The sequence below is a fragment of the Electrona antarctica genome (assembly GCF_951216825.1).
Source record: "Electrona antarctica genome assembly, chromosome: 20".
Taxonomy (NCBI): domain Eukaryota; kingdom Metazoa; phylum Chordata; class Actinopteri; order Myctophiformes; family Myctophidae; genus Electrona; species Electrona antarctica.
In genome coordinates, this window is record NC_136801.1 from 16747939 (window position 1) to 16807107 (window position 59169).

The 59169-nt window shown below is 44.6% G+C and overlaps 1 protein-coding gene across 6 annotated transcripts; it reads left to right on the plus strand.

Annotated features, from left to right (window-relative positions):
• The first annotated feature begins 3207 nt into the window (after window positions 1-3207).
• On the plus strand, window positions 3208-54194 carry odad2 (outer dynein arm docking complex subunit 2). Of its 6 annotated transcripts, none has more exons than XM_079489226.1 (21): window positions 3208-3329; window positions 4657-4870; window positions 5307-5464; window positions 6073-6274; window positions 6448-6557; window positions 7300-7436; window positions 8723-8833; window positions 14514-14737; window positions 15612-15755; window positions 16965-17121; window positions 25133-25279; window positions 25694-25903; window positions 27438-27677; window positions 28479-28589; window positions 28760-28914; window positions 35866-36046; window positions 37207-37268; window positions 40738-40852; window positions 44659-44847; window positions 45064-45285; window positions 52460-54194. In XM_079489226.1, exons 2-21 carry the CDS (start codon window positions 4662-4664, stop codon window positions 52574-52576), a joined length of 3201 nt encoding a protein of 1066 aa, XP_079345352.1. In that variant the 5' UTR covers window positions 3208-3329; window positions 4657-4661; the 3' UTR covers window positions 52577-54194. The 6 variants fall into 6 exon arrangements, with proteins under 6 accessions (XP_079345352.1, XP_079345350.1, XP_079345351.1 ...); XM_079489224.1 differs by having other exon boundaries at window positions 3255-3329; window positions 4654-4870; XM_079489225.1 differs by having other exon boundaries at window positions 3275-3329; window positions 4644-4870.
• Window positions 54195-59169: the final 4975 nt, after the last annotated feature.

Below are 59169 nucleotides of genomic sequence, written 5' to 3' on the forward strand. Positions count from 1 at the left end.
CATTTTAACGAACAGCAATTTGGCTCCACTAATGAGACCCAGGGTTATATATTAAGACCCTCATTTATCCTGGGCTTTCTTTCTTCCTTCCCTGTTTCACTTGGTCACCCACTTCTCGTTTTTTTTCTTCTTACTGAACAGGCAGACCCCACAAACCCACCCACACGCAAACGCTGCATGCGACAGCATACGTGGATCTTCGGTGCTTCCTAATTTTAGACGGGCCATCATCATCGTTCCAAATGAAATACCTGGAGGGAGAGTGAAACTCATAAATTCAGCGCTGTAACAACAACATCTTCCAGAATGATCTCTCTTTCGTTCTAAAGATGAGCTGCTGCTGCTGCTGCTGCTGCCTCCCCCTCCTCCCGAGGCTCCCATGCTGATTGATTTACATGCAGGCCAGCTCTCCTCCGAATCCTGACAGTTCAAGAAGACAAAACCGTTCCACCTGCTGTGCTTATTTGCTTTGGGAGTACACTGTGTGTGTTGTCATACCAGTCAGTCATGGGACAGGCAACAGGCAGGCAATAAGAATCGGAGCAGGGGTTTGATTTGCACAAATTGCCCTGCCATTCTTTTTAGTCAGGATGAAGAAGACGGGGGTTTATTCAAATCGAATGAAAACATGTCTGCACTCCAGTTATAAATTATGTGTCTGGGAGCACGCTTGAGCTCATAGGACTCGTCCACCGCCATTGCTGAGGGGCTAGAATTGGTTCGAGTTATCTTTCTTTTGGAGACTCGCCCCATTTACTCTCTGAGATGACTTCTGACAGGCTTGACTGGGACTGGTCTGAGTGTGCAGTGTCTAAAAACTGCTTCAGCCGTCTGGTTCTTCTCCAGTGGCATCTTCCTGAATTGGATAATAATGGCTGCTGTCATAAGCAGTTTATTTGATTGCTTTGCTTAACTCCTGTCCATATTCCTATTGCCTGATTTGTAAAAAATAACTTACATAATTTGAAACACCACTGCCAACTTAATCGACCTCGACAATACTAGCGCCTTCGCCCTAACCAGAAAGTCACAAATGTGCTGCCATGGCAGTTGTTTTTTTTTCTCCAAAAAAACCAAATTGACTGATTTAGCTGATGCTCATACCCAGAGTGACCATAACCACAGAAGACACACAGACATTTCCTTTAAGCCTCATTTGTCATATGACAAACCAGCGAAAATAGCAGATCTACAACCTTACAATGCATCACAATTCTTTTAACAAACTTTTTGAAAATATTTGACAAAAATGTTGAAAATGTTCCCAAAATAGGGAAGCCAGAACTAGTGTCATTAATATACATTTTAATAATAAAAAACACATTTAATTGTGATATTATCTGACAGAAATATATACCAAAAGGAAAATAAGGGATATCAAAAGCAGAGACATGGATTTCCCCCACATCCATCACAAACCCTCTGATACTACCATATTCTAGGAAAACTGTACATACTGTAGGCCTACAGACTAGCCTAAGTTTTCCCATCACTCATGGTGGCTATAGGGCTAATTGTGGGATATATGCCTTAGGGTAGGCTACTAATATAATATTTTAACCTCATCTTAAAGGTAGTTAGAATCTCAAAATAAGATTGCCAGTATATGACTTTCAATGATGACATTTACATGTGAAAGGATTTGTTTCTTGCTTTAATTTCCCTCCATCAAGGACATTTCTCAAAATACGTTCCTAAATTAGATGTTCGATTGGCGTCAACAGTCTCAAGACTGATTAACTTTGAACTATTTGCTGTGTCTAAACTGAGAAAATCCTAACCCAAATAGATGTTTTTCTATGTTTTCACTACCCAATGTTTGTCCCCAAATCACTGCCAAACCAGTAGTCAGAGGAAATAGGCTCTCAAATATGTGGTTGTGGACACTCAAAAAGGAAAGCATACAGCGTTATTACAACATTTGATTTGACATTTTGAGATACTCAGACTATGCAAGTTGTTGTCTCCTGCACACACTGGCACACAGCCATATTCAGTTAATCTTTCACTGTTAATTAATAATAGAAATAGGCAATACAAACTGCAGCCTACATTAAATTAGAAAAGCAATACAAAATACAAATGCATTCCTGCACAGCTAATTTAGGCAATTGATGTGGCAGCGGTGGCCGAACGGTTTGCGGAGCGGTCTTGATACCGGAAGGTCGCCAGTTCGTGCCACCGGCACGTTAAAATTACCACTGCAAGTGCCCTTGAGCAAGGCATTGAACCACTACCATGAAATGTTCTATGAGCAGGGCCTGGCTGTAAACAAGTATCTGATGCTTAGTCCAGTTACCCTCGGTAAATATATTAAACTTTGCTTTGCTAACCTAGCTTAAAGGACAACTTTGGTTTTTTTCAACCAAGGTTCATGTTTTAGGTTGTTATTAGAGAAAGTAAAAGGTGAGTGTTAATTGTTTTTCATTTGCTGCATTCGAACATAGGGCTAAATAGTAAATATGTATTTTTACAAAATATGATGGCGATTTCTTTATTAATATTTACTATAGTTCTACAAGACCCCAAGACATTACATTTGGCCACACACGATGACAGGATCTATTGAATGTGAAGTTAGAGTACTAAATTATGGCATCCCCGTTATATACTGTGTGTTGTAGGCTCAATATGTCAGTTTGTCACCTTCTCCTTAATTCACATTCACATTCATGTAATTTCTTTAACCTGACTCCGCCAGATGGGGCAGCAGAGAGTACACTGGGTTCCCCCCCTCCTGGGGTTCCCTCCCCTCCTGGGGGGAACCCAGTGTACTCTCTGCTGCCCCATCTGGCGGAGACAGGTTATAATTTCTTGGGGTCTAGAAAGAAATCGCTATAAAATGTAGTAAAAAAAATACATATTTAAATTAGCCCCATGTTTGAATGCCCCCGCCCCCTGTCAAAAATAGCTAAAATCACTAAAACGAAAGAAAGCAGCAAATTAAAATAAAAAATAAATAAATAACACTCATCTTTTACTTTCTCTTGGTTGAAAAAAAAAAAGTTGTCCTTTAAAAAGTTTGCTTATTTTTTTCTTTATCACCTTATATTGTATCTGTATCAGACTGATACAATATATAAGGTGATAAAAAAAAACATCAGTCGATTTTGCTTCCTTTATCCCCCATAATATATGCGTTTGCGTTTTGGTCTATTTTGATCCTTCTGTGACTCTGTAATGTTTGGCTGCGAGTGAGGCGTGTCATGGCAACAGGTTTGCTGTTGCAGGGGGGGGGGAGTTTCCATAGTAACCAACCATACGGCTCAACTAACTGGCTGTAGGCTACTGCAAACATTTCACACGAGAAATAAGTAACTTAACTTTGGGTAAGTGTGCAATATATATTTTATATGTTGTCTTTACACATGTGGTGGTTCTAGTGACGTTCAAGATTGATTTATAGAGGGTATGCGCATGCTTAAAGTGAATGGCACATCGAGTGGCAAATCGAGTGGCAAAGCAACATGCAAAGTGAGTTTAACATTGTTTAACGTTGTTTAATGCAATCAGATAGGACTTTTCTGTTTTGATGCATGCGTTGTCAAGGCCTGAAAGTAGTTTTTTGCCACTCAGTAGGCATTCCTGCATAACTTCCAGGTTTGATGATGATGTCACGCGCATACCCTCTATTTCGGCAGGGAAGCCATGTCATTGTTGTGAAAGTAAACGGACTTGTCCCCAAACATGCATTTCTTTTTAAACAACTAAAAGAGTGCATATTATATAATCACTAAATGACTAGAACAAACGTATAACTATCTGCTTCCGTACAGCTTTAATGGTAACGTGGTTTTATTTTAATGATGGCTTAATTGTTATTTTTTCAACAGACCGCTGATTGTCTAATCAAAGCATCATCTGCACCTGGCTTATATCATGCGTTGCTTGATTTTTGCCGTAGGCCTCTTATCCAAAATGACAGCCATGTAAACAGAAGTCAGAATGCATAATTATTGCAGCTATAGACAAGTTCAAGAATGTTTATTTTATAAAGCAATGCAGTAAACGGAATGTCGATTATTTGATCAACACTTTACTTCCCATTGTTTTAGCCAGAACCAATTTGCACAGAGCTGGCATAAATTGCTGTTTCCTTTTAAAATCTATCGAAATGTGCTGTTGTTACTTTTTGTCCCATTCTCCTTTAACACTGGCGTCCCTTAAGGGGCATGCCATCATCATTAGCCTATAGAAAAACATTTTCAAAAATGTCCAAAGCTTTTAAAAAAGTACCCAACTTAACTACAAGCTCACAATGCACTGTATCTCAAAGTGCTATAGGGCTATAGTGATGATGAATACAAAGTAAGTTATAGCAGGTTGCATTTAATACAAAATCGCCTACAGAATATATATGAACCTTTATTGTGAAAAGGATATCCCCTTGAGATGTATCATCTCGTTTTCAAGGGGGTCCAGCAACATACAGAACAATACAACAAGTACATTCATACATACATAATCGAGGACAAGCCGCTCCCACCCCACCTAATCACCCGCAACATAGTATCAATAAATCAATATAGTCATGTAATGATACAAGTATGTAAAGATGTAAAGATGATGAACATACACCGGAAGCCAAACAACAGGCCGAGCACCATAACAGACATGCGAATGTCTCCCTGTTGAAATGTCAGTATGTTGCAGCAGATGTCATGGGAGCATCACTGACCAGAGCAGTCCAGTGGACCGCTGGCAAGCTGGAAGTCACACCTATCAATGAGTCCTTGCTGAAAGAGATCCTGAGCTTCGTGGAGCACTTCAGCTCTAAACACCCACAGGAGGCAAAGCATGTGTTCAAAGAGCCACTGCAGTGGAGCACCACCATGGAGGCTTCTGATTTCAAAACAGACTATGACATCAGGTTAGTCTAATCATGAGCCAGGCAGCCTCCAGTATTATGTGTCTCTCTCAGCAGGATATGCTGTCACCATGGTGTCCAGATCTGTTTTACCTCCACATAAGTGTCCTGGCTCTATATTAATTTGTTTTTCAACTTCAGCAGAGACTCGAGGCATTCTTCTAGCCCACTCCGTGGCAAGGTTCTCTTCCGCTAATTTCTGCTTGTGGTTAGCTTTTCACCTCATAGCCGCAAGCGCAAGACCACAAAATGCCAAACACAGACTCCATTTCTCCAATGTGCAAGCCAGGCTGATGAACAGATTGGGCCACAATGACAGAAATGATTCAACAAAAAGTTAATTAGAGCAATTTAATAGTTCATTATTTTGGTCAGCCTAGGTTTGATGACGTTGGTATCAATGAAGTTCTAAAAAATAATTGTTTTCTTTCCTCCTTAGTGACACGATCGTACAGTCCCAAGAAAAGGACGGCAACGGACTTCCCTTGCTGCAGCTCTCGCCTCCAACTATTTCTGTGCAGAGCTTTGGCCAGCTCTCTAAACTGGTTCAGCTGTCACACGATAAGAAGCTGAAGGAGGTTCGAGCTTGTCTGGAAGGTACTGTACAGTACAAGCATGGCCACCACAGGATGAGATTTGAATACCATTTGCATCCTAAGTAGTCCAGCCGCCAGCATAGTTCCATAACCCATAACTCCTTGTTATCTTCTACTTCTATCCAATTACACTGCCATCAGATAATGTTTGTAATACTTTACAGAGACATTTGTTGTGGGGGGGCCAAGTGCCAAAACCAGATAATGGTGATGGTGATACCGTGATACAGTAGATGTTTATAGTCTGCCAAAGGGATAGAAGGAGAAGACGGTAAAACATTCCCTTATTTTATTTCCATTGCCAAGGGAGAGGTCTTGTATAAGATTGTTAACTTAGTTTAAAAAAATGACCAAAGCAAAAGCATATTGGCCCTCTGTGTAACAGAGGCTCTTGGGCAGTCTGGGACGGTGGGACCTAAATCGGTTACATTTAGTCACGGAACTGAGAGCCTTTTTGTGTGACCCGGCCTCATTAAATCACACCAGAGCTCTTTCACGTGAGAGGGCCCTCCAATAACATTATGGGCCCTGTAAAGTATACACACCATTGTAACCTGAAAACACAGAGGCTACATATAGAGTCTCACCAATTTCATTGTCCCTTCTCAGAAAATAGAGACCCTGTGATCAAGATTCTGGATGCCAGCTTCGCCAGCATCCTGGAGGCGGAGGACACCTCCACGCTGGGTCTGGTGGACAACGTGAAGGCCGTGAACGAGACAGGCGACTCTGAGCTCAACGTTAAACTGTTCCTCTTGCTGCAGCACCTGGACAACCAGCTCCTCAGCAAGTCCCTCAAGCAGATCCCACCGTGAGTGTAGTACTGTACCTTCCTCCAAATATTAACCACCATCCACCACGGCACCCTGCTTTCAATTAGAACAGGCCGGCGGTTTTAGAGACAGAACCACAAATGAATGAGATAAATTGCCTTGTTTGTTTTGTTTTCTTTTGTTTTGCCGTTTCATTACATTCATACGACAGAGATGTAACGCTGAGCCCGACGGCGGTGAACAATGAAGTGGAGCTGCTGAAATGTTTCTGCGGCGAAGGGGAAAAGAGGAGGCTGTTGAAGTCTGTTCGATACACATCAGGTTTGAATTTACGCCGCCACGTTCCACCATGCGTTGCGAGGGGAAGCCATTGCTATTAGGGGCTAATACTGGATGTTCCAAAATATAAGACGTCTGTGTTTCAACCTACTGCACCCCCCCCGCCCCCACATTTCCCCAAACCCACGCATCCCTCTGCAAAAAAACATGGAAGTCATTATATCTGTCAGACTTCAGTTTACTTGAGACTTTCGTCAATTTATTTACTGTACATGCCTCGGTGCTGCATATTTTGCAGCACCAATAAACATCCGTGAGAGGGCCATCCCTCCCCCACGCACGCAAGTGATAAATGCGGCCTTTGAAAAATATGTCCCCCATATTGCTACGGGTAAATTGAAACCTTCTATGCAAATACGCTTCAACTCTGCAATACCAGGCGGCCTTAAATTATGGCGGTGTCATGATGTGGCCCTGGTTTCTCGGCAGATGATTTATAAAAGGGAGTCAAATCAAGACTAACCTGGGTCCATCTCTCAGTCCTGCGCCGTGCGGAGTGATCTGTCATGCGACTTGGCAGCCCCGGCATTTGCGATGATTTCTCCTTTTGTGATGCTGTACTCTTTGAATCCATGGAAATTTACTCCCCCCTTTCTCCTTCTTTCTTCGGGGGGGAAAAAATGGTGATGTGACCTGACCTGATTTCAAGCACTGCTACATATTGATTACAGAGCCTGTTGTAGTATTTCTTCCCTGGCTGTCCGGGTGTGTTATCTTTCCATAGACTACCAGTTTTCCAATGGCTGTCGCAGCCCTCCCTGGAGGCAGGTGCACGATGAGATATGTTACCTTGTGATTGAGCCTTGTGACACTGAGACCCTCTCCATCACCTGCAGCACAGCTGGGGTCTTCTTGAATGGGGTAAGACTGACAAGATAGGGCCACAGAGCACTACTGTATATACCGTTAACATGAATGAGTATAGTTTAGAATCTTCCCTCCATATGACAGTGTTTTAGATGCAGTACTTTAAATGTTGGCAAACTGTTTTATTGACCAGTTCATCTCTTTTAGAAGTTCCAACCCTTGTAAAAGAAAAAAGAAATAGAAATAAATACCACATTGCGGTTGTATATGCCTCCGCCAACCAGTTGCGGTGTACATCCATTTCTGGCCAGACTCGTATAGTGTTGTAGTACTATGTAGTGACCTTTGATGGAATTTATTTTGTGAGGTCATAATGACCTTGATTTTTGACCAGCTACAGCACTTTTGATCGGTTAATCCATGAGTTCAAGTGGATCATTTTTTCTGATGGTCATGAAAGAGAGTTTCCTGAGATATTGTGTCGTTTGGGACAGATGTATGGATGACGATGTACTGACAGACTAACCTGAATACATAATACCTCCGGCCACGGTTATCTGCTGGCACAGCCGAAAAAATGCTGCCATGTTTCTTTCTTATGCACAATTATACAGTACTAGTGCTGCTTTCTATGCTTTTTGACCATATGAATCAATTTTTTTATACTGCATCTGTAAATTGTGCGGTGTCACTGTGCATACCTAATAAACAGTAAAATGACACTTATTTCATTCATACCACTGACAATTAGAATGTCTAAATCGTAAATTGTTGTGAGCTTGTAGATCTGCTATTTCTGGAAAAAGTTTGATAGTGTAAAATAGAGCATAAGCGATTAAGTAAGTGTCAATGAAAAGCAGATTTATCAATCTGTGTTATATGGACTGATTCCCACTGATTCCCAGGAGGCCTTTGTTCAATGTTCACATCAACTCACAGACCTGAATCTGTGTGCAATTAATCATAAGAGAACGTTTTGCATGCCACGTGTGTCTTTCACTCTTCAGTTCCCTCTGGTGACAAGCCCCTACATCTCCTGTCTTATTTATTCACCTGGAAATAGTTCAGCTAAGGTAAAAGAAAACACTACACTATAAATATCTGGGTGTTGCCCAATGGGTGACATTGAGGCAAACACAAAACCCCAAAGATTAGGAAGGTTTTAGCCATAATGACGCTGTTTTAAGTGCGTTTAGACTTCCCGACCTTTTTAGGCCGCCCAGCGATAGTCTGCACTTTCAAACCTCAGTTATTCAAACAGACATGTGGGCAACATTATAATTGTGGTTTTCAGTATTAATGAGGCTTTTTTTTCCCTTTCCCCAACATTGTTTTCACAGGGCATTAAACAAGAGGAGAACGCCTACGAGCGAACGAGCGATGTCTACAAAGACATGGTGACGCTCCTGAAGAGCAAGTCCCCCTATTTTGCAGAGAACATAAATGAGCAGGTAATACTAATAATACTCTTTATTTATATTGCACTTTGCACTAACAAATATTAATATTACATTTTAAAAATCACACCCGTGTGAACTGAGTGGTGCAACCCCCCCCCCCTCCTCCTCCTCTCTCTCTCTCTCTCTCTCATTAGCAGGCAACAGTGCAGCACTATCTCTCTCTCTCTGTTTCTGGCACAACAGCGCCACTTTTGCCCCTACTGGTACTCATAGTCACACACATAGGTTAACACATGTCACATAGGTTAACACGGACATTGCTGTTCCTTGGAGTGGTTGCACCACTCAAAAAGGTCTAAGGTATTGCAGAATTCATTGCAGCGACAGATGTACACTTTTAACAGTTTCAACATGTTATCCCTATTTTGGGCATGTTATTAGGAATGTTCAAAATGTTTAAAAATGGCAGATCTACAAGATCACAACGCGTTGTGACGCGGCAAATTGTGAGCTTGTATTTTGGCTGTCGTCGCTATTCGCTGCATGGCGAAGTTTATAGAGCTTAAGTGGTTAAGCACACTTTTTGCCCCACAAAAGCATGCAAGCCGGGTGCGTTCAAGTGCCTCTTTGTCTGTTAACTGGGCCCTCCTCCTCCTCCTGATTTGACTGATTCTGTATATGAGTCATGTGTGCTGGGATTGTGAAGGCAGTGTCTGCGCCGCTCCTCTCGCTAGTGAGCTAGTGTCTGCTTGTCACTGTGCTGAAAACTCTGTGACGCGTCCCGCTGCTGCGCCCTGGTTTAACAATGTCAAACAGCCCCATAGAGACGCACGCGCACACACACACATGGTCATGTGCAGACATTGAAAATGCACATGATTCATTCAGTAGTGCCGTTTCCTGCTTAAGTGATTTGATGAAATAACAAATCACCTCGATAATGGCTACCAGCTGTGCACCAAAATCTGTTCATCATTTTGAAAATATGAGAATGCTTTTTTTTTCTCTCACTCGTGCTGATGTTTGTTGGAAAATGTGGCATCATCAGAAGTCTGAAGCCCCTCATTGTTGGGTGGCTGCTCACTATGCAACTCACCCACCATCTCTGTAGACAGAAGAGGCTGATGCTGTTACAGGACGACCAATGAGGTCATTTCGTCAATTTGACGACATCTGTATTGGCAATTATGCAGCTGATGTGTTTTGGGTTAGGGTTAGGGTTAAACAAAGTATATAAGTATACAAGTATATATTGTGTTACATTTGTTTTAATATTTGTATTTATTTTTTCACAAGTTCAATGTGAAACTTTTTCATATTGATTTCAAATGTCTTTTCTTTTCTATCCTTTAAAAAAATATTTTTTATAAAATATCGTCAAAAACACCGGTAATAATCAATGGTCTAGGACTTTCTTGGGAATCGGTATTGGACCCAGAAACCTGACATCGGTCGTCCTCTAGTTGCTGTGATCTTATATTGTGCCATTTGCCATACTTTTGGGGCCACTCATCATTTGAATTACCAATCAAAATGTAAATGTATGATGAAGCACTGTTTACTTTGCAAACCTTGCGCTTAAAATGAGACACTCCAAAAATAAGAGTATCTGTTGGAGTGATGGGATTACCAGCTGTAAAATAGGGTGGACAAGGAGATGTATCTTTTCTTCCGATGACTTTTAGCAACTATTCTGCATGAGAAGGGCCAAATAAGTTCACTGAACTATTCGGCATGTGAGGCACCTCTGGGACCAAAAAGCTTGCGACAAAAGAAATCTTTTAACAAAAAAACTAAAAATGCTTACTGGACCCTAATTGCCCTAAGAGATTTTCCGTACGCTTGTACGTAAATGCCAGCACATTTACTGCTGTAAGTGGCCTTTAGCAGCAATTTCTGTTCAGCCGTTTTTGAAATAACATTATACTGGGCTCATATACAGAACACAGCAGCGTACAGTAGACCTTCGGCGATATCTGTCAAATTGTGGTTGGTCAGTGTGACTTTTTTCCAGAAGGTGATAGTGACAGCGAGCCAAGCCTTTGAGTGGCGGGGTAAATGAAGGCATTATTAAGCCGATGAGTGTTTCCAGCCTGAGGCGTGTATAAAAAAAAAAGAGGAAAAAAAAAGAAGCACATCCAGGCTTTTATGTTTTATGATTCCTGTGTGAAGAGTGATGCCATGAGCAGAACTATGTAAAGATGATGAACAGAGGCCGTAAAAACCGCTGTGAATGAGTTTGCTGAGACACAAATCATGTCAAGGTCTTCTTCTCGCTGTCTCTTCTGCTCCTTTGAAGTTGGCCTGGTTATATCCAACATAACATAGCTGGGATGTACGTCCAACGTGTTATACGCACTTATCCATTTAGAAAACAAAACGTTTTCTTAAACCTTTTGCATGTTGATCCCCTTTCATGACCGGATAATCAATTCATTGGAAGGTTTGGTCCAACTTGACCAAGACTGTTCTAGTAGATTTGTCATTTTTATGCTTTTTTCCCCCATGTTGAATTAATACTTTTTTTGACAAATGATGAGCACATTATCTTAATATAAGATATAACATATCTTGTAAACTCTAGATATAAGTCATATAACCCTTTCATTTTAAATGAAATAATCTATGGGTGACCCGGGCCATGGCTGGTAATCCAGTCTGGCAGTGTGCCGCGGGTTCGACTCCCGATCCCGACAGCCTGTACTGCATGTCACCCCCCCATCTTTCTCCCCATTTCCTGTCAGCCTACTGTCTATCTCTCTATAAAAAATATAAAATAAAGGCGAAAGCCACAAAAAACATTTAAAAATAATCTATGGGCGGGTAGCTGTTTAGGGGCCTGATTAAGAGAATTTTGCTGTGTTTTCAATGTGTTTTGTTTGTGGCTGATAGTAGCACAGCCTGGGGTGCAAAGGGCATTTGATATCCCACATTATAGAGACAGTAATTAGTGCAAACAGAATATTGTAATTGTAACACTTTATAATTATTATTATTATTATTCCTCTAGAGTAACCTTTTTTGATTCGCTACTCCTCCCACAGTTTTGACGGTAAGCACTTGAGCCACCATCTCGGTCGGCCTCATGGTGGCGCTATAACAGCCCACTTTACGTTTTGGCTTATAACTCTTGAACCGTAGGTCATAAAATTAAAAAAAATCCCTGGATTCCTTGGGTGATGGGTCACGCCCATTTCCGTCAGATAGATTATCCGTCAGATAGCCATTTTGAATTTTCTTCAAAACACACTTCCGATTGCGTTTAAAAAAAATCACACCCGTGTGAACTGAGTGGTGTAAGGTTTTATATAGCCTGATCAGCTCTGATCTGACGTAATGAAATCACACCCGGATGTGATTTCACAACTGGCTTTTTTTGTGCAGAAAAAATGAGCATGGTTGCTACGGTCATCCAGTTCACCCGGGTGTGATTTAATTACGTCAGAAATTATTTTGAACATAGCAACCATGCTCATTTTTTCTGCACACAAAAGCCAGTTGTAGGAGTGGTTTACACCACTCAAAAAATCAGAATTTCAGAATTTTTTTTGTCCGTATCGTTCGGCATAAATCGTCGTCCGAAGTTAGTGGGAGGGGCCTATTTTACAAAAAAGCCACAAATCATGAACCAAACGTCCAATCCATCCCAAATTTGAATCACATGTCCTGGGGGATGGCATCAACACAGAGCCAAAAGCAATTCCATTTTCATCCATAGGGGACACGGCAAATGCGAAAAATTTAACCGTTTGTTGCAAAAACATGATTTTTGAGGGATAAATCCCCTCCGAATTACTTCCATATAATCACAGGGGTGACTTGACATTACTAGCAAATTTAGTGGGAGGGGCTTATGTAAGCATGTAAATTTGCGAGAACAATCACACGAAAAGTCAAGTCTGTCGGACACGATCCAGAACAGCTCCAGCCCAGTTCTCTGATTGCAACGCACAGAGAGCCCGAGCACGGCAGGTAATGGCCAAAGATAACAACACTTAATCTTCAAAACATATCTACTCGTTTTCCAGCATGAGGAAGCATATCTTTTTGAGAATTTTATAGGATCAGACAGTCTCCATCAAACCTAGGCGGAGGCAGCCAGAGGGAGAGAACGGCTGCAACACAGGGAGGAAGCAGGCTCAACTTCTCTGTTGGCTAGTTGTCGATTCCTTTTGACATTGTGGCGTGATTGGAAATTGGACATTGCTGTGTATTTGCATGTGCGACGCAAACTCGCTGAGAAGCAAGCTCCCCCTACCTCTCTCTTTGGTCTCGAGACGTTTTGTTATTCGGGTTTTGAAATGAATAGGGCCAGCTTCTCTGTCATACTCACTCAGCAGACGGCTGTTTGCATCTCGTCACTGACAGCTATTTTAGCGCGGCAAATTTGCTGCACTGCTGATTTTCCATCAGTGTGGTTTTGAAGCAATTAGATTCAAGTCTTCCCCAAACACATGTAAATATTTGGAGGTTCAGGTTTTAGTGCCTGAGCTGAAGGCTTGGACGGAACAAAGCCAGTGAAAGATATAAGTCTCGCTAATGACTGAGAATTGCCTACTATAAAAATATTTGTTGCTGAGAAATGTTAGGAGAGCAGCCGGCGTCAGTTCTGTTTAACATGGCCTTTGTCTGCTGGCCTTTAGTTTGTTCTGATGAAGAAAAAGGCACCTGTAATAGGGCCCGGCGTTGTGGCATGCCACAGAATCTGGACTGTTTCCTCCTGCTTCAGCTCATGGACTTTGTCCATTCCAAGTATAATGGAATTGAATAAGGTCGGATCATGCCTCAATAAAACCCAAGTGTGGCGTTGTGTTGGAGTGGATTGGTCCGTGTGGCCTTCCAACAGCAGGTCACTTTGTGTTTTATGACAAGCAAATTCATTGGAAAAGAGACTGGGCATGCTTGGTTCTGGTCTATACTGTATGTGAAAACAACCCATAGAAATCCATGTTAACTCTTTTCCCCTGCCATGAAAAATAAATAAATAATAGAACCCGAGCTCGGGGTAACCTATGACGGTCCAGGCTATTTTCTACGGAACAGGTGTCTGTGATTAAATACGTTCCTGCCTGCAAACCATTCATATGTGTCTTGTTGGCATTCTTATGTAGGTTGTAAAGTTGGGCAAAAAGACCTTCAAAACTTAAAAAAGAAGAAAAAAAAATCATCGCCGAATAACAGTGACACAAAGGCTCTACTTTGTCCGTGCCAAGCTGCAAGGTTTAACCTCGAGGAATGTAGAGAAACAATAAACTTTTGATATTGTTCAGCCAATTAACAGAGAGCGGGACCCTCTTCTGTGTAAAACACAGGGAATGTGTTATTTTATTCCCATGGCTCAATAAAGGCTGAATTGTTATCCAGGCCTGGGGATTGTTGAGAGTTTTTATGTGACCGGTCACTGATACTGTTTCAGAACCCTGATTAGTTTTTTATATGGCTCTTCTCAGCTCACGATGGCCAGCAGCCTCTTACTGTACGCATCAGCGTGTGATGTGTCTTAACTCTTACACAGTGAATAAAGAGGCATCATGTCAAGATGTTGATGGAAAATATGTCCCATAACTTGGGGGACAATATAATAGCACTGAGGATTTTGTTAAAAGAAGAGTGCTGCAGAGGAAGGACTTTTTTTTTAACAACCCAAATTTATTGTATATCTCACTACTAGCGTCTATTTCAGAGCTCTCCCAAACCCTTGTCTGTTTTTTTCCCCCTGTCTCACCAACAGGATTTCGCAGTTCAAGAAGAACTTCCATCAACAGCGAAAATCCAACATGTGGAATCGGTTGATGCGGAGGAACAAGGCCAAGCCCGAAGGTCTTACGAGCATCAGGAAAAGAATGTGCATGAGAAGGCGAGACAACAGCACACGCCGAACAAGCCAGGCGGCGGCAGAAAGAAATTAGAACCATCTCCGAAGTGGAAGAATCTCGGCCTCGTGTCTCCCTATGAGTATGTGATAATTCCACTACCCTGTTGAAGTGTTCTGAAATATTGTTTGGGCCACTGCGTACCAAGCATGGGATGGCTTTCTCTGGCGTCATTAAGCCAAGTTCATACTTTTGCACAATTGGCAATCTACAAGTTCACAACGCATTGTAGATCTCCAATTTTCGCCGTTCGACTCCTTTGTACAACGGAGCATAAATTAAGCGCCGGGGTTTGAAATGCCAAACGCATGCTCTCACTGCATCTTCTCCAATGCCAGCAGTCACACATCAAGCCATGGTTTCATGTTTTATACGTTCTGGGGGCAGTTTGCAAATATTCCTCTTTACTTACAGATGCTCTTAACCCATTCAGGCCTGACGTCAAAAAAAAAAAAAAAAAAAGTTTTCTAAATCATGACAATTTTTTTCAAAAATAGCAGACCTACAAGTTCATAGCGCGCCACTCGGTGGCGCGCTATGAGCTTGTAGATCTGCTATTTTTCAATAGCTAAAGTATAACAGAATGCTTGAAACACCAAAAGGGGTTTCGGCCCAGAATGGGTTAAGTTGATGTCTGTGTTCGCAGCGTGGAAAACCCTCTCCCAATTACAGACGGAAAAGCCGGGAGAGGTCTCGCAAGAAATCCCCAAATGATATATCACATATGGTCTTTGATTGATAAATAGATCTAGCAGGGCCTGAGCTTTCGCAGCTGTACCTTGTGATAACTACCCCCACCCCCACCATTTGAGGGGCAATTGGCTCATGATAAAAGTACCTAAATAGCACAGTGATCCCTCGTCTAGAATTGTTAAATAATGATCACGTTAGAGACATAACCGTTTCGCAAAATAGAAAAGGGCATAACGGCTCCTCATTTCATGTGATGATTACAGGGAAGTGGGGGGAAAGAGAGGTGGAAAGGCGTCTGGGAGGGAGAAGCCCGCTGAGATACGGGACAAGACGCTGAGATCAGAGAGCAAGAAGAAGTCTGCTTTCTCAGCGTCCTCCTCACCCGGGCACCAGTCGACGCACAAAACGTAAGTCTCCCCCACAATGACTTCTCCTTGGCCCAATGCCATAATGGTTACCCCCCCCCCTTTCCCCTCTGCAGATGGAGTACGTTACATGAGATTAAATCACATGCAGAGATTGGCCAAAATGCTTATTTTGGTGGTAGGGGGTGGGTTTAACGGCAGCGATATCTTCAGTGGAAACTGCAAATAATTCGAGCCAGCGTATAGGCCAACCTACACGTCTCTTGTCTCCTGGCAGCTGAGGTTCTCCCCACAGCTGTCCTTATAATTGTGCCTGCCAATGTATACAGGGCCCCTGCTGTAATAAATTTACTGGGACGATTCTAGCCACTGTTCAATGATAGCGGTTTTCGATAGCTGCTCGCCAGTTAAAACTGGGTAATGTGGGTATACTTCTGAAAAGGGGCTCAGCAACTGTTATCTCAGGCACATTGATGATCTCACACACACACACACACACACACACACACACACACACACACACACACACACTCAATTGCTACGCTAAAAGCATTGTTGTCGCTGTTGTTTCGGTGCTTATCATGGCACTGCTTGGAAAATGCTTGGTTCACTTCGGCGCACTTCCTCTCATAATGGGCTCCCCTGGAAATGCTATCTGTGCGTCTACATGGGAACTGTCTCCCCGCGGCCCCATTTGAACGCGTACCAAATTTCATTGCTCCGCGGTGCGCAATTTTCATGATACAGTTATCCAAGTGGCCCGGGCGACTTTGAAAAACGCCATCTGCCATTTGTGTTTGCGTGTGTGTGCGCATGGTCGTGTGTATGATGATGACTCCAGTCATCCCAGGCACTTTCTTCCAGCCATTGCGTGCCGCTGCTCCTTAGATTTTGTGAAAGTTCAAACTTGATGCTCGGATTTCAGCAAGACTCTTTCAATGGAGCCCGTCGTGTAGGACGGCTGATCGTTTTCCTATTTCAAAACACAGGAAAGAACTTAGAAGCCGAGACGCACATGCGCATACAAAATAAATATGTAAAACGTTGTTGTTGTGTTATTGATATTCTTGATGTCATAACATGGCACTCTCCATCCCTTTTTTAGGAATAATTTGTATTGTCTAGTTGTTATATTATCCCTCGCTTTTGTAGGTTGCGATCCTGTGTGCGTGTGTGCGTGTGCGTGTGCGCGTGTGTGCATGCGTGCGTGCGCAGTGGATCTATCTACCTATCGTGACCCCTTGTGTGCAGGAGGACCTCGACAGCAGGAGGTGCGCTGGCGGAGGAGTTAAGCGAGAGTTCTTCCGAGAGCGAGGAGGATGAGGAACAGCCGGAGCGCCGGGCAGAGAGCAACATGGACCTGCCCTCGGAATACTGGCAGATCCAAAAGCTGGTGAAGTACCTTAAGGTACAGTAACGCAACCCCGGCACTGCCACCCCGCCACACAAGAAATAAGTGCATGTCGTGTCGTGCACCGCCGATCTACAAGCTTACGACGCGTCTCGCTGCAAAAATTTTTGAGCTTCTAGATCGGCTTCTATTTTTGGTGCGCAACACCAGCATGCAACCGAATATAAATCATCACCCTTAAGTATCCAACCTTTTAAAAATAGTGCTCTGTAGAGAAACATGTACTGTACCACCGCAGGCAAAGGTCGCAACTGACAGGAAATGGTTAAATCCTGTGATCCGTACTGGAATTTTGATGCCGACCCCCGAGTCAATACTCAAACATCAAAGGCGTTCTCCCTTGAAGGACTTCACTTGTAGTCGAAAATAAAAATGTCGTCGGGCTTGAAACTGCCATGAATATACAGCAAGGAGAGGTTATGACCGCTGTCCAACGGCACACAGTCCGTTGCAGAATAATTACAATGCAGCATAATTCCACCTGCCCGCATCGCCTGTGTAGCGTTGCATCAGGTTGTCATTCGATAAGGAGGGCGGACGTCAGATTAAATAACCTACACGGCGATCCAGCTCCAAGCCGTGCTTTGTAGTAGGGGGGGGGACGGGGTGCGTATTGAAGTGGTTGGCTCGGCCTGTGGATTCCTGGGTTTCTGACACAGGGCTGTTTGGTTACGCGTGTGAGCCAAGGCACAAGGAGGGGGAAAGAGAGCTGTCTTGACAGCGGCAGCTGTACGCTCTGTTTGCCCACACCGCAGAAGCATAAAAATGAAGCGCGCCTGCGAAAGGTCTGACAGTGCATATGGTGAATATTAATGTGTCAAAACACATGGCGGGGAGGGGGGAGAGAAGAGGACAGAAACGCCAGTGACCCAGGCTGACTGTGAACGCAGCGGGCCACTTGACTTCAGATGTCCGTTTCTCTGGACGATGCTACACAGTACAATCCACAGTGTACGAATAGTCAGTTTTTACACTTTACAGAGATAAAAGAAAATAATTCGCATTTTCATGATACTAATTTCATCCAATCAGGAGAGAGAACTCATACAGGATATAAAAAGGGCAATTGGAAATTATGAAACAAAAGAAAAATAAGCAGGCAAAATTTTAAATGGAATCAAATCGACGCTGATAAATGTGTTCTTTATCCAGATTGATTAAAATTGGTGTCACATCTAAAAATGTATTTTCTATTTATTAAAGAGCTGGAGAGACCCCTGTTACTGAACAAACACTAATGACTACTATCGGAATATACAGTAGAGCTTCAACTTTTAAACTAAAAAAGCTTGTGAATCTAGGTAGAACCTGAGGTAGAGTTTCAGTCTGCACATTCCATGACAACATAGAAGGCAAACTGTAGGTGTTGGACAAATATATATGTGTAAAAAGTTGATGTTATTTCAGTGTGGAAAAATAGTGTACATTACAGTGTTTTGTATGAATTTATGAATAGCATTATTAGATATAGGGGGGGATTTGTGAGCTGTGTTTTGTGGCTCGGCGCCTAATAAGATCATTCGCAGGGCGACAGGCGTAAATCTCGTAAAGAAAACACGCCTGCAAAAGTTCGGCTCGCCATCGATATTTTTAGCTAAACCAAATAGAATATATAATGGAAGAAAATGTCCTCTGCTGGCATGCGCTCTAAAAGCAAGCTGCCTGCTCCTATCCAAAAAACATGAACGCCAAGATGTGAGCGATATGAAAGTGGCAATTTCAGATAAAGAAATCTCATTGCGCTTGTATATATTAGAATTTTCTGAATTTTCTTTGTGTGTATGTGCGTGTTCCCACATCCACGCGACGCGAGGATCTGACATACAGTATCCCAACCTTCTATCTGTCTGGAAACCACACCGCGCAGTTATTTATGGGGTTTGTCCACCAGTCATGTTATAATATCATTACCATCACAGGCTCAAGCTCATCATGGGCCAAGTTAAATATCTGTTTTATTTTAGGAGAGAGCTCCTTTGTGTTCCTCCCCACAGCGCTCTATAGCTGCAGACAACACACAGACCAGATCAAGGATTGCTCTGCTTGGCATCGCAATTATTATATTCATTTCAGGATACTGCCTGGTGGGCGCTAATGTGTTTATACAGTCTATATACCTAGAGTATGCATTCAACATGTGCTGTTAAACAGTATGTCATATCAACCCCACCAACACACACACACAGGGCAGCGGTGGCCGAACGGTTTGCAGAGCGGTCTTGTTATCGGAAGGTCGCCAGTTCGAATCCCCGGACCGGCACGTTAAAATTACCACCGCTGAAGTGCCCTTGAGCAAGGCATTGAACCCCTACCATGAAATGTTCTATGAGCAGGGTCTGGCTGTAAACAAGCATCTCGAGCTTAGTCCATTCACCCTGGGTAAACAAAGAACTTTGCTTTGCTTTGCTTTGAACGCATAGTGAGCTTGTAGATCTGCTCTTTTTGGCGTGTGACATTGTCTTACGATAAAGTATTAATAAGGCTTAAGACTGTATAGGCAATTCAGTTAGTGATGAAAACATTTACCATTTTCCATAGCACATAATTTTGTGATTAGCCTACCAGGCTACTTTTGTATGGTTGTTTTTACCTGCCAGAACCAAATAGCCACAAGAATTACATGGTGCGTTTGGCAATGAGGCAATTTTCTTTACTTTCACTGTGTCACCGAAGCTGCTGTCAATTAGCCTGCTTGTGCCCTGCTGGTTTTGATCCGTGGCAGGTGAGGTGAGGCACTTCTACAGAGGAGACTTTCTTCACCTTGAATAATTTTAACATCCTTTCAGCTCTAAAATTCTTTTTTAGTAAATATGTTATAGCTTGATTTGTTTGCATAAATTACTAGATTAATGTTTGCCATTTCACTGATCTCAGGATCATGTACATTAAGAAATATTGTATGACTTGGATGCATGATGAAGTTCCAGATATTCCATCATCATCCAACAAAATGAACCATAGTTCACCATAGTTGTTTTTCCAATAGTTTTCTGAAATCAATATTAACGAGAATCCCTTTCCATTCCATTCGTATGATTATGATTACCTCGGAGGACCCCAGTGTAAACAAGGCAAGCCGTAGTGCTTTCTTTAATCTTTTAATCCTCTTAGCAGACCTTGTATTGAAATGTGCTTTCCTGTACTTATTCTACAAACTGTTAATAAAGTTTTCAATCAAAACCTTGGCAAGTGTTAGGTGCGTGCAATGTAAGGTGTCAGTGGGTTAGCAGAGCTGAGCTGCTTTATCCATTCATTTGAACCTTGTGTTTGCAGACCTCGGTAAGTCTGCTTGCCCTCTGCTGGCCGGTGACGGTACTACTGTTCCAGCCTCCTGAGAACCATTCTCCTAATTGCTACAGTAAAAGTAAATCCTGCCTCCAGTGCAGGTAAGCCAGTGCCGGCTCATTTTCTCACCAGAGGTGTAATTTGTAGTTAATTATGCTGTATGCTGTTAAGCATCGGAGGTACTATTTTAAGAACCAAAGGGCTCTGTTAAAACCTTAACATTTTTAAAACCCTTGTAATGGCTTTACAACATGTCTAGTCTGGAGGTTTTTCTCGTTTTTCTTAAGGAGCAGACATAGTTGCATAATTCCACGCTCATGAGTAAAGCAACCTTCTATAACTCAAAGAACTTTTGCGTCTCATTTGTTTGCTCTGTACGTACCGTTCTTACCGCGAGGACGGTGGGGGCCCAATTGAGCGATCAGGTTTTACTTTATTGGAGATCCTGTGTCAAATACGAAGCAAGAGACCACCGTTAATTATCCGTTCCCTCCCCCTGTCCGTTTGCCCATAATGGAACAGGCAGGAGTCGCAGGACGAGGTTTTTGCTCTTTTCATTAGTACCACTTTGCTCCGAGTCCGCGGCTGCAGAGACGAGCGCGCTCTGGGAGAAAGTTGAAACCACATGCGTCCTCCAGGACTCGACCTCTGCCAGAATGCAGCGCTTCTTTCTTGCACACTGACGTCCGTGAACCACAGGCAGTGGCTTCTGTCCACCTGTCACCACTCCAGCATGTGACACACACACACACACACACACACACACACACACACACTCAGACTCACAGGCACACGCGCACGTTGTACACGCACACGTGTTGCCCTCTTGACCAGCGACGCATGCATTGCATACACAACACACCACACACCGCTACGCTACGCTGTAAAATAAGGGGCTTGGGGTCAACACGGTATCACTGACAGTTCTATTAACCCTGTCCCTGCTCTGGCATGGTTAGCACTGTGATTTATAGGCCAGGCGTGGCTGAGGCATGCAGGGCCGTCTGACAACCACCAGACCCTATTAGAACTCTGCTGAGCGGTGTGTGTCTCTGCCATTTGTGCGTCTGTGTGTGTGAACCTTTCCATTTGACCTGCTGGAGCCCTAGGCCGAAGGAGGAGACAAAATGCATAAAGCATCTTTAAGTGGCTCATATCACTTTCACATTGTGAATTTAATTTGACCGAGTGGTAAATCTCCTGTAAATCCCCTTTTACATAATCACTTACATAATGATCTTAACCATTTCCTAGAAGGATTACTGTTGAATTGTAGATACACGATTATTACTCACCCACAGCACATAAGCGTAATGTGAATTCCACAATACCTAAAGTAAATGTGTTTTATGGGGTCTCTCAGCATGTGGGAGTTATCTGCACTCGCTATTGTGTTTTGCAATAAACCACAGTCATTTAGGAATAATAGTTTTCGGACGCGCAAGGCATTGGGCAACATTCGCCGGATCTCAACATGATTTACACCTCCGATCTCTCGCTCTGCCGTACGGTACCTCAGTGATTTGTGCCACAGTTTAAAGATATTTTATCCCTTTTAGGGTGTAATTTACAAGGACATTAGTCACTGCTGTTATTATTACTGATCCCTGCTGCTTGCAAATGTCTTGAAAAGGGTCACCTTCCTCGGGTTTATGAAGCTCACAAGTTAACATTTTCACCTGTGGCGTTTATAGAGCCTAAATAAAACACATTACAGCTCTGCAACCTTTCACTGCCCCCCCATACCGCACACGGGAAAGTTAAATCAACGTACTATTGCTCTTATCTGCCGGTAATGAAACACTGAGCCTGTACGAGGTGACGGCATGCAGCGTGTAATTCAAGTTAACATTGTCCTCACACAGACAGAGCACTTCCATAGGGCTGTATTTAGAGACTCTTCGCGTGCATGGTTTGGTTTGCATGGAATGGGATCTGCTTTTGACCGCCTGCCCTGGCCGTGTGTGCTCGGGGGGGAGTCGAAGATCCCGCCACCATAAAAGATTGTCAGATGTTGTCAGTGTTTTTTTAACCCATTTTGACCTGAGATCAGATTCTAAAAATGTCTTCTAAATCCGTCGTTCTTCGATTTTTCAAAAATAGCAGACCTACAAGCTCGTAGCGCGCCACTCGGTGGCGCGCTATGAGCTTGTAGATCTGCTATTTTTCAATAGCTAAAGCATAACATAATGCTAACACCAAAAGGGGTTCCCACCCAAAATGGGTTAAATAATGTCTACTGTACTTCAAGACCGAAGCTAACGAAAATGGAAGCATATGACCCTTTTCTTTACTGTTCTCACCAGTTCGTCGTTTCAAAACATACCCTCTCTTTTTTTTTTTTACAAGGTACTACGAATCAAGCGAAAGCTTTTGAAGTGCGAGAACGTGGGAGACAAAGGAAGCGGTATATTCTCTCTGCTGTTAATGGGCAAATGGTTCACATTTAGGCCAGCATTGTGATATGGGGAACACATGTGCCCGTTATCCCAGCGTGTCAGAGGAGCCCTCCTTTTCGGGGGAGATATGATCAAACAGAGCTTGAGATTGTAGTGCAGCCCTACCGCTGATGAGCTGGATCCTCCCATAGCTGCCTGAAACATATTACTCTGCCAGCCTTCTATATATTGGCTACTATATAGTGTGTGAATATATACAGTACAGTAGCTCTCTCTCTCTCTCTCTCTCTCTCAGTATATATAAGCCTTCTACATGGATAACCGTTTGCAGGACATGTACTGTACTGTATAACATTCCCATGCGTGCGGGTTGAAATAATCCACGGGAGGATGAGTCTGGGATGTCTGAATGTTTATGAAGTGTGCATCTAATAAAAACAAGTTTAAAAGCGCCCTTGACTTTGCCCACGTTCAAGTCTATCTGTCATGCATTTAATCCATTCAGGCCTGACGTTGAAATTTAAAAAAAAAAGTTTTCTAAATCATGACAATTTTCGGAAAGATTTGAGGCACATTTTAACGATTTTTCAAAAATAGCAGACCTACAAGTTCATAGCGCGCCACTCGGTGGCGCGCTATGAGCTTGTAGATCTGCTATTTTTCAATAGCTAAATTATAACAATGTATGTAACCACCAAAAGGGGTTCCCGCTCAAAATGGGTTAAACGAGAGTATAAAAACATACAGAATAAGATTGGATTGTTCACTTGCCAGGAGATTTTGGACCAGGCTTTTTCAGTGTCGCATATCAAAGCCGCGTAGCATGTCTAGAATTACAGCCTCTCAACTGTTGCGTTTTCTACCTACTACCATGAACTTCTGTTTCCATCCCAACGTTGACTTGCCCCCCCCTCCCCCCTCTGTTTGTGATCGAAAAAGCCTGTCTCACGTCAACAGGATTTTTTGTTATGCAGCTAGATATGATAGTGAGTCCAAATATAACACTGAAAAAAGGGGCTATTGTTACTCAAACTGTACTTTAAATACCTCCATGACCTCACCCTAAGATTGTTATGTTCTGTGCCATAACGCTGTCAAGTTCCACCCACAAACAGGACATTATGTGGATCTATGTAGGAGGAGAATGTAAAAAAAATAAAAGCCACAACATGTGTTTAGACACTACACTTTGCACAAGGATGCTAACGCACACCAAAATCCTTTTTAGCGGTGCTGGCCCAACGGGAGAGAACTTGAAGAGGGAATCTTGAAACAACAAGAAAGTGGCCACACATGCCAATAGCCAGAGTGCCAATGTTTTATTTAGGACAGCAGGTAGACAGAATCCAGGATTCTGTCTACCTGTTTCAAGATTCCCTCTTCTAGACGCTACACTTAGCTTAACCCATTCTGTGCGGGAACCCCTTTTGGTGTTAGCATTATGTTATGCTTTAGCTATTGAAAAATAGCAGATCTACAAGCTCATAGCGCGCCACCGAGTGGCGCGCTACGAACTTGTAGGTCTGCTATTTTTGAAAAATCGAAGAACGACTGACATAGAAACATAGCTTTTTCAGAAAACTGTCAGGATGTACAGTAGAAGAAATGTTTAGAATCTGATCTCGGGTCAAAATGTGATAAGAGAGCAGAGTAAAGTGAGTGCCACTACAGTGTGTATCACATCTTGACCTTATGTCACTTACGTTAAATCCCTGGTTTTGTCTTTTTGTCCTTTTCTTTTTTTTTATAAGTGCACACATTGAGGCTATAAAATCTAATATGTTCAATTTCCTGCCCTGTGCCATGTGTACATATTGAGCTGCACTTAAATCAAATGTTTTTTTTTCCCCATTTTTTTTCTTCTCCCCCTCACAAAAAACACTTATTGACTTAGTAGTGTAACGGTTGCTAATTATTGGGAAGTGCGAGTTAAATGTCATATGTGTGTATAGCAACTGTCAAAACAGATCCCGGCCCCCAATGCCCAAAAAGTCATTATTAGTTTGAGGTCTCCGTTGCTACTACTTTTTCAATCTTAGGTCATTGTCTAATGGTTTATGGCCTCAGCTTGGTAGTCGGGGAGGGAGCGGTGCTCTGTTAGCAAATATACTCTCTTTCCATCGCTGTTTACCACCACAAAGCTAAACACTTACCAGGCTGTGGTTATAAACAAAAGTACAGTACACCAGCAGGGAGGGAGGCCTGTGTCCTCTTCATTCCATTTTCTAAATGCCTGTTTCATGTTTAACTCTCCCACTCAGCTCTCTCCACCTCTCTCTCTGCCTGCCGTTTTCATTCAATCGTGCTTGGCATTATTATTTCAGGGAGGGAACCAGACGGCCACTGTGATTGCTCTGTGCTCCATGAGGGACTTTAATTTAGTGCAGGAGACGTGCCAACTGGCCATCCGGGACGTAGGTGGCCTTGAAGTCCTCATTAACTTGCTGGATACAGAAGAAATCAAATGCAAAGTGAGTAGCCGTGCCAAGAACTGGACCTAGATGGGCCCGCGGGCCCCAAACAGAGCCAGCACTGTGGTGTGCCAGCCTGTGTTTGTAAGCTAGAGAACCACACATCCTCATTGAATCCCCTAGTGCCAGAGAGTGCTGATTTTAAAGACACAGGGTAGCAGTTATCCTCATAGACCTAATGACATCTGTGGGCGCCGGCTAACCCACTTTATTAAGACCTTTCTTGTTCTGACTATTTTTAGTAGGAGGAGGAGAGGGTGAACGTTCAGCTAGTCTGTGTTGTTATTGCTCCCCTGACGTACAGATGTTCACCTCATGTTTGCATCAGGGCACAGTTTTTCTTCCCCCCCAAGTCTCCGTTTGCTTTTGTGGTCGTTAACTTGTGTGTGTGTGTGCATGTGCGTGCGCGGTCAGATCGGCTCCCTGAAGATCCTGAGGGAGATCAGTCAGAGCTCTCAGATCCGCCATGCCATCGCCGACCTGGGCGGCCTTCAGACCATGGTGAAGATCCTGGACTCGCCGGTGAAGGACCTCAAGGCGCTGGCCGCCGAGACCATCGCCAACGTGGCCAAGTTCCGCAGAGCGCGGAGAACCATCAGGCAGTCCGGAGGCATTAAGAGACTGGTGAGTCTGAAGTAATGGCACTCTGGTGTACAGACCACAGTAAACGTGGTGTTGGGCAATGTCGCACAGTTGCCTTCTTGCCCCCGTATGGTATACAGCACATGACACGGTCACAACCTTCGCTAAAGCACGTCTCCCGCTGGCGCTGTCCCCCGGTTCTGCACAGTGCCGCCAAGAGTCTCTACCTCACACGAGAGCAGGTCCAGGCCGAAAAACAGATAGAATGTCCCTGACGTCCAACGACCTGCGTTCATGTTTATTGACAGAGGGACCTGTGATTAAAGCCCCCGTGCTTTGTATATTTTCCCCAGCTCACGAATCGGATGTTCTCATGTGCGAGTCACTCGCAAGGGCAGATTAATTTCACGCTACGGCAAGAGACCACCTTTGAACTGTGCAGCGTGTGTGCATGCGTGTGTGTGTGTGTGTGTGCGTGCGTGCGTGCGTGCGTGCGTGTGTGTGTGTGTGTGTGTGTGTAATAGATTTGCCTGCTCTGTCTCACGGGCCAGGAACTACGGATTAAAACACCGACAGGACGGCCATAAGCCGTCACACTGGGCTTCTCAGACCTAACGTCAACATCTGTCCTGACGCTTTTCCACTCCCCGCCATCTCTGGCTTTTTAATCCTGTCAGCCCCTGTGGTAATAGAATTTTAATTACGCCCCTAATCACAGCCAACAACTTGCTATTCTCATCTGGAGACGGCCATTATCGCTCCGGTGCAGCCAGCGGAGATTTCGGAATCCTTGAACGCGAGTCCAATCCAGGTTCACAGAGTTTGCGTTCTGCAGTGCAGTAGTGGGTGACTGTTTGGAGGTTTGCACTGCAGGCCTGTTACCGTACGGCTGATTTATTTATACTTGGTTGCGCATCATCTCGCACAGCAAACACACCACATCTACAAACTCACAATGTGCGGAGATGCGACACGCTGTGGGCTTGTAGATCTGCTGTTTTGTGTGCGCAGCACCACCGCGAATAAGTATAAATCCAGGCATATTACGTGCTTTGCTTGTCTGTGCGTGCATGTAGTGTATGGGAGTGTTTGCATTCCTCGTCACATTTTGTGCATCGATGTCGGTCCATGTCCGTATGTCTTGGGTTCTTCAGGTGCAGTGGTGGTAGTACTGGTAGTACAAGTACAATTTTGAGGTACGTTTACTTTGCTGGAGTATTTAAAAGTTTCAGTACTTTTACTTCTACTCCACTACATTTCAGAGGAAAATATTGTACTTTTACTCCACTACACTTATTTGGAAACTTGATTATTATTACAAAACATATATTTACCACACGCCCTATACATTTCGGCCATTTGAAAATAGCAGATCTACAAGCTCACAACGCGCTGCATTGTGAGCTTGTAGATCTGCCATTTCTTTTACGATTTTTAGACATTTGAAATGGGACATTTCTGTATAAGGAGTATTTTTACTTTTGGCACTTTAAGTACACTTTGATGCCAATACATTATGAATGTATGAACTTTTACATGTAAACATTTGAGTACTCTTGCTCCACCACTGTATCAGGTGGAGCTGCTGGACTGCGTCCCCGGCGCCCCGGCCAGCACGCTGAGCGGCGAGCAGGAGAAGGACATGGAGGTGGCCCGCTGCGGAGCGCTAGCGCTGTGGAGCTGCAGCAAGAGCACCAGGAACAAGGAGGCCATCCGCAGGGCCGGGGGCATCCCCCTGCTGGCACGCCTGCTCAAGTCCCCCCACCACAACATGCTCATCCCCGTGGTGGGCACGCTGCAGGAGTGTGCTTCAGAGGTGGGTGTCTGTGTGGGCGTGTAATTGTATGTGGTGGTATAGCATTGGCAACATGCGGTCGGAATTGTTTTATAAAAAATAAAAATAAAGTATCCCACAATTTTTAACCAATTTCTTTCACCCAGTGTCAATTATCTAATGTAATCCTGGGCGCTACACTCCCTCTGCCGACCTGGGGAGAGCAACGGACTGACCTCATGCATGATGAGTCCAAGCTGCTTCTATTCACCTGACAGTGGGGACTTTCCCCGTTTGGACGTTGCGTGTGGAAGGAACACGTTATTCCAACGAGTTCCTTTCCCCTCCATCAGGGGCGCCTGATGGGTTGGCCAGGGGGAGGACGTTTTTAGAGACCAGGATTACTGCATGTTTTTTGTGAGGGCACCTACCCTAGGGGACACAGGGAGAAGATGCAAACTCCACACAGAAAGGCCCTTTTGCCAACCCCATTGTTTACTATTTCGAAAAAACATTTTAAAATGGTGAAAATGTCCGATCTACATTGACACGTTGGGAGCTTGGCTATTTGAACTATTTCTAAATGTTTTTCAAAATAGTAAAAAAGTGCTATGGCGACATGCAAGATTTGTAGTCCACTAGGGTTGCTTTTTTCTCCCTAGTCTACACCAAATCTCTTTGGCAAAAATAGTCAAGTGCAGCTTTTAGATCTACATAGAGCCATTTTTGCTGAATCTTCGCCTCCCAGAATACAATAGCCATTCATGTGTTTAGATTAGAGAAGTCCTGTTATGTTGGCTGCATACCGTAATATGGATTACATTTTTTGTCTTTCTCTTACAGAGAAGCTACCGAATTGCCATTCAAACGGAGGGCATGATCAAGGACCTGGTCAAAAACCTCAGCTGTGAAAACCAAGAGCTTCAAATGCACTGCGCCAGTGCAATCTTTAAGGTCGCTGTTTTCCTCTAATATTCCCTATAGGCGAGCATTTTGACCAGGACTATACAAATGCTATGTCGTGTGAAAAGTCGAATGGTTATGTAGTCTACTGTTCTAATTGGAAGCACATTGTAGCATGAGCTGACGTTACACCCCGACTCTCTCTCGTTTTGGCCTCTTAGTGTGCAGAGGACAAGCACACCCGTGACCTGGTGCGTCGCTACAAGGGCCTTCAGCCCCTGGTGTCCCTGCTGAGCCAGAGGGACAACAAGCTGCTGCTGGCTGCCACCACCGGAGCCATCTGGAAGTGTTCCATCAGCATGGAGAACGTGGCTAAGTACGCCTCTCTGCTCGGGGTCTCACCTTATTACCTCTCATTAACACACTAACACGCATGAGGGCACACGCACACCTTCGCGCACGCACGCACGCACATTGACTCGCACGCATGTACAAACACACACATGCGTCTCAGTCAGGTGGCATATACACTTGCATACATGTGGCGCACACATACGTACATGTTCTTGTCTCGCACATGCATGCACACTCACACGCGTTAATAAACGGCCATAGCCGGTGTGCTACTGCTGTTTGTTTTGCGTGATGGGGTGATCATGGAACAGACCCTTGTTTTTCGAGACCTACGTCTGTGTGTTTGCAATTGGCCGGTAACGGATTACCCTGACGTTGACAAATCACTTACATGCGAGCGGCGATCTAATGAGCCTCAATTTTGAAAAGCGGGGGTTAATAGCAATTTAGCATGTGTTCGTCGTGTTTGGAAAATTATGTTTGCTGACTCGCTGCGGTTAGAGTGGGAGCCCTAGGCAAACCGGGTGACTCCTTGAGCGTATTAGAATATCTGTGCAATCACCATCACATGTGCTGCTTTTTTATGGGGGTCGTCCATTGGTTCACATGCTAGTCATCTCACTTTTTCCACCCTCACACTGTTGTCATAATATGTCCCTGTCGCTTTACGTCGCGTCTGTTCGAAGCGATTATTTGGCTAAAATGTTAATGCGTCTTTTTTTCTTTTTTGCACAGATTAGCTTTGAGCTTTTACGTGACTGTCTGCCGGTGGAATTCGCCCTTTTCCACTGCTAACAACAGACAAAGCAAAGGTGTTGATTTTATAGTCTTATATGACGTGTTAGTCGAGGCAGTCCTCTGTCAGTGTGTTGAACAAGAGCGAGCATACTCGAAGGATCAGCCGCACGACAGCTATTTGCTAATGTCAGAAAAGGCACGCTGACAGAGCCTTTAATCATTTATCATGTATGGCAGACGTTTATTTAAGTGTCATTTAGAGCAGTTCCCTCAGCAGTGACATTTCTGGAACGCTCCTTGGGTTTTTTGCGTTCGCGTCAGATGATTTTTTAAGTCAGTAATTTTCCCTCTAAAATAAATAATGCCCTGAGTCCGTGCCCTGGCAGGCCTCTGCCTCTCCAGTGGTGCTGCTCCCATGAAAAGAAAAGAAAATGATTTAACATAACTTATTTTCTCATTCGGTGTGAGGCGGGAGACCTAGAATACAACCCACATCTATTAAATGAATACCGTGGCAACCTCACAATAAATCCAAGGCTTATTTTTTGCAACGGAGCCAACGAACTGATAACACGCTGTCCGTTAATCACTTTTTTTACGATAAGATTGTTTTGAGAGTTTTATAGGGTTTACGTTGAGGTACGATTATGTGGAAATGTTTAGCTTCTGACTTGGGAACGCTATATAATTCAAATTACTGTGGAATTCTAAAAATAACAATAGAAAGGCCAGTAGCTCTCACAAACATCTTCCAAGACATCATATATCACAACTGACAGAGTGATATCCTACATTTAGAGACTTAAGTCCCCCCCCAACTGAAAATGGATGCCTGTTGCCATATTCAATTTAGTAAAGATCCCATTATAGTAGCATGACAATAACATCTCATTGAAAACGGCTGGAGGAATCTCTTCCTCACAGGCCAAGTTCAATGAGGTTGATGTCACCGTGAACAGCACTTTACACATTTCATCCGTTTTCTGGGTACAGAGTGAACCTCTCACACTGCCCCTGCATGGGCCACTGGCTATACTAGACCGCTTTTCATATATTCAGCCCACTTCTGAACCAAAGTTATTTTTTTTAAAGCCGTCAGAAAAACAACAGAAATGGCAACAACTGGGAACCCTTCTGAGTGCAGCTTGGCATGGCGATAAAACAAGTTAAGTGTGCTATAGCTGGCCATGAGTAATATGGCACCTCCGTACACTTGCTCCCATTATGGGCCTGGTGCCCTGCGTAATTACTCATAACATTGTTGCTATGCAAAAAGGCAACAGTAATAATAAACACGAGGAATGATGATAATGGCACCTTTAACCACATGTAAAACCACAATTGGTGGCACTTCATTTGCGAACATCAGAGGATTCAGAAGGTATAGCCCTGCTATCATTAGGACTAATGTAATACTTCACGAGGCACCTAGGTGGGAGAAGCCAAAGGGCCATGACGTTCCCATTTTAGCTGCTCCTTTACTGTGTGCTGTTGAGTTTTTAGGCTGTAGTTTTCTGGACGCCACTCACACCTGGGTGTGAACGAAGGTGAAACTTGGCCGCGGCTGCAGGAGGCAAACCAGCATGATGTACAGCAAACGTTCTTTATTTTCTTAAAATATCGCTAGTCTACACTTCTCTCACAGGGTTATTTGAATAACTTATAAAAATATCAAGGTCATGCAAAGGCTTGGAATGGCTTGACCAAGCCATTACTGTCGAAAGGGGAAAGGCTGCTAATGGTAACTCGGTCTCTTTGAGCTCTGTTCCGGGCGTGCGCTCATTTCAGAATCAATCACAGGCTGAGTGGCATTCCGAGATGGAAATCAGTTTGGAATAAACTGCAGTAGTAATGAGCGGGAGAGGGGGAGATTTCTTTCTTTCTTTCTGTTTTCATGAAGCAACATTACTGTAACACAGTGCATGGCCCATAACAAAGCCTGCATGCTTCTGTGTGAGTGATCTCCAGCCTGGTCTGGACAGTATAGGGGCAGGGAGGGAGACCTACTGCTACTTGACGCTAGCAGCAGCAGCAGCATGTGTTAGCCATTTTGCTGATTAATGATGCATCACAATGAGAGATGATTGATGGCCAGAAATATAATTACATTCATAACCGAAGTGTGTTTGTTTAACCCACTTTGGGCGGGAACCCCTTTTGGTGTTTTAAGCATTATGTTATGCTTTAGCTGTTGACAAATAGCAGCGCTACGAGCTTGTAGATCTGCTATTTTTGAAAAATCGTGAAAATGTGGCGCAAATCTTTGAATATACTGTATATTCTTTCAGAGCCAAAGTTTTTACCTCAAATCTTGGCTTCTGGTGGGGTCCCTGGAACAACATATTTTCAGATGGGGGTCGGCGGCCAATTACATATTATTATCTTGGGTGTCCTTGACATGAAAATGTTTGAGAACGACTGACACAGAAACATGGGTTTTTCAGAAAACTGTTTAGAAGACATTTGTAGAATCGTTCCCAGGTCAAAATGGGTTAAAGCGGCCATCGTTTAAAGGCCCAGAAGCTTGTGTTGTCCATTAGACTTGCAGCATTAAAGAAAGGGTTTGGAGTCTGGGCAGAGGTTATTCTTTAATGAAAGGCCTTTATAAAGAAGCCAACCTTGTAGTCATCAGAAGCTTACTGTGTACATATTTTAAGTACCCATTTTGACCTGAGATCAGATTCTAAAAATGTCTTCTACATCCTGACAGTTTTCTGAAAAAGCTATATTTCTTTGTCAGTCATTCTTCGATTTTTCAAAAATAGCAGACCTACAAGCTCGTAGCGCGCCACTCGGTGGCACGCTATGAGCTTGTAGATCTGCTATTTTTGAATAGCTAAAGCACAACATAATGCTAACACCAAAAGGGGTTCCCGCCCCAAAATGAGTTAATGGAAGGCCTTTATAAAGAAGCCAACCTTGTAGTCATCAGAAGCTTACCGTGTACATATTTTAATGTAGATTTATGGAAGCAATGATATATGGCCCCTTGCACCCATATATCAAGGTGTTGGGGACACACACGAATGCTGTGTGTAAAAAAATAAAATAATAATAATAATTAAAAAAAACTTAGACTTATAACAAAAGAGTGAGGGAATAACTTTGCAATGGAAAGTCGTGACTGCCAAGTTTTACCGGCCTTGTTTGCCAGCACAATAATGTAATGTTTGGGGTCAAGATTGTGGGGTTCGCTTCCAGATTACCGACTACCCCTCCGTCTTACCTCTGTTCCAGCCCTATGATGAGCAGACCATAATTACACATCTAAATGACACATCTCCTTACCTCACAGTCTGTCTAAATGTCTTCGCTCACTCCAGAGTTATTCCCTGTTCTGCCATTTTGGAATCACTTGATGCGTTTAACCCATTTTAGGCGGGAACCCCTTTCGGTGTTAGCATCATGTTATGCTTTAGCTATTGAAAAATAGCAGATCTACAAGCTCATAGCGCGCCACCGAGTGGCGCGCTACGAGCTTGTAGGTCTGCTATTTTTGAAAAATCGAAGAACGACTGACATAGAAACATAGATTTTTCGGAAAACTGTCAGGATGTAGAAGACATTTTTAGAATCTGATCTCAGGTCAAAATGGATTAATACACTGCAGGTCACCTCTAATGCACGAATCCGTTTGAGATGTTTTCTATCCCGTCTTCTCTGCTCCGGTTCCCTGAAATGATGCCTGTTTCATTCACCCGGGGCTCTCCTAAACACACTGGCTGGCATAGAGGGCAGCATTTTAGCTCTCTGCACCATCAGTTAACTCATTCAGGACGGGAATCCCTTTTGGGGTTTTAAGCATTATGTTATACTTTAGCTCTTGGAAAAAATGGCAGCTTGTAGCGTGGCAAGCTTGTAGATCTGCTATTTTTGAAAAAGCGGGAAATTGTGGTGCAAATCTTTGAATATATATTCTTTCAGAGCGAAAATGTTCAACTCAAATCTTTGCTTTCGGGGGGTCCCTGGAACTACATATTTTCAGATGGGAGTCCGCAGCCAAATACGGATAATTATGGGGGGCCTCGACATAGAAAGGTTGAGCACCACTGACATGGAAACATGTCAGTCCTAACTTTTAGGATTTAGAAGACATTTATTTTAGAATCGGCCTCAAGGTCTAAATGGGTTAAAGTGTTACAGTAGCAGATGAATGGCAGAAAGAGAAGAAGACAATCAATCATTTAAAAAAAAGCGCCGCTCCAAAAAGCCAAACTGTGGTTCTTGCGTCTTCTGACAAGGCTTTTAATAACAGCTTCCAATTGTATGAGGCCCAGTGTTTGGAGGACGGGCTGCTCGAGGCAACTGCTGCCATCACGTAATTAAGCGGGTTGGGATTTGGGCTTTTAGAAAAATAGACATAACTTAGTCGTTCATTTATCAAAAGTTATGTGCACGATTACAAGATAATTCTACCATAGTGCAATGCAGATGGCACTTCGGTGGCCGCATAGGAAAACCATTGTTTTCTCTTTTTTTTCCTCTGTGAATTTCACTTTGGCAGACATGCTCTTCATTAGCACGGTTTTCACTTGCAAGAATACGCTGTGTTTCAGCGGACCCTGACCGAAACCAAATGACCTTGGACACTTTCTACAATGGTCTACGGACCCGGCCTGCCAGCAACCGTAACCGTGAATAAAAGCAGTCGTAGAACCTAACCGTACATCAGAGGTTTGTTGGGGTTTTTCTTTTGCAACCGCACTATATCCCTCTTAAATGTTTACTGTAGTTTACTGCTCTTATAGGGCTGGCAAACAATGCAATATTGCAGCAAAACAGAGAGTGTGTGTTGCCAAGCCACAGCTAAACCTCGGTCATGCAAAGTACATGTGGGGGCGCTGCGAGGAGACGCATGGGAAAACTTCGTCTCTGCTACTGTGTCAATGGTCTGTGCCAATGCCAGCCGACGACCTACGTATACAACCCAGTTCAACTGCCTCTCTGCTACTGTGTCAATGACCTGTGCCAATGCCAGCCGACGACCTACGTATACAACCCAGTTCCTACTGTGTCAATGAGCTGTGCCAATGCCAGCCGACGGCCTACGTATACAACCCAGTTCCTACACTGTTGTTGTTGTTGTTGCTGCTGCTGTTGTTGTTTGTCATGTGGCCAAATGGCACCATTTGTGGCTGTTTACTGATTCTTTGTCAGAGAACCTATGAATTATCTGTATTATATGTTGGGGGAAAAAACCAGGACATTTGCAACTTTACTAGTACACTCGGGGAAAGATATCAACATTCCACAAGACAAACATTTGGAACGCCCGCCTTATCTTCAAGTGATGTAAAGTGAACGAAACGAGGGCTGCCCCTGCAGTCTAGCACTAACCGCCTCAGAGCACTGGAACAGGTAACCACCTATTCTGTCCACCCCAGCTTGCCAACTCGGACGGCAAGCTTGTCAACATGCGAAGCCATCGGGCGCTCTGTGCTGGCACTTGGTCGCCTGGCTCCGCTTTGCTCGGGCTCACAAGCCTCATCAAGGCCTCACTGTTGGCTCACCTGCCTAGTTCTTAGGTGATATAAAAACTAAAAAGTCATGCATGCAAAGCAGCTTTTTGTTCAGTTGAGAGCGAAACAAATGGAGCGTTCGCCTCCCCCCAGCCCATCCTGTCTTCAGTATAACACCAACCACAGTATTTTGACAGACCTCTCTCAAAATAAACGATACCTACACAAATTATTTCTAGACCAAATAACCCACACAGTGTCAGGTCCAGAACTGAGAGTATAGAGGGTATGCACATGCATAAAGTGAATGGCAAATCGAGTGGCAAAGTGAGTGACAAAGTCAGTTTAATATTGTTTAACGTTGTTTAATGCAATCAAATACAACTTTTCTGTTTGGATGAATGGGCTGTCAAGGCCAAGGACTGTCTAAAGAGGACGAGACGCGAATACCGTACGGGCGACACCATGTTGCTTATGGTGCTCCATGGAAGGAAAGAAACATGCGCAATGGGCTATATGCAGCCAACACTTCCGCGTTCAGCTTCCTTGGTCTCAACTGTGCATGTTTCTTTCCTTCCATGGAGCACCATAAGCAACATGGCGTCGCCTGTACGGTCTTCGCGTCTCGTCCTCTTTAGACAGTCCTTGGTCAAGGCCAGGAAGTAGTTTTTGCCACTCAGTAGGCGTTCCTGCATAACTTCCGGGTTTGATGATGATGTCACTCGCATACCCTCTATAAAGGCTGAATCACTGACACCCCCTCTCCCCTCCTTAAGGTTTCAGGAGTACAAAGCCCTGGAGAAGCTGGTTGGTCTGCTCACAGATCAGCCTGAAGAGGTGCTGGTCAACGTGGTAGGAGCTCTGGGGGAGTGTGCCCAGGTTCCTGCCAACCGAGACACCATCCGCCAGTGTAGAGGCATCCGGCCTTTGGTCAACCTGCTCACTGGAACCAACCAGGCAAGGATTTTACTTTACTACTTCTTTATTAGTGTGGTTGCCTATGGGCAACCATACTATTGTTCCCCTTACCTTTTATTTCTTTCTTTCTTTCTTTCTTATTCTGTATAAACTTTATTTTGCCGTGCTACGCCTCCCACAGTTTTTGCCAAACATACTCGAGCCATATGTCAAATCGACCGGCTTCATCGGGAATCGTGTGCTTGTTGATTGATAAGAGAAATGTTGTATAGTTTAATTGATATTAATTAATTAGTGAATAAATTTTCCCCATTCACTTGAATGGGAAAATGGGAAAACTTACATTCAACTATTTGTTTCTCTGAGACCGTAAGGGCTGTAGTTACAACACTTGGAGGGGAGGTTCATAATAATTATGAAAATAAATTAACATATAATTATATCGGTCGGCCTCATGGTGGCGCTATAACAGCCCACTTTACGTTTTGCATTATAACTCTTGCATGGTAGGTCGTAAAATCAAAATATTCCTTGAGTCATGACGCATCTCCCCATATAGGCCACGCCCATTTGCGTCAGGATAGATTTTCCGCCATTTTGAATTTTCTTCAAAACACACTTTTGGATCCTCCAGCTACAGATTTTGGCCAAATCTCACAAGAATCGGTACACATGATCTCCGGACCTATCCGATTAAAACAGCAAAGTCAGAATTTTGATAGTCCATATCGTTCGTCCCTAATCAGCTTCCAAAGTTGGTGGGAGGGGCCTGTTTTACAAAAGACGGCACAAATCACGAACGGAATGTCCGATCCATCCCAAATTTTTGTCAAATGTCGAGGGTGGCTTAATAAACACAGAGCCAAAAGCTATTCTATTTTTATCTATAGGGGGCGCCACAATTACAAAAACACTTTCGGGGGGATTTCGGGGGGGAAAAAACCCTCCGAATTACTTACACATGATCACAAGGGTGACTTTACATTGTAATTGGCTAGCAAAATTACCGGGAGGGGCCTATATTAGCGAGTGAGGCAACCACACTTTGCAATTTCCCAGAATTGCTTCTTTCTAGTTTGTTTATGTAATGGAACCGTGCACATACAATAAACACTTGAACATCTATCTGAAAACCTTTTGGCTTATTGTTTGTTTTCTCTCTCTCTCTCTCTCTCTCGTCCATTGTTCATATCATCAAGGCACTGCTTGTGAATGTGACGAAAGCGGTGGGCGCCTGTGCCACAGACATGGAGAACATGGCGTGAGTATCTCTCCCTTCAAACATACAGAGCTAGGCGAAGGTTACACTGCTCTCTCCTGCCACACACTTACTGTATACGAACACACACAGCAGTGTTTTCACAAGTAATTCTTTAATAGATGACCGGCGGCTTACCTAGAACATTACTGAACTAGGTCCAAACATATAGTCCAGACTGTGTAACAAGATCATGTGTTATGACAGGACAGTGACATAATTTCCCAGATCAAAGATGGTACCATTTAAGTCACCACATCCCAATATTATAAAATTAAAAAGAATAAAACAGTTATTTTAGTGTGTAATTACACAGGTAGGGTCCTCTTTCATCTGCGGCATAATGACAGATTTTAAAGGCTTTGTTTATTGTACCTGCTGCGAATGAATATGGTTGTGGTTTGAGCCCCAGTGTTTTACTGTAGCTCCGCGGTCATTGTCAGGGACGGAGGTGGTCAGGGGAGCATACTTCAGGCCCCGTCCAAGACCTCATGTGCTGGAAAAAGCACAGAGAACATTCACTCCAGTCCATGTTCCTCCTCTCCCGCGGCCGCAAGCACTGCACAACACTGCACCGTCCCCATCTGAATCTCATTGTTTTTTTATGGGGTTGTTATGGACTCCGAGACCCTCCTTAATTAACACTGGACACAAGTCGATGCTTGCGCGTCTGAGTGCACGCTCTGGGCTGGCCGTTAACACTGTTGTGTGTGTCAGAGTAACGCGCTTGTGGGGGGGAGTGGAACCGCAGGGGTGCAATAAAAAAGAAGTTCAGCGTGTTTGGACAAAATAAGGCTGTCTCAGCCACTGACTGTGGGAGATTCAGCTTCAACAAAGAGAAGTGTTTTACAGTCAAGCCTGATCATTCCGCAGTCGTGTTCCCCATGTTTTCTCACGACATGTATATTTAGGCCAGGGCCTTGTAATCTTTAGGCGTTTACACTTAGCTGTGGACAGAACATTGTGACTTCCACAGGGGCTTTTTCGGCATCTTGTGGCAAAGGGCTTATTTTGAGACATGAGCGTGTACAGTCATTTGCTAAGCAATTAACATAACTCACATTTGATTGTTTCCTGCCCCGGTCCAGTGTTGTCATTTTTTGCTTTTTCGATTGAGTAGTTTAGTTTGCCAACAAACGATGATGACGATGTTTGCATATGTGTTGTGCTGCTACAACAGTGACAAAATTCCAATCAAAGCACCACCTGACAAGTACAGTATGCCAGCGAAAGCTTTGGCTTGCATTGCACAACTGTCCACCCCCGCTGTAGAAAAAGACTGCATGGCGGCTGCATGCTCCTGCCAATTAGTCGCAGTTTACATCTCTGTTCATGCTCATATAATGTAGTGCAGACTTTACAGAAGGCATCAATTGTAGTTTTAGGCAAGCTCTTATTGCCTCTCCCACTCACGCACTTACCAGGTGACATCAATTAAGTCTGTGATGGTTCAGGGCTTAGGCCTTAGGGTGGACATTGGGATTGACATCTAAACCTATTAAGCAGGATGTTTGATTTATGTAAGAAGAAGTGAAAATTAGCCTCTCCAGCCACGGCTTTTGCCCGTGGAGGCCATTTGAGCTTTGTCCACCAAATTCATTCAGTTCATCTCATGAGTCCGTGGGTGTTTGTGCCAAATTTGAAGGAATTCCTGAGAAGTATTGTGTTCTACAAGGTTGGGACAGACGGTTGTACTGTACATTACAGAATACAGATGGACGGACTACCCGAAAACATGATTACTTCAGCTTTCGCCAGCGGACAAATCTGTGAAAACTCTGTTTTTGTTCGCTGCACTAGTGACTCCTTCCTACAGGTCCTTGCCGTCAGGTAAAAAGAAGTGGCTGGCGACATCATCAGGATGCATGTGGTTGTCTACACCCTTCCCAAGACCAACAGTGAGGGGGTGACAGGGACCGCTGTAGACTTGGGGCGGTTTGGCAACTCCAACATTGGGGAGGAAATGGGGGGAAAAAAATTACACAAATAAAACAATGTTTGTTTTCTTTTCCCGACCGGTAAGACCAGCGCGATTTAATAACGTAGCGTTTCCTTAGACAGACAAATGCCCGTGTAGCTACACAGAGGAACATGCATCGTTGAATGCCTCCGGGGTTCTGCGGTCTCCCCTCGCCAATCCATCACTGTCAGCTGCATCTTCATCCTCTAATGTGTTTCATACCTGCTTCTTTGGGAGGGACGCAGAGGCCTGTACAGTATTTTGGCGGCCCGTATAGTATTTTGGCGGCTTGTATTTTGGCGGCTTGTATTTTGTTTCTGTTTTTCGGCGGCTGGTTTTAAGAGGCCTCTGCGGACTGGAACCTTGTGTTATGACACCCCCTCACAACCAGACCCCCCACCCCCACAGCCCTCAGACTGATTTATGCACAAACGGAAGACAGATGGCGCGCGCGTGTGTGTGTGTGTGTGTGTGTGTGTGTGTGTGTGTGTGTGTGCGTGTGTGTGCGCGTGTGCGTGTGGGGGACGTCACGTCTCCGCCGAGTGCTCGCTCGTTGCCAGTCACGGAGATACCGTGATTAGGGAGTGTTTAAGCAATTATGACAGCATTCAATGTCGGCCTTGTTGGTGGAAGCACACATGGGGAACACGTTACATGTTATTTATACCAGACAACGGGCGTACTGTGGCGTAATTCTTTTTGGGTTCCCAGACTCCTGACTGCAGCCCCCCGACTACAGTCATGTATGCGGCATGAAATACTGCTCGCGCTTGAGTAAACTACGCTCGGAACCAATGAAATATAGAGAGACCTGTCTCTTGCTCTGTTTGATTTGGAGAGAGGTCCCCTCTCTCTCTCTTTCTTTTTCTTTTTTTCTTCTTCTTTTGCCCGGGTTGAAAAACAAGCCCACCACCATGGTATACAGTATGAGTTTGTCTCAGTTACTAAATATAAATGTATGTATGACTAGTACACACACACGCACGTGCGCACGCTCACACACACACACACACACACACACACACACACACACACACACATACACATACACATACACACACACATACACACACACACACGTACACCATGTTAACTTGTGGCCCCTAGCATCGCTGGACTGAGCCGACAGTGGGTGAGTTTCGGGGCTAGCAGAGGGAACTGCAGCCTACAGGGATCAAGGCGGGCTGTGATGGAAAGCCCATGTTTTAAATGGATGGCTCCTTTGATCCGGCTCAGTAACGGCTGTTCAAGGCCTGCACTCAAGCATGCCGATATGGTCAAAGAACACTTGAGAAAAATGGCCACGATAATAGGCACACTCGCAAAGAGAAAGAATGAAATAACAGTTGCACTGACTGTCCTGAGTGTTTGATTGGTAGTGTCAGAGTAATCGCTGTGTTCTAACGCCGTGGGCTCACGGTCAAGTCATTCTTATGGTTTTACTTGTTCATTACTTTTCTTTAATCTCCCTCCTCTCCACTCCCCTCCCGCTGTCTCCATTTCTCATTCCAGGATCATTGACAGCCTGGATGGAGTACGTCTGCTCTGGTCCTTGTTGAAGAACCCCAATGCAGATGTTCAAGCCAGCGCTGCATGGGCCATTTGTCCATGCATCGAGAATGCTAAGGTACAGTGAAACGCTGGGCACTTTTCACTCGTCTGCAGCTTGAAGCACATCTGTCTTCTATAGTTTAATTTTCTCTTCTGTCTGTGCAAGTGAAGCGGGCACACGTGTGCACTGTAAATTATGAGTCTGCAGCGGTTCCTGTCACTTCAAGGATCATGTGGGCAGGTTTGTACTCGCCCAAGAGAAAGCCTGCTTATATCGGCGCTCTTGTCTCCAAAGCCTGCAACCTCTGCAGCCTTGCTACCGAGAGGCTTCACAGGGGCAGAGTTGTGTCAGTGGAGGGCTTACATGAACCCTGGGGCTAATACGAAGCAGAGATGCCTCCTTAGTCCTTGGCACACTCATGTCAAGGAAGCAGGCACTGGGGAAGAGAGCGATTCAGAGTAATATCCTGTTGCATGGCTTCTGATTCCTCAGCTGAAGAAAAACCTCCTTAAACACACTAAAATCATCAACTGTTAAGGGAGAGTATACAAATGGAACCAATTGGACCCTTCCGCCTGTGTGTCTATTTGGTTGTATTTGTACACTCTGAGATAACTAACCTAACCGTACTGAGGAATACCAAACAGGCAGCAGCTTCGCATCACAGCACACTGGGTGACAGACGGCCTCTCCTTTAAACCCGCCGCTGGATGCAAGCCGCCGCTAAGCACACAGAAAACAGGCGCTCGCAAAAAAGAAAGATTAAAAAGGTCATCGTGTCCTCCTAAATACCGCTGTCATCGGCCGTATGCAGCATGTCTACACAGGAAGTAATAATCATCTAAGTTTTTGTCATTTTAAATGGAACAACTGTTCAAGGAGCCTAGATGAAAGCTGCTAATAGAAAAACAGATGTTGGCTTGGTGTTCCTGTGTAATATTCAAGTGTAATATTATCATATATTCCCTTTGATACTCTGCCTTCTGCTATGCCCCCTCAAAATCCCCCGTCGCCTGGCCCCACCTCTCCCAGCGTGTGGCCTAGCATTACACAGCGCTGGTGTCAATCAGCTCTCATTTCAGTCAGATGTCAGTGGGCCTTTGATCCCCAGAGAGCTTGTATAATTTCCAAATACAAACGCAACGTATGTTCTATTAGATTATCGCTGTGATTAAGGTAAACAGCTTGTCAGTGGGACAATCTGGTTAAGTTTAAACAGATATATTGGGCCCAGGCAGGTGTCTCGGGATTGGAGCCTTTTTCACTGGGGCTGGAATTTCTCCGCCCCAGAAGTGTGGCGAAAAATGATGTATGGCAACCATATGGGAGGCACCGGAGGACGGCGGGCCCACTATTGAACGCTAACAAAGTTTGACAATGTTTGTCTGGACGTCATCGTGCCAATTCTGAGGGAAATACATGTACATGCTCTTCGGGTGATTTTTCGGAGATGGGGGCAATGACAAGAGCTAAACAGCGCTGCTTTTTTTGCCCGTCGAGCCGGGGAACCTGATACAGCCGCCTTGGTGCAGTAGTTATTTAGATAAAAAAAAACTAAAAAACATGTGGTTTGAGTTAGCAGCTCCAGCGTGGATTTATGAGAGACCCATGCTATAAATGCATCTGCTGGATGCTCCGTACAACTGCCCCCTCCGAGTCCTCTCTCTCACACACACACACACACACACACACACACACACACACACACACACACACACACATACACACCCATGCATGCGAGCACACGGACAAAGGCAGCTCTAGCACGGGCCACTCAACTTAAATCCACATATCATTATTCACATACTGTAAGTGCTTATGGGTCAGTCAATTCGTTTTTTTGTGGACAATAATGAACTTTGGATGCCAGATTATTTTTTATTTTTTTCTCTAACATAGTGCATATGTATGCTGTACACTAGGCCTGATTGCATGAGAGAAAGACACAGACACGCTGTTCTAGCCCAGGCCACTCAACTTAAATTATTATTTAAGTACTGTATATGTGCGGCAGTCAATTATGCTTTGTTTTTCAATTTTGTGGACAATATGAACATTGTCCACAAGTGAAATATATATGCCTGATCTTTTTTGGTACAGTACCTGGGTATGCTGTACATGTGCGGATCGCGGTTTTAGATGCGGTTGCCGCGGGTAACCACAGTGTGGGTGGATTTGGGTCAATCAAATATAATTATGAATTAATATTGGATAAACCACGGGTGAAATAATGCAGGAAATAAATTACTCTATTGAATTTAATCGCTACATGCCTGATTGCAAGAGAAAAAGGGCCACGTTAGCTTTCTATGACAGACTTCTATATATGCCTCCCACCCCTAATCAGCTTAAAATCACGATGCAACAGCAGATAATGTGTTTCTGATTGTAATGGGTAAGGACTACAGACTCGGGAGCCTGGGTGAGAGATGCCTTTCCGTGTGCAGCCTCATAATGCTGTGGTTTTCAAGATCTGGGGGCCAGTCCAGGCCTTGAAAGAGATGCTGGCTAGTCTGCCGCAGCTGGTGGCTTGAGAGCACTTCCTCTGTCGCTGGGACTCCCGGCCTGGCCATCATCAGTATTCCTGAGGAAGGGCTTCCTGTGCGTGTTGGGCTGGTGTGGGGGTGGGGGTAGGGGTAGGGGGTCAGGCTGCTTGCCCCTGGGCCCCTGCGCCCAGCACACGCCTCATCCTCTGGCACAGCATCACAGAACCCATAGACCCCTGTACTGCTGGCCACATCTCAGCTCTGGTGCTCTCCGTTGAGTGAGAAGAGCACATCCAGCTCTCCCAAAGTAGCCCGTACAGCAAAACCACACATCAAGACCTGGTCTTTGTCAACAGTGCATTTCCTGAAATCCCTGTCGACGGCGGCCGCCTATTTTAAAAGGGCTGAGGACGAAAAAGCCCAGTGCACACGTCGATTCTCGTGTTTACTGTCCTGAATCGCACTGTGTCATACATCAGTGCTGGACATTTAGATTGATGTTGAAATGGACTCAAATTAAGCGTGCTTTGTGATTTGCTTTCACTCATCTATAATTGCATGCTTTCGGGAGAAAAGAAATCTGTGCTATTTTCATAGCATTGAACATTACAGAGTCAGCCACCTTTATGTATTCCTCCCTTTGGCGGGCTGGCGATATGGCGGAGTTGTGATTTAAAACAGCGGCCATGATGTGCCAAGCCATACTAAAGGCAGTGTCCAGTGCCCACTTCTTCCGCTGTGGTTCCCTCAGCACTCGCCACCAGCCCTTTGGCGCGGAAGGCACAGCCCCATAAGTGGCTGAGAGTCCTGTGGTACCCACAAGGCATCCTGGTGCCATGAACTCCAAGTCATGAACCAATCCTCACACTGCGTCAGGTTAGGGAACAAGCTTTGAATGCCATTACTCTAAGCTCTAATGCTATGTTTCCGTCTCGATGTGACAAGTTGAGGGTGAGACGACAACAGCTTGACAGAGATGTCAAAAGACTCTCGTCCCCATGTCATACACATCCAAATGACAGCTCTGCTACAGTGCGTTGAGACATCCCTAGACATATTGGAACAGAGTTGCTGCGCATGCCTGATGATGAGAACCATAGATAGATTGGGACAGCCTTGCATTGATGACAGCCTTTTTCCATTCGGTGTAAAGCAGTGTAGAGCCATGGCTCTGTACCGTACCGTACCTCTCTGATTGGACTGCAATGATGGGACTTTAATTGTTGCTTGGACTGATGAAAAGCCCCCTCTATTTTCTTTACTTGTATGTGTCTTTTGTTTTCTCTGCTTAGATGCCCTTGCATGCCCCCCTTCCATTTCTTTGCCAATTATAGCCTCAGCCCTCATTGTCACCGAGTGAGAACACTAGCTAATAACAGACCCTTTGACTTTTAGGATGCAGGGGAAATGGTGCGCTCCTTCGTCGGTGGATTGGAACTGATTGTTAATTTGTTGAAGTCAACAAACAAAGAGGTGCTGGCGAGTGTTTGTGCCGCCATCGCCAAAATAGCCAAAGACGGGGAGAATCTGGCAGTCATCACCGATCACGGGGTCGTCCCAATGCTAGCCAAGCTCACTAACACAGTAAGTATACCTCGCCACAGGAGACAAACAGCAAGATTTTCCTTTACGGCACCATTTTCTTGTTCACCATAGCGTAAATCTTACTAATGAGGAGAAAGCTGATAGTATGTTGCCAGGGGTCTGTGGCAGAGACGTAGTAGAGCTGAGCTGGTAGTTTCAGACTAGAGGTTTGTCTCCAGAGGCCATTAGCATACTATCCCCCCTTCTGTCCACCAGACCGATGACGGGCTCCGTCGCCACCTGGCCGGAGCCATCGCCTGCTGCTGCATGTGGGGCAGCAACAGGGAGTCCTTCGGGGAGGCTGGGGCCGTGGCGCCCTTGGTCCACTACCTCAGGTCCACGGATGGTTCCGTCCACCGGGCCACGGCACAGGCCCTGTTCGAGCTCTCCAAGGACCCCAGCAACTGCATCACCATGCACCAGAATGGCGTTGTCAAGGTCAGTCGCACTTTGATTTACGCCAACACAACAATCATACAATAAAGGTTCAAAGGCCCACTGCATAGTTTTCCCTATTAAGTCATTATAAAATAATAATTTCTTGTGGTTTAGTGTTGTTTATTTCTTTATAATGCCTACAGTAAATAGTTATTGCATTGAGGAAAATCCCCCCCCCCCCCCCCCCCCACCAGCACCATCACCACCAGCAGCCTTGTTATAGCATGTGTGAAAGAACACTGAGTAATAAACTTTGAAAAGCTGTGACTATTTTCAGAGCCTTTGACCGATGAAGCAGAAACAAAGTGCGTTTTATTCGGTGGCGGAAACATGACTCCACTCTCTAGCTGTCATGGGAATTCAGAAAAGCAAACAGCTCAGTGTGTGCGAAGTGCCACTTCCTCGGTAGACCCTAGATGCCATCACAGCGCAAGTCAAAGGGCTGTAGCTGGGGGTAACTGTTGCTAAGGGCTGTCCCTGGACATCAGGGTAGAATGCAGATACATTTCAGGCCAAGGAATAGGGTCAGAGCTGTTTAGCGCTAAAGAATTACAATGTTATGTTTAAGGCCTGTGATTGTTTTTCCCCCTCCCCTGTAAAGCTGCATCTCTTGAAGATGTCTTCGTCATTGCAATTATGCAGTGCAATTCCAAAAGCTCTGTTAGAAAAAAAGGGAACGAGCATTGTTTTGTCGATGCATTTCAGGCTGCGGGGCTCTTTCCACTGCCCGCTTGTTTATGTTTTGTCCCTGACAGGGATGTCGAGATTTTACGTTGAGATTACCCTGTAATTGATGTCTTGTCACAGATGATCATGTACCGTAATTCAATGTTTGGGAAAAATGACTGGCTCGTTCTCTAATTCGGTCACATCCTACGTAGAAACATTTTCACATGAGAAATCTTTCTGTAGCCACAGAGAGTTAAAATTGTTCCTTTTTTTTTTTTCTTCAATAACAACTGCGATATAAATTATGAAGTGGTTAGCCTGTTGCAGCCAAATATTTTTTCCCATGTTCATTTAATGGTGTACTTTAGCTTGATCTGCTGTTACAGTGTATGTGGTTCAACACTAGCCATAATTGGTAGCTGGACTGAACATTGGGTGTTCCGAAAGAGTTATGTCCAATTTGCAAAAGTCGTTAAGATGAATGTGTTTTTGTAGTTTGAGCCACGACAACAACTGGACAGGCCCTCTCTCTCAGAGTGTGTGTGTGTGTGTGTGTGTGTGTGTGTGTGTGTGTGTGTGTGTGTGTGTGTGTGTGTGTGTGTGTGTGTGTGTGTGTGTGTGTGTGTGTGTGTGTGTGTGTGTGTGTGTGTGTGTGTGTGTGTGTGTGTGTGTGTGTGTGTGTGTGTGCGTGACTGTGCGTGTGTGTGTGCGACTGTGCATGTGTGTTCTCGTGCGTGCGCGTTTCACTTGCAATCCACACTGCATACCACCCTTTTTAATCTGTCTCTCGGTTTGCCCTTATTAATGTACCAGTTCAGAGTTTCAACACCACTCCATAATGTATTTTTGGACTTTTAAAGAGCTTAATTACTAAAGGCCACGTAACTGCACTAGCATTTTCATTTGTTCCCTAATCTCAGACACTTGGAAACACAAAACACAGACTGGCTGTTCAGTATGACCGGACTGCAAAGGACTGGCTGGTTGTTCAGTATGACCGGACTGCAAAGGGATGTTTAAACACAGACTGGCTGGTTGTTCAGTATGACCGGACTGCAAAGGGATGTTTAAACACAGACTGGCTGGTTGTTCAGTATGACCGGACTGCAAAGGGATGTTTATAAACACAGACTGGCTCGTTGTTCAGTATGACCGGACTGGCTCGTTGTTCAGTATGACCGGACTGCAAAGGGATGTTTAAACACAGACTGGCTGGTTGTTCAGTATGACCGGACTGCAAAGGGATGTTTATAAACACAGACTGGCTCGTTGTTCAGTATGACCGGACTGGCTCGTTGTTCAGTATGACCGGACTGCAAAGGGATGTTTATACCTGGCTTGAGCCCCAAGGAGACATTACAGCGAGGGCTTGTCACTCTCCGATGAGGGAACCATTCAGCCTGTTCTGTAATGCTTAGCCTCGTGATATACGCATCAGTACCGCAGAGAATGTGTTAAAACAATATATCCTATAGTCGGGAATGGCCCAGAGTGGACTTCACCGAGGGCCAACGCTGGGCCCAGATCGTACGGTGCGCCTTAATTTATTGCCCGGTGTAGAATTCTAGACTGCCTCTTGTATTATTGTGGCCATATTTCAAAAAAGAAATCTTTCTATGCCGGTGAGAAGCTCTCAAGACTCCTATTTACCCTTATGTACTGTAGTATGCGATTTCAAATGCTTTCTCTCGTTGTCGGAGGCTGCATAGTGTAAGTGTACAGTATACGTAAGTGTAAGTGACTTTCCTCTCTAGCGTTCTAAACGCTGTACAGCCCCTAGTCCCCCAAGACATGCAAAGGAAATTAAGCATTGAAACCAAAGTATTTCACACTGGAAAATAGATTAATGTCCCATGCTCGCCTCGTTATTTATTTATTTATTTTACTGTCCCTTTCACTGTCTCAAACTTTTGCCACAGCTACTGTATATTGCATTCTTAAACCGTGGAATAGTCTAATAGTGTTGCAAATGCATACTACCTAAGTATTGGTTTATATGTCATTACTATAGATTTATTTATGATAGTGATATATCATATGCAATGTTTAATGTTATGCAATATTATGTTTACATGATTATATATAAACTGGGAAAGCATCTGTTATTTTGATTTTAGCGTTTGCTATTCAATAATGGTAGATCTACAAGCTCAAGTGTCATTTCATTCCGCGCTGTGAGCTTGTACATCTGCTATTTATTTATTTATTTTTCTTGAAAGTGTGAGAACTACGTTTTTTAGAAGGCATTTGTAGAATTGGCCTCAAGTCTTAAATTTGTCTTTTGATTTTGTTTGCTGGTTTCAAAAGGCATGCATAGATGCTTAAAATGGTGTCTTTAATTTTGGACCCAACTGCTGTGTGCTGCTAGAACGTCTGCTGGACTTCTCAGAACAAACCTTGTTCAGGACAGGGTCTCAGCGGCAGCTTGCTTTCCCAGAGGAAGTGTGAAGAAATGTAGCATCAGAGACACATTTCTCGACGTTTGATTTGACATCTACACTTGGTATCTCACAGTTTTATACGGATGTGCTTTATTTTGTCCTGCGTACAAAATCAACACGCCCTCCACATTACACATCCACATTGCTTCCAGAAGACTGGAGATTGTTTGCCGAGACCATAAATCCATGTAGACAGCTTTAGCCAGCTTTTTGTATTAAAGAACCTCTTTCATAAGAAAAGCTTTGTGAAGTAAATTGATGTAAATTACAAAATGCGGATGGTAATTATTGGCAATTTTCAACTGAAGGTATTCCAGAGCATGGCTGTTGCCAGGTCCTGGTATGTATTTTAGGCTGTGACTAATCTAAATGAGAAAAACGTTTGCACTGTTGTTGCCATGAGCCCACTTATGCCCCAGTGCGATGACTGTTTGTTTTCCCTTTTTCTTTTTTTGTGTTTTTCCTGTCTTACAAGTATGCTCTGGGAGCGAAAGTGGACAGTGAAGCAGCAGGAGTGTGGGGTGTAGGGGGGGGGAGGGAGGGAGGGGGAGGGAAGGGGCAACGATTACACCGAACAAGAGCGAGGTGAATTCAAGCACAGTCGGTACATGTGAAATATCTCAGACGATTCCTCTTAGTCATGCCGTCTGTGTAGCAGGACTGGTGGTGGTGAGGCTGTGGTGAGCAGATGATACAGGCAGTACATGTGCTACCTGCTCTGTTGTTCTGCCTTACTACTGTGCATTCTACCGTGCATGCATTATCTATATGGTGTCAAGACCCAATGTAATGCCTTGAGCCTCTGTTCTCAACATCTGCACTGCAGGAATACCAAAGAGGCCAGGGATGCTTGAGACCTAAAACTGAAAGTCTCACAATGAAACTTTCCAACTCAAAATCATTGATTTGAATGCTCCCCATCTCCTCCTTCCTCCTCCTCCTCTCCCCAGGAGACACAGGGAGACCAGCTTAACAGCCTTTTGGCTCACTGGATGCTGTAGGGAATGTTGTTTACCTTGACTTCCCTCAGTAACTTCCCCTCGTCCAGCTAAACACTGCTGTCTGTTTGTGCTGTTTGCCTACACGGGGGAGCTTGAAACATGGTAACTGCAGCCTAGGGGGGGCCGGCGGGGCCATAATGGTTGTCAGACCAGGAATGGGGGGGGGGGGGGGGGGGCACGGTCTGTGTGCTGAAGGGAATGAATTCAAACCTAGTGCACACGGAGCAAGCAACCCAACACCGCATATTTAATCCACCGCAACACATCCATGTGCGATGGGTTGTGTGCGCACGCACGTACGTAAAACAATGTCTGCAGCTCCCCCATGCCATCAGTACTGTGCCCCTCACTCCTCTAAACCTCCCCCATGCCATCAGTACTGTGCCCCTCACTCCTCTAAACCTCATGCTCACTTCTTGGAGGTCAGGACTCACTGGAGCTCTCTGAAGTGCAAAAAAAACCCCAGACCAGACTTGACGATTCATTTCTCAAGCGTGGGGCAAAGTGTTCATGTTACCACGGTCGGGAATAATCTAACAAGTGGTGTATTATATTCTTTGAGGATCCCAGCTGGGAGGGAAAGAGTGCAGGAGAGAGGGAGAAGAAGAAAAAAAAATAGCACGAGAGAGAGAGAGACACGCTTATCTTAGCTTAGCTGTGCGCTTCGGGAGACCTTATTTGGCGACTTCTGAATAACATGCAATGAGGTTGGCAAAAAAAGCTGCCTCTGGCAGTCCTCAGGCATCCTCTCCGTTCACAAAAGAGACTTGTCCCGGGTAGCTGCATGTTTTCTGGGGCCTGTGGATGCACTAAATTTGTTTTCAGAGGTGTTTTGGATGCTATTTAGAAAGTCGTATAAAAACCACTGCCAAAGCTCTTTACATACTACTCTACTACACCGACACTAGGGCACACACAAGACAGATCCGTGGTCTGTGCTTTCTTTTTTTCCTTCTACGAAATTACGTAATTATAATCAAGGAAGAGCCATGATATTTTCTCAGCTTGTCGTGGGTTGCTCTGTACATTGTGTCTATGGGCCTGTTCGTCCGTGCTTGTATGCACGGGAAAGAAGATGGCCAGCCTCATCTTTCATCTGTTTTCCTTTCACTATTTATCTTTGAGCAGAACATTCTGGGAATGTCTCCTCTCCTTGCTTCCCTGGCTCGGCGCAAACCACACGAAATGTGTGGAGCAGCCTCTCTGAGGTTTGCATGTAACATGGAGTGCGGCGGGTTCACTGCTCGAACCTCGGGCCGCCTCCGCCATGCGTAACGGGCGTGATGACACGTGATGATAACCTGAGGAGAAAACACAAGTCTGGAGTTGTGCCTCGGGCGGCGTTGACCGGCTGGGCGCGCGTCACGGCGAGCTGTTTCATAATGCAGTTAGATAAAGGGAGTCGAGGCGCGATAAGGGGTACGTCTATACACAGCTTATTAGTAAAGCGGATCATTCCTAGAAGAGGCTGACACTTGACAGTTTGTTAGCATGATGCAGACGATGGAATCTCATCACTTCCTATCTGGCTCAACATCTGGTGTCTGTGGTCAGGGGGGCGGGGGGGGAGGAGGCAGTGGGAGCGAGACAAAGGAGAGAGACTCAGAACAGCATCACAGAGATCAGTATCCTTTGAAATATCTTTTGGAAATAATTCAACTAGGATCAACTGAATCCAACCCGATGCAGGGAGTCAGGTGTTAAAGAGATTTGGTGAGAGAACTCATTTCCTGTAGACGGTGGTGCAGTCTACCTACGTATTGTTTGCTGCGGTACCGCTGGAGGCCTGGGCCTGAACAATGGACTCGTTTACATAGACTAAACCACTTACAACCTGGTGTCCATATTGTGGACATGTCATCATACAGTATATGAGTGTCCAAAAAAAGAGATTTCTAAAATAGAAATTAAATTAAATAGCAGAACTGGAAGCTCACATTGTGATCTTGTAGAGTTGCTCTTTTTTTCCACACAACAATGTGTACATATGGGCGTAAGTGGCTAATTTGTGTTTAGTGCTTGCGAGCATTACATGCAGGGCCCTGATGTTGCCTTTTGTGGTTCATTATTGATGTAAATAAGAAAGTATCCGAAATAACTGTGAGTGTGGCTTGGGAGAGCCACACTCGCAAGGGGGAGCACACATTGAACAAATTTAGGTCTGTCCGTTGCCAGAGTGTTTGTCTTTGCATTTACTTTCATTTTGATTCAGCCCTACCACCGCCCACAAACTTGGTGTAGTCATTTTGCACAAGATTAAAAAAAAAGTCAAACAATAAATAGAATAAACAATGTCACGCTGCAGTGTACCAGAACCACTGGTTGGTTCTTTTGCTACTCTGTATAGGCTTTGAATGTACATATAATCCTGACCATATAATGAGTAACTCTTTGAAAGGAATACAAACTTTTTTTTAATGTACAATTTTATGTAGCCCAAAAAAAATGCATCCCCAAAGCTGGAGATTTCTGGAGGGAGAAAATCGTGTTCTGCAATAAGATCAAACGGGGTCCGTTATACAAGCCAGTAATAGTCGGAAATAATGTGACCTTTGGAGCGGTGGGGAGGCTGTCGACTGGTGTGGTTGGTGCTCAGGTTTTTTAACGTTAAGCTTGCCACGCTCGACTTTTCATCTGAACAAACTTACAGAAGCATGTGTGCTCACAGCTGTAACTCCTTTGCAGAGTGAGGCATGGTTTGGATGGTTATAATGGGACATACAGGACACAGACGTGCGTGAACACACACACACACACACACACACACACACACACACTGGGACACATGCCACCAGAGCTGAGTACAGTCACAATGTAGCCACTGTATATATTTGTGGCCACACTAAAATCCTGAGTTTCACTTCAATCAAACCATACAGGGGTCATAGCTAAATTAATGCTCAGGAAATCTTTTTTATAGTGCATTACAGTTTGGGATATGTGCAGTAGAGATTGCTGTGGGCTGGACAAAACTGCCACCTTGCCTGCAGGCCATATGGCCAACCTTTTCAGACATGAAGTAGAGGTATGGATAACTTTGTTCCTCTCTCTGCCTCCATGCAGCTCCTTCTGGCCATGATGGGCTCCACAGACGAGATGCTGCAGGAAGCTTCCGCAGGCTGCGTGGCCAACATCCGACGCAGACTGGGCGCTCTCAACGGGAAGGCCCGACACGGTTAATGACAACCAACCACAACACTCGAACACCACTTCTCTCTTATCAGTGATGCTTTGGACATTACTGTGAAATGTTTAACACCAGCTTACGTATGTCTCCATTCCAGCCCACCAGCAGACTCCTTCCATCCCACTACTCCACACAGTCTTTGAAGTTAAACGTTGTATGATGAGCAGTGAGGTGTATATTTATGTTCCCCTTCTGTCTCTAATCTCATGGGAAGCTTTCATTCCCCAGCTCTGTATTATTAACTATCTCATTAGGAATTTATACAAACATATTGTAGGCAACACCGGAAAAAACGGTTCCTTTTGTTTGTTTTCCCGGGGGGAGGTTCTTGTTTTTGGGAGAACATTTTTGAAGTACAATAATTGCTCGGTTCTGTCACGTTTGCACGGACGTCAGACACCCCACCGCTCTCCTCGGAGCAAAGCGAAGCGGGTTCCCTGCAGTCACATTCCTTACCTAATCCACACGAGACCCTGGTATCTAAACAGGACCTACAGCTGGCCATGTTGCTCACTTCAGCACATGTACTGTGGCTTGACATTGGGTGAATATTGTACGTATGCACCGTATCGGAACAAGACAGACATACGACCTACAATGAGTAATTTGGATAAACAGAAGGAAGCACACTGTGTTGTTGTGTGCAAGGCCAGCATTTTCCAGTAAAAATGAGTGTCTATGCAGCTGCAGACATTCTCATTAATGTTGAATTTATGAAATAAACGAGCAAGATATTGTTGATAGCAACCCGGGAATACAATAACTTAGAGAGGGTAGAGGGAGTCATTATAAGAACATATTTCTCATTACTTTTGTCAGTAAAAAGGAAAAACAGTGGAGCTGTTTGTGGCCAAGGGGACCATCTCTGCACAAAACGTCTATGGCATCTGCTCAACACCAGCCATAAAACAATCCATCATGGAAGGAATATAAGACTTTTCTGAACATAAACATAAATGATGTAGTTGTAGGAGGTTTTTCCTACACAGTCCATGCCAGTTTCATAGTAGTTTTGTATGTTTACAGATTATTATGTACATTTCTGAACCATGAGTGCATTGCTAGGCATATTTGGCTATTCTGAGTGGTGGTGGATAAAGTACTCAACCCCCAGTACTGAAAGTATAGATTTTCCTGGTCAAATACTCTATGCTCTGTCAAATTTGTAGTTGAGTTAAAGTACTGGAGTACGTAAATAATCAAGTATTAAAAGAAACGTAAGTTATAGTAAGTATTAAATAGTACAAACTAGTTCACTTCCTTTTTAGTGTCAATGCATTGCTGTATTAAAATTCCTCCATTTTCTCCCAAAAATCTAAGATTTTCTGGAATAAAGAAATATGAAAATTGAAGCTCTACCACCTCAGAACCCGCTGTGATGCAACGCGTTGCGATCTTGTAAATCTGCTATTTTCATTATATTTCATTATATTCCACAGTTAGGTTTGTACACTTTCTCAGCGTTAAAATAACGCTGACGAGTTTACAGTGAGGTCCTATATAAAAATCCTATAAACTGGGGGACCGTGACCTAATCCATATCAAGTCGGGGATCCTTGAAATTTAAGACGTCATTCACTCTTAAGCGTCTGCCTGCCGCCATTCATTAATCCCTCGATTGCGTATTGCCAAGGTTTTATCGCGCGTAACACTTACTTTGAAGATCCAAATATCCGTAATCGCATTGTTCCTGTGAAAAGCTGCTGTGTGTGGTATCATGACCGGTTGTTGTTGTCTCGCTCGGCGGTGGAAAAAGCTGACCGCGAGTATCACAGCGCCTGCTACAGGCCGTTGAAAACGCTTGTCTGGGACAAAGCGTCCTCTGCAATGTCGCTTCTGTGAGATAAAGCCGTCTGAAACCAGAGCCGGCAATGTAAGTGGATGCGCGCGCATTTTCAAAATGGCCGCGCCCATTGTGTCAGAAGCATAACAAAGCTAACTGACGGTAGATTTCGATACGATCGTATTAAAACATGCATTAATTAATACATCGCTGTTAAAACGGCTTTTCCGTTTGTGGCAGGCCACAAGATTCTACGTTTTAAAATTCCTATGTTCCCGGCAGGCCTCGTGTTAATGTCCTTGTTAAGTCAAGAAGATGCCGCGCTGGGCTCCACTATTACTGTGCAGTTTGCATTAAAATGCCACCACCACCTCTCCCTCAGTACATGTCTTTCTGTCTGTTTTGTCTGTCTGATCCCACTATCCTGGTCTTAATTAACCTCAATGTTCAGTACTCAGCCACGGAGGCTGCCGCAAAAAGAATAAAGTTATGGGACTTTCATCACTAATATCAGCCATGTGCTAACGCAGAAAATTAGCAAAACATCAAAAATATGCACTCGAAAATCTTCATCACTCTTTGATGTCGTAAACACTACCAGCTGCTGCTGAAAGGTCAGCGGCGGAGCACAGGTTGGAGGAGCGAGGATGAGTGAACTCTTAACTTGATGACTCTGAAGAAGCGACTCCCTCCAGGAGAGGTCCAACTGGGAGCTGATGGCTGAAGTGAGGCAGCCTCTCCAAAGGTCCAACTGGGAGCTGATGGCTGAAGTGAGGCAGGTCCAACTGGGAGCTGATGGCTGAAGTGAGGCAGGTCCAACTGGGAGCTGATGGCTGAAGTGAGGCAGCCTCTCCAAAGGTCCAACTGGGAGCTGATGGCTGAAGTGAGGCAGCCTCTCCAGGTCCAACTGGGAGCTGATGGCTGAAGTGAGGCAGCCTCTCCAAAGGTCCAACTGGGAGCTGATGGCTGAAGTGAGGCAGCCTCTCCAGGTCCAACTGGGAGCTGATGGCTGAAGTGAGGCAGCCTCTAACTGGGAGCTGATGGCTGAAGTGAGGCAGCCTCTAACTGGGAGCTGATGGCTGAAGTGAGGCAGCCTCTCCAAAGGTCCAACTGGGAGCTGATGGCTGAAGTGAGGCAGCCTCTCCAAAGGTCCAACTGGGAGCTGATGGCTGAAGTGAGGCAGCCTCTCCAAAGGTCCAACTGGGAGCTGATGGCTGAAGTGAGGCAGCCTCTCCAAAGGTCCAACTGGGAGCTGATGGCTGAAGTGAGGCAGCCTCTCCAAAGGTCCAACTGGGAGCTGATGGCTGAAGTGAGGCAGCCTCTCCCAAAACCGTTGGAAGCAAATAAAGCTGCAGTGATTAATGGCTCTCTAATGCCATGCGACATGCTTTTACGGGTTCCAAAACGGGCTGCACGTCAAAACGCATTTGAAGGAACGATTCAAACGAAAAGCATTCGTAACAAAAACATGCAAAAAAAGGAAAGCCCTTATCATGGTTATGATATCATGGTCATGAGTAATCTCTGTGTCCCTTCCATCCATTCATTCTTTATCCAGCATCTTTCTCTTTTCCAACTTGCTGCTTTTTTGTGTGTGTGGCGATTCCGAGGTCGCTGCCCTGGAAGGATATGCATAACTAAAGTTGTTAAACAAATGTTGCATGTTCTACTGTGGTGGCAGAATTTATGAGACGGCTAAAACATGGAGTTTTAGCCGTCGGCAGGGAGGGCCAGAGGCACTGTCTAGGAGTGCAAGATGCTTGGCATTATCCTCGGAGCTTAAAAAGCCAGAGATATATATTCTTCCTTTCCATGATGGCTTCTCGGTTCACGATCAGCCTTGATTTACAGTGTTAAATCCCTCTTTGTGTTGTTGTCGTAAAGAAATACTGCTTTGATTCACTTTCTGAACCCTGGTCAGTCAGTGTTGTGAAAGGCACAGGGGGAGAACCCTGGTCAGTCAGTGTTGTGAAAGGCACAGGGGGAGGCTGAGCGGAAGTAGTACATTGGTTTCGGGAGCCTGGCCCTCTGGCCCATTGGTCATAAAGCCACAGTTCAGTGTATTAGCCGAGCCACAATCCCTCTGAGAAAGGAAACTGCCACTTTCTTTGGCTTGACGGCTGAAACAGGGACATTATTCACGGGAAATTAGAGGTTGCGTTTGTACGCCTCAGCAGAGGCAGCAATTACGTCCGGCTCGGGCCTTTCTAGTCGCCATCGGAGATCCTGTGCTTCTCATGGATTCACGACGGAAATAGTGGAGGGATATCCCTCATGTTGGTACTGTTTTGATGGAGCGTTCAGGTCCAGACATCTGCCACACCCCTGCATTTGAACTCACTGTGCTGATCACCATTGGCCTGACCTTCATGGTCCCACAGTCCAGACATCAGTGGATTCTCAAAGAACACGACCACGCTCAAAGACTTCACATAAGACTTAAATGTGTGGAAATATTACATCAACAGAGTGTGTGTGTGTGTGTGTGTGTGTGTGTGTGTGTGTGTGTGTGTGTGTGTGTGTGTGTGTGTGTGTGTGTGTGTGTGTGTGTGTGTGTGTGTCTGTCTTTTAATGGCTGGGCAGCGCTTTAGAAAATGGGACTGACATCGTGATATTAGCTCAACTGTGTCAAAATGGCCTTCTTTTGATGTTTTTTTAAAAGGTCCCACATCTCCCCTAATGCTCGGCAGCAATATTTAATAAAATAGAATAATGAACTGTAAAAGTTCCTTCCAGATATTAGAAGTGGCTTTCTGTCCCCCTCCAGAGTCTGAAGTATATTTTTTTTAATATAAAATCACAAACGGTTGCACAGCAGAAGTAGTGGCAGCGTGGTTTGCTTGTGATGCGGCCATTAAAAACATGCGCGTACACAAGGGCTCCACAGAGCTCCATCTAAACTCCAAGCAGAGAGAGCTGGGGCCAGTAGCCCAGGGCCAGCGGGTGAACACGGCTTCTGTTCTCGACCTGTAAATTGGGTCTCGTGTCATTACAGCCTCCACACACCGCCAGGCCTGTGTTGTGTGGCGCGCTGTCCCACTGTTTGCACAGCGCTTTGCTTCACCCGGTGACGTGACCTCACAGCTCAGTGCTCCTTTAAAGGTTAAGGTGCCGTCTTGTAATCCGCTTGTGTTACTCAGTGGTTTTTGGAGCATTTTTTTAAAAGACTTTCATTGCCCTAATTAATCCTGACGTTCCCATCCATAAAGTGTAAATAACAAGCTGGCATGACAATAAATAAACAGAGAAATGAGTGGGCAAATACCGCAATGTCTGGGTCGGGTTTCAGGGCCGCACGAGTAACGTCTCCATAAAGGCCTCAACAATATTAATAATGCCTACATTGCTCATGACAGCTGTGGCTTTTGCTCACGTATATTACTTACAGAGCTTTACCAGGCTTCTTGAGTAGAAAACTTACCTGTAGCAGTGTGGAACAAATGGTAGCCAAACTCTCGGAAAATTGTCATACGGGCCAAAACCTTGCAGTGGAATGGCTCTCGGCTGTAACCTGTGTTGTATTTATATGCCAAAATTCTTCTTTTTATCCTGATCAGAACACTGAACTTTTGAAGCATTAAGTATGACTAGAACTTCCTGATCCCAAAGAACAAACTGGTGAATGTGATCCATATGGACTTGGTCCTTTTTATTCACTATATTAGGGTAAATCAATTGTGTTGTCTGCCGTTTATAGCGAATTTTAACCCCAAAGTGCACTGCCTTCCTTACTCTGCAAAAGATGCTTTAAGTGCTCTACAACCTTGCTTGCCTCTTTAATGCAGTCCATTTGTGAACTGTGAGTGAGGGACTACTGATAGCCAACGGCATACGGTGCACATCCAGGCTATAAGGCCAATGTCAAGGAATAGACTGCAGAATGCAGAGCTCCTCACACACCATGCAGGCAGTGATGAATTGGCACATGCATCAAGCAGCACAGCTGTGAACCATAAGGCCCAGTCTGGGTTCCCCATACTGGGTTGTGAACCAACCTGAGAGCTCCTTGTGGCATCCAACCAAAAACTGATATTCTCCTTAAGTTTTCATTAGAGTCTTTTCATCAAGATATCATGACTCTGGACCTGCGTGGGAGAAGCACGACCGAGGGGAAATAGCACGAAATCAACAAATCACCAGCAAGATATTGGAGAACATCACATTTAAAGACTGTAACTGATTGAGCACATTTCCACCGGAGCACACGGTGCGCATCCGTGTCATACCTTGCCACAGACTGGATTTAGCAGGAGAATGAGAACAACATTATGTAAAAGCGGGTCAATTTTCCACTCTGGCATGCTGTGACGTCACCTGCCTATCACGGTGTGTTCTCTCTGACCTCTCAACTTTCATCATTTGTTTTTCTCCCGCTGTGGATCTGACATTAATAAATGTCCTTTTCCCCCTGTGCAATGCATCAGCCCCTGCTCCAGTCCAGCCCGACGCTGCCTGTCAGCCTCCCAAATACTTCAGAGCTCCTCAGCTGTCTCCTAAAGAAAATACCTGGAGACTCAACAACTAAAGATAGCACCATCAGTATTATAGAGGTGATGACATACGGATAACTGAAACATTTTGCTGAATTTTTCACACTGGCATTACAAATGACCGAATCAAACGCGCCTCTGTTGTTATTCTTGCATGAGCGAGTGGTCTTGGCGAGGTCTGTTTTCACAAAAAGTGTACTTTGTCTGACTTAATCCCACTTGGATCCAGGGTGAACCAAAATTTAACATCCAGTTCACGTTGAAAGCATGTTAGTTGACAGCTGTATCCATCAAGCCCATTGCACACTGGATA

Bases quoted from the DNA above. Each gene is read 5' to 3' on its own strand.
- odad2 (XM_079489223.1), top strand. The intron at 4,871-5,306 runs GTTAGTCTAATC...TTTCCTCCTTAG, and splicing joins AAAACAGACTATGACATCAG to TGACACGATCGTACAGTCCC. The intron at 25,280-25,693 runs GTGAGTAGCCGT...GTGCGCGGTCAG, and splicing joins CAGAAGAAATCAAATGCAAA to ATCGGCTCCCTGAAGATCCT.